Genomic DNA, 72089 nt, shown 5'->3' on the forward strand with positions numbered 1-72089 from the left:
CAAATTTAGTTGGAGAGAGATACAATTACCTTTGTATTTGTAATAATTGTAAAAAGAGTATAGCTGTGTGCAAAATACTCTAGTGAGTGTAGTTGTGTGCAAAACACTCGAAGTTGCTAAGTGTAGCTGTGTGCAAGACACTTAGTTGGCGTTGAGTATAGCTGTGTGCGAAATACTCGTTGTTGAGTGTAGTTGTGTGCGACACACTCGGAGTTGGGTGTAGCTGTGTGCAAGACATCCGGAAGAAGTGCTTGTGTAGCACTTATTCACTATTGTAATTGTGTGTGGAAAATAGTGAATTACTCCTAGACGTGAATGGAGTAAAGTGGACTAGGAAGATTACGCCACTTCTGAACCACTATAAATTGCCTCTCTCATTTACATACCGCACTTACATAATTCGCTTTATTTATTTAGCATCCGACTAACCCGTTTACTATTCACAGTCTATCTTAATCTTTTGGGTTTAATTTGTTTTCACGTATGCATGTAACTCAAACTTTCCATGCTTAACATTTGAATTATTCTAAGCAAGTTTGACGTGTTGCATGTGACATTTATCATACGGTTGACGTGACACGAAATCTTATTTATAGTCTTGAATATTATTGTTAAATATTGAGTGCACCATCTCCTTTAAATATTCAAGATATTCAAGTCATCCCTACACATCATATGAGCTTATCCTACACGTGCATGTGATTAAAATTATGTTTGGGCATAACTCTTTACACATATTTATTCCGATGTGCATTTCAATTTAATTACATCTCTATTTACCTGTTATTTAGAGTTGAAATTACCAAAGAGTTATTTATTGAGAAAAGTTTTAAAAGTCTATTCACCCCCCCCCCCCCCTATAGACTTTTACCACCCTATCGGGACCAACAGATTGTATGATTCCCTTGCTTATGAGCATGTCTTGATGAACTCTACCTTGTGAATGGTAGGGTGCATCTTGTGTTGTATTGTCTATGATGTTTGTGATCTTGTTGAGAGTTTGATGAGTCTTTGATGTTGGCTTCCTTCCTTGGTTTTAAAATGATATATATTGTATTACTCAGTTTCAAATGGCTTTGATTATATCTATCTATACTATGCTATTTAACGCATATTGATGGGTTACCAGCATTATTCGCTGACCGAGTGTTATCCCTATGTTTTACAGGTCTTGAGTAGATGACGAGCGCGCTAGTCGTTGTGGTAACTAGTGTAGTTCCCTCTTTTAGTTGCTTTGTTTTGGGCCTGTGAGCCTTGGTTAGACGTGGCCTATGTGCCTTAGACAATATACTGTTTTTGATGGATTGTTGTAGAACTAGCCTGTGCACCCATGGTTTATGGGTGTGCATAACGCCTTCCAATTTTAAATGATATATACTCTATTCCTCAGTTTCAAATGGCTTTGATTATATATATCTATACTATACTATTTAACGCGTATTGATGGGTTACCAGCAATATTCGCTGACCAGGTGTTATCCCTATGTTTTACAGGTCTTGAGTAGATGACGAGCGCGCTAGTCGTTGTGGTAGCTAGTGTAGTTCCCTCTTTTAGTTGCTTTGTTTTGGGCCTGTGAGCCTTGGTTAGACGTGACCTGTGTGCCTTAGACAATATACTGTTTTTGATGGATTGTTGTAGACCTAGCCTGTGCATCCATGGTTTATGGGTGTGGCATAAAGCCTTTCGGTTTTAAATAGCTTCCGCTTTTGTTTTCTTTGATGATTAGTTAATTATCGTTGAATATTAAGTTTTAAAAATGTTGGTAAAATCGGGGGTGTTACAGTTGGTATCAGAGCCTAGGTTTGAGCCTAGGATGTTAAGAGTTGAATTTTAAGAAGTTAAGTGTGATTTAAGACTCTAAGTTGACCTTTAAGTGCCTAAGTGTTAGGACTTAAGTTTATTAGGACGCGCGGTGAGCTGTGAGTTTGTTTATCGTTTGTGTGTTTATCATGTTGTTCTTGTTTAGTCTTAGCTTTCTCGCCTTTAGCGCAGGGTAAGGGTGCGCCGCTTCTTTGTGTCTTGCCGTAACTGTGTTGTTTCTGTAGAATCTCACCATCGTGCCCGTACCCCGGAGATGTCGACAAATGAGCAGCTGGCTTAGAACTTGCAGCATCTGACGCAGACGATGCAGAAGTTGAGCGATGCCCTCTTGCACAACAACAACCCTCCTCCGCCGCCGCCTGCCGGGAATCGGGACGTAGGCCGCTTAGTTTCGGGGCAATAGCCGCCCGTCTTTGCTGGAGAAGAAGACCCTGTCCTGCTTGATGAGTGGATCAGGTCCTTGGATAAGATTTTCGCTGTTGTGGGTTGTCCGGATGATCGCCGCGTCGAGTTGGCTTCATTCTGCTTTAGCCACGAGGCCAACCTTTAGTGGGTGCATGAAGGCCCAGCGTGCCAAGAAGAGCCAGGGTTTGACTGGTCGGCTTTGAAGGATAAGCTGAGAGAGGTTCTACCCATCTCATGTTAGGGCGGCCATGTACGAAGAGTTCTTGCATCTCCAACAAGGGTCGTCGACTGTGGTGGAATACCACAAACGCTTCCTCGAGTTAGCCCGCTTTGCATGGATGTTGGTTCCCACCGAGTTGGCTAATGTGGAGAAGTTTGTTGAGGGGCTCAACTATGAAGCCCGGAAAGCTTTGACGGTGAACAAACATATGACGCTTAATGAGGCCTATCTGAGTGCAGCAGATCTGTATCGAGTGCAATAGCTTCAAAGGGGGTCCATTGAATTTTCCAAGAAGAGAAGTGAAGGAAGTGGATCTCACAGTTTCAAGAGGCCAAGGCAAGATTTTAGAGCAAGACTCGCACCTCCTCAGTCTCAAGGATCGAGTCGAGCCGAAAGTGGGGAAAAAGGGAAACCTTTTGGATGTAGGAGATGTGGTAAGGAGCACATTGGGAAGGATTTCCAGGGTAACTTGCTCCATTGCTTCAAGTGCGGGGCAAGAGGTCATAAGGCTTTTGAGTGCCATCTCCAGTCTGACCAGGGAGCGTTGCCATCTAGCACCAGGCCCAGTGGACCCTCAGGAGGGAGTTCCAGTCGTGGCTCAGGCGGGACAAAGTCTTCCGGCAGAGTGTTTGTGATGAGCAGATCGCAGGTTGAGGCCGAAGGTTTAGTGGAGACTACAGGTATCCCTTCTTAAGCCTACCTTTTTACCTTGAGAGTGTACCCTTTTGTATGATTCCTGTACCTTTTGTGTGGTTATCCTTGTTACCTTTCTTGAGTGAGTATCCTTTACGGCTTGATTGTTCCTTTTGAGTCGTTATCTTTAGTTTTAATTCCGAGGTCTTATAGATACACGTATAATTAGGACCTCACCCTTCTTGTCACCTAAAGCCTAAATCGTTACCTTAAAGGTTTAGAAAGGCTAATTTTTAGGAACCCCTTTAGTATTTCAGCTTACGAAGTTAAAGAAAGTTTAATTTGTAACTAGTAAGTTTTAAACCTGGGTCTCTAAGTTTCTAAACCAACTCTTGAACCATCTAAACCAATTATGTTTCTTGAACTTTATCCCACTTAAATTCCTTTTAACCTTTTACTCTTAACCTACCCAAAAATCCCCAAATTAAAATCTTCTTTTCCCAAATTTTCTCCCAAAACCCTTAATTTCTTTCTCCTCCACCTGCAAGTACCAGCCGAACCCACCCCTACCCGTCGATCTCCTCTGCCCGTCGTGACCACCACCCGTCGCCGCTGCCACGCCGGAAACTGCCAACCGCCGTCGCCGCTCCTCCTCGCCGCCGCTTCGCCAGACAATTCAGGCAGAGAAAAAAGGAAAAGAAGGAGAAAAGGGGAAGAAAAAGAAAAAAGAAGAAAAGAAGAACAGGGAGAAGCGTTGGGTCTACTTCATCTTGGACATCTCAAATCATGCATAGAAGGTCAAAAACCGCGAGAAGAGTGGAATGGGTGGATGCCCATTACTCGGTTTTGGAAGGCAAAGTTTTTGATCCCGACTCTTTTTCAAGTTCTATGTTGGAATTGTTGAACTATCAAGGTTTGTTGGATGGGGGAGAAGATGTGACACCCCGTAAATTTAAATACTAATTGAGGATTAATTGAAGAATTAATCCAAGCTTTCTTTGCTAATTCATTTCTAAAAATCCTAAAATTTAATTGTCGAGGAACTAGAATTTGACTAGTTACTTAAATCTATTGAGTGTACCTTGTGCTTCATGAGTTGTGCCCTTGTCCCCTTGTCTTTCCAACCTTAGTAAGGGTAAAAGTGGTTTTTCACCCATGAATTAATGTTCAAGCTACCCTAAAAAGACATTTCATTTCATTCATTCATCATCCAAGCCTAAGTCTCAAAAACTCTAGCCTCTCTCTAAAATAACCTAGCTTATTCTTCAAGTAAGAAGGAGAACCTCCAAGCGTTGCAAGATCCTTCACCAAGATTCCTACTTTCTTCTTCTTGAGCATAGGAAAGGGTAAGGTTCTTAGCTTTTTGGTGTTTTTAGCCATCTTTTGGGTGTCTTTATCTAAAGTTAGAATCTTTTTTGTGTTTTGGCTTGTGTAAGAAGTTGGTGAGGAAGAAGACCTCTAAGAAAGGCTTATGAGGGGGAAAAGGAGAAGTTGTTAGGCTACAAAGGTAACCCATGCTATACAAAACCTATTTTCTTACCTAAATGATGATTATTGGCTTCTATTTGATGTTCTTGTTGTGATTTGTGAGATTTGATGCATGATCTTGTGATGATGCATGTTTAGAGCTTGTATTTAGGTTTCTTGACTGCCATTGCTTGGCTATTTCTTGGGTTTAAGTCATATCTTTGTTGTGTGTGAGATTTTGGGTGTTTTGGACTTGAACTTGACCTTGATGATGAATTTCCCCGAAGGGAAAATTGGTGTACACGTAGTGTACCCTGCGGGCGGAACGGCGGGCAGTGGCCTACCCGCCGCCCCACCCGCGTGAAACGTGGCTTGTGGTCATTGTACCCAGCGGGCAGGCCCACGGGTGGGGGCTTACCCGAGGCCCCACCCGCGGGGATCACATGAGATGGTTGCGGGGATCTGTTCCCCGTGACTCTTTTCTTCTTGGTGTTGATGTTTTGACCTCCCGTTGCTTGATTATTGGGCTATTTGTGAGTTTTCTTGATGTTTCGTATGTCTAGAACGACGTGTTAGGAATCCATGTTAGGATTTGGTGTCTTGAATCATGTTAAAGGTCCAACTTTGTGATTCGTTGGGCTAATATGAGTCTAGAAGGTTCGTTGGAACCATTTTGGTTTACCCGCTTGTTGAGCATGCTAATTTGATGTTGTTATGCTAGTATGTGTGGTTTGTTCCTTCTTATTGGGGTTGGCAACTTGTGTTGTCAATCATTTGATGTTGGATTGTATCCATTGTTGTTGTTGAGTATTGCTTCATGTCTTCATTGAAGTCTCTTGATTGATCCTTATGATGTGATCTTGTACAAGTCGTTGTACCCTTTGTTGATACTTGATTGGGCTATTGATGAGCCTCAATCTTCTTGATGATGATGATGATGACTGTGTGTTTGTGATTGAGATTGGTGGTAATATTATTGAGCTTTGCTCACGAGATCGGTGGTAATATTATGACTTTATAGTACCCTTGTGTACTTTGAGATCGGTGGTAATACGGTTCTGATTGGTGGTAAAGATTGGTGGGGGACGGCGGTCCCAAGGGAATAAGGTTGGACTCAGAAGTACAGGGTAGCACTAGGAGGTAAAGGTTGCAACTGGTATAAGGCCGGGGGTAGCCATAAGGTTGGAACCGGGCATAGGGTTGGAACTATGAAACGTGAAACATGAATGTGTCATTATGTGATTGTATGATTCCCTTGCTTAAGAGCATGTCTTGATGAACTCTACCTTGTGAATGGTTGGTTGCATCTTGTGTTGTATTGTCTATGATGTTTGTGGTCTTGTTGTTGTTGTGAGGTTGATGATCCTTGTCCTTATTGAGAGTGTGATGAGTCTTTGATGTTCACTTCCTTCCTTGGTTTTAAAATGATATATACTGTATTCCTCAATTTCAAATGGCTTTGATTATATCTATCTATACTATACTATTTAACGCGTATTGATGGGTTACCAACATTATTTGCTGACCGGTGTTATCCCTATGTTTTACAGGTCTTGAGTAGATGACGAGCGCGCTAGTCGTTGTGGTAGCTAGTGTAGTTCCCTCTTTAAGTTGCTTTGTTTTAGGCCTGTGAGCCTTGGTTAGACGTGGCCTGTGTGCCTTAGACAATATACTGTTTTTGATGAATTGTTGTAGACCTAGCCTGTGCACCCATGGTTTATGGGTGTGGCATAACGCCTTCCGGTTTTAAATAGCTTCCGCTTTTGTTTGCTTTGATGATTAGTTATTTATCGTTTAATATTAAGTTTTAAAAATGTTGGTAAAATCGAGGGTGTTACAGCAACCGCACCCCATACTCATGTAGCAAATTGTGAACCCGCATAATTTCAGCAGCGGAATTAGCAAAAGCCCGAAACTCAGCCTCCGTAGAGGACCGAGACATAGAACGTTGCTTAGAAGACTTCCAGTACGCAATATTCGGACCAAAATAGACAACATAAGACGTAGTTGAGCGGCCCCCATCACGAGTGCCACCCCCGTCTGAGTCCGAAAAGGCCACCAAGGAATGGGGCCGACCCCTGCGAAAATGCAAACCATGGTGTAACGTACCCTTTAAATAGCGGAGCACCCGTTTCACCGCTTGCCAGTGAAGCTCAGTCAGGGTGGACATAAATTGAGCCAGACGAATGACTGCAAAACAAATCTCTGGTCTGGTAATAGCCAAATACTACAACCGATCAATGTCTTGCCAAAACCTGGTAGCATCAAAGGCCGGTGACGTGGTGCACAAATCCATAGCAGTATTCATCGGCATCGATACCTCTTTCGCCCCCGTCATACCAAAATGTTCCAAAACGTCAACTACATACTGAGACTGCGACAAAAACAGACAACTGGTGGTAGGAACGACCTCAACACCCAAGAAGTGATGAAGCGGGCCAAAATCTTTAAGCGCAAACCGACGCGCAAGGCGACCCACAAACGCACTAATAAATGCTTCATTGTTGCCTGTCAGAATAATATCGTCTACGTACACTAAAATGTATACAATTACATCATTCGAGCAGTAAATAAAAAGTGAGGAATCAACTACGGATTTCTTGAACCAAGATACAATAAGGAACTTAGACAGCTCCAGGTACAAAGCCTGCGGGGCTTGTTTCAAACCATAAATCGCCTTCCGGAGCTTGCAAACATAACCCGGCACCTGTTGATCAACAAAACCAGCCGGCTGGTCCATATATACTTCCTCGAACAGGGTACCATTCAGAATGTTAGGAATAAAGTGTAATGGTTTTGATATGCCAAATATGTATTTGTAGATCCCCCAATTTTATTTCATAGGTCTAGTAGAGTCTTAGACCATGATCGGGAAATTATTTAAATTGGAAAAGAGAAAAACAGAGGAAGATGGATGAAAATAGAAGAAGAAGATATAAAGCCTAAAATCAAGAATTTGTCTGGAGAAAATGACAAATTGAAGAAGAAGATGAATGATACAATATTCACGTCGCTACTACTCAAAGAAGATATCCCAGAAGAATTTTCATGAAGAAAATTAGTATTGGAAGAATGCATGAAATTGACTTGGAGATCAAGCATCTATGGAAAGAAAGGAGTACATCAAATGTGATTGGGGATTTAATCAAAAGTTGTACGGACGAAGTGGATGATGCTTGATATGTTATGTGAAATGGCTCAAGTTCAAAACTCACCATCAACAATTTTACAAGGTAAAGTTTGAGAAGCCAAATTAAATTAATCTGATGGAGTTGGGCGCTAGTTTAAGCTTTGGGCGCCGATTACAAGTGGAAATTGGGAAGCAATTTCACTTCGGTGGCAATTGAGATGCAATTGCACTTGGGGAATTGGGAGCTAGTGAATTCAGAGCAAGTTTCACATGGGAATCAATGCACTTGGGGAATTGGGAGCTAGTGAATTCAGAGCAAGTTTCACATGGGAATCAATTCAAAGAATTGAAATTGGGAGCAAGTTGTGAATTCGGAGCAAGTTTCACATGGGAATCAATTCAAAGAATTGAAATTGGGAGCAAGTTTCACATGGGAATCAATTCAAAGAAGACATGGCGATTTGAAATTGGGAGCCAATTGAGGTTGTAGTATGGGATGCAATTCCAAAGTTGGGGACCGATTCAAAGAAGACATGGCGATTTGAAATTGGGAGCCAATTGAGGTTGTAGTTGGGAGCCAATTGAGGTTGTAGTATGGGATGCAATTCCAAAGTTGGGGACCGATTCAAAGAAGACATGGAGATCAAATTGAATTGAGATGAAATTCAATACTAGGAGAAGTCTGGGAGCCAATTTCAAAGTCAAAGTCAACAATTCAAATTGGGAAGCAAAGCACCAGGTCAAAGTCAATTGGGAGCCAATTACAATGGAGAGAAATTCAAATTGGGTGCCAATTACAAGCCAATTGAAATTAGGTGTCAATTACAAAGGAGAAATTCAAATTGGGATCCATCAAACGGCTAGCTTATCCTTTCTGATATCTTCGCAGAAGATAAGATAAGATCTCTGACAAAAAGATACAAGATTTCAAAAATGAGAGCGTCTCTTTCCAACGGACAGATTCTCATTACCAGCTATAAAATGATGAAGATATGAAGACTTGAAGAGGTGTGAAGAGCATAGAGCAGAAAATTCGAAACTCATCAAGAGGATCGAATAGAGCAATTAAGCTTGAAAGAGCATAGAGCAAAAATCTCATTTGGTACAGAGCATACCAAAAATCTTCAAGTGAGAAGTGAGAAAAGAAAAAGAACTCAGAGAGCTTCAAAAAAAAATATTCAGAGAGTTCTTAAACAGAGCAAAGCAGAGCAAAAATATCAAGTGCTTTACTTGATATATTCAAAGAGAGAAAACACTCAGAGCTATCAAGAGAAATCATTCCAGAGTGTTTATCTTCATCAAAGAGACCTGCGCATCATTGAAGATCATCTACAGAGTCTCAGAAGTTGGAAGCAAGACAACACTTGTTTTGGAGCAAAACAAGAGAAGGGAGGAAAGTAGCACGGAGCTGTGAAATCCTGGATTGTCACACAGAGCTGTGAGATCCGAAGCAGCAGTGTCGGAGGCACTGGGCGTGATTGGTGTGGGCTTGGTGATCAAAGCACCAGATCACGGGATACGTTTCTACCGGAGTGTGGAAGACGGGGGGAAAGTAACGCGGAGTCGTGAAATCCTGGGATAGTAGCGCGGCGACAGCAGTGTGGTGTCACTGGGCGTGATTAGTGCGGGCTTTGTGATCAAAGCACTAGATCACGGAAATTCATTGTATCTTGGAACCAAGAAGTGGTAGATATAGTGAATTGCTCTTGGAGATAAGAGCAAGTGGAGTAGGAGGATTACACCACCTCACGAACCACTATAATTGTCTTGTGTTCTTTACTGCTTTCTTTACTTACCGCTCTTTACATATTCGCTCTACACGAGATATACTGCTCACACAATCTCACACACACTTTATGTTTATTTATTTCCGCTGTGCACCATACTCTAACAATCTAGTTAAGAGTTTTGGTTTATCTCTAGCTTAGCAATTGTTGTGCTGTGCGAAAAAGTTTGAAAGTCTATTCACCTCCCCCCCCCCCCCCCCCCCTCTCTAGACTTTCACCTTACCTCTTTTGGGACCAACACAGAAAGGCGTTGTTCATGTCCAACTGTCGGAGCGGCCACCCCTACGACAAAGAGATAGTGAGAATAACGCGAATGCTCACAGGTTTTACCACCGGACTAAACGTCACGAAGTAGTCACGACCCAGCTCCTGCAAAAACCCCTTGCCCACCAATCGGGCCTTGAACCAGTCTATTGAACCATCCGACTTGCGTTTCACTCGGAAGACCCATTTGCAACCGTCCACATCCTGACAAGGTTGCGGCACTAAATCCCATGTTTCATTTTTTACCAACGCATTGAATTCATCAGTCATGGCAGCCTTCCATTGCTCATCCTTCAACGCCTGCGACACTGTTCGCCGCTCAACTGATGAGGCAATAAGATGGGCATTGGTCAGATTCACAAACTTATCATTGAAGTATTTGGGATTCTTTCATCGCTGACGTTGAGGCCGGGACACCATCGGTGGTCCTATTCCACGGTGGCCGCCGGTGGTTCCGAAACGGTAGCTGCAGGCTCCGAGGTGGTAGCCGCAGGCTCCGTAGTCGCTGTTTCTGAGGTGGCAGCTGCAAGTGTACCTGTAAGAGGAGGCACGGTGGAAGACATAGAGTCTCCAGGTGAGTGACACTGATTAGATACGGGAGCACATGAGCTGGCCGTGGACGAAGTATCTTCTGTACCGGAGGGAGACACTACAGGCAACGGAAAAGCAACAGTGGGTGGTCCTGAAATAGTAGACAAAACCGGCAGTGCTGGCAGATGTGTATTGTGTGTGGAAACTTCCTGCGACACCTGACTTAGCTTATGGAACGGAAACTTATCGTGTACAAACGAAACATGGCGCGAAACATATATACGACCAGTTGCCGGGTCAAGGCATTTGTAGGCCGACTGACTTAGAGAGTAACCCAGGAAGACACATGAGATAGACTTGGGGTTTAGTTTACCCGGAAAATATGGCTTTAGCCATGGAAAGCATAGACATCCGAAGGGTTGGATTTTGTTATAATTCGGCTCTTTCTAGAACAGTTTTTTATATGGTGAGGAGTTTTGTAGGATAGGAGTTGGCATACGGTTGATTAAATATACCGCTGTTTGAAAGGCATATGACCAATACGAGGATGGCATGGCCGCAAAGTGTAAGAGTGCCATACCACTTTCTTCAATATGTCTGTGGTGCCTCTCCGCAGAACCATTGTGTTCTGGGGTGTGGGGAGGCGAGGTAAAGTGTGAGATGCCCAAACTATTGAATGTTGGAATTAACTTAGTATATTCCCCGCCATTATCTGAAAAAACATAGATTATTCTGTACCCAAAATAGTTTTCGACCAGAACTTTAAATTGAACAAATATTCTATGAATGTCAGACTTAAGTTTCAAGGGAAATAACTAGACATACTTTGTGTAGTGATCTATAAAATTAATGTAATACTTGAAACCATCTACAGAAACTGTTGACGAACACCAAACATCAGTGCATATAAGTTCCAATGGTTTGGTACTATACATGGAGTTAAATGAAAATGACAATTTGTGACTTTTATTTATATGACAGGAAGTACACGAAAATGTTTCTAGCACACGCTGATCAAAAGGAACGTTATTACTTCTGAGAATTGACGATAGACCCTGTGGTTGGGATGACCATATTGATGATGCCACTTAGGAACTGAGGATGTGACATTGGCTTGACACTTCTGAGTAGGGATACTATAGACATCATTCACGACAGGACCTCGCACTAGAGGGTTGCCCGAAGCCCGATCCTTAACCAAAAAATAAGAGTAAAAAAATTCAACCGACACCGAGTCATAGTTTGGAAATAGACACCAAGTTCTTTTGTAAACTAGGAACACATAAGACATTTGAGAGAAGAAGGGGACGACTTGCAGAGGGAAGAGAGACAGAACCTGTATGTGAGATACTCAAGGACTTACCATCGCCCAGAACAATTTCGTCCGGACCTGTGTAGTCAGAAAATGATTGTAAAGGCATAGGATCTGTAACAGTATGGTGCGAGGCACCAGAGTCCATCAGCCATGATTTGGATGTCGCAGGACTAGTAGCAGTAGTGTGCACCGTAGGGGACTGATAGCCATTGTTCTGAGGGTCAACAACTATCACATTATTTTCTTTCAAGAACTTAGCCAGTTTGCGGCAGTATTTGGTGTCATGGCCGGGGTAGTCACAGCAGTTGCAATGCCGAGACGGACGGTTGCCGGTGTACCGTGTTTGATTGTGCCTGCCATTAGACATATTCGCTCCACCTCTACCGCGACGATTATTGGAATGAAAACTAGAGTCAGGTGTATCGTTGAATCGTCGTTGCGTTGCGTTGCGTTGCGTTGAAATGTATAATACTTTTAAAATATAATATAATATTTTTTATAAATTTATCAAAAAATATTATATTTTATTAAATATTATTATACATTTCAAGTAATCCTGCCTCTGTTGGTCCCGAAAGGGTGACGAGAAGTCTAGAGGGGGGGGGGGGGGGTGAATAGACTTCTCTTAACTTTTCAAACTTTCTTCAAAAACACACAGGGCAAATAACACTTTGTTAATTTCAACTCTAAGTAACAAGCATCAACAAGATAAACAACTTAGAGTGTGCAGCGGAATAGGTAGCGGTAAAGTGTTATGCTTATAAGTGCGGGGCTCAAAGAGATATTCTAAACATGCAAATCTGGACTTGGTCCATGGTTTGTTATCAAGCGACCAATCTTGTTCTGAGGGATATAATCTCCCAACCCCAATTCTCGGAATTCTACCCATATTCCTATGAGGTTTTGTTGCACTAGACTCGTTGGTTCTCTTGGGAGATACAAATTTTTGCCTTTTAAAAATTTGTTGCCTATCCGAGACATTAAATTTTTTATTCGGCTTTGCAACATTTTTCTTGGCATTTATTTGATTACCAACTCCTTGTCTCATTGTGCTATGCTGACTTTTCACAAATTTTACCACTGGGACTTTATTAATTAAAGTAGTAGTAGAATTAGTCAGTTTCACAGGGGTTTGAGAACATGATAGATCGTAGCCTAGTCCGGCTTTATCTCCAGCGGGTTTCTGCATGTTTACCATTTTATCCATTATTTTGGATGAATTTGTAAATGATGCAATTACTTCCCGAAGGTTATGTTCTCGAACCTCTCTAGCTTTGCACTCTTCTTGAAGTCGAGCATTTTCGGCTTTCAAATTACTCATTTCATTTAGAGCATTTTGCAATTTTTGTGACATTTCTTCCTTTTCAAGAATTAACGTATTATTGCGCTCTTTGATTTGAGTATGAGTGGCCATGACTTTTTGACAATCTTCCATAAGACTTTGAAATGATTCTTGAGTCTGGAAAGAAGTGTCAACTGAACTAAAAGAACTAAAAGAGCTAGAAGATACCTCTTCGTCGATTTCACGCGCCATATAGCATTCCTCATGTTCGGATGTCTTGCCCACTAGGCATAGTAACGCCGTATCTTCTTGTGATGAATCACTCTCGTCACTAGATGATTCTTCGGATTCACTTGCTTCTAACGGATCGCTTATTAGTGCCTTCCGTTTGCCCTTTTTGAATTTCTTCTCTTTGGATTTGTATTCCACTTGTGGAGAAGTATTCGAATTTTTGTCCGCCTTGGGGTGTGGACATTCGGCCATAAAATATCCAGGCTTTCTACAATTGTAACACACGTTTGTGTTATCTTCGACCGGTTCCCTTCTTGATCTTCTATTTTCTCGAAAGAAATTTCCTTGTGGTGATCCTTTGTTCTTTCCCATGAACTTCTTGAATTTCCTAACAAATAGATAAAATTGTTCGTCAGATAAAAAATCATTATTTCCTACTGACCTTGATGTTGAGGGTTGTTCGGCCATCAATGCGGATGTTCGTTCATCACGTTCTTCCTCGCAATTGGGTCCCTAAACTAACCAATTTCAAACAATTCTTTTAATTTGAAGGTTTCCAACAGGTCATCCTTCCAAATTAATTATTTTTTAAAAATAAATTTTTAAAATTAATTATTTAAATTTAAAAAAATAAAAAAATAAACAAAAAAAAAACAATACTGGCCGGAGACAACCTGTTTTTTTTTAAAAACAAAATTTAAAATTAATTATTTTTTAAAATTTATTTTTTAAACAAACAATTAATTTGAGAGGATGACCTGTTGGAAATCTTGAAATTGGAAGAATTGTTTGAAATTGGTTAGTTTAGGGACCCAATTGTTGGTTTTTTAGGTTCAGTGGCCTAATTGCATTATCATGTGCAGTTCGATGGCCTATTTGACCCTTATTCCAAAAAAAAAAAAAAAAAAAAAAAAAAAAACATTAAGGTAAATAGAAAGTTAACCAATTAATCTAAAAATAATAAGAATCGATCACATCCCGTATGAGTACATGTTTATTCTATAAACAAAGTAATTAAATATATAATAAACAAACTAATTAAATAACGGAGTCAACTAAAATTACAATAACAAGGCATTTGGTTGGATGGTATTTAGTTGTAATTGAATTGTAATTTAATGAAACTTCAATTACAGTGTTTGGTTGGAGGGAATTGCAATTCAATGTTTGGGAAAGGAAGAAATGGAAGAAATGGCAAAAATACATTTGTTGGTTGTTATTATTATTATTATTATTATTATTACACAATGACATTTTAGTCTTTATACCTCTTTTTCCTTCTCATTTCTAATAATTCTATTTAGAGTAAATACATAAAATGGTCTCTCGACTATAGCTAAATTCAAAAATTGGTCCTTGACTTTTAATTTTAACCAATTAAGTCCTTAACTTTGCAATTTTAACATGATTTGGTCCTCCGTCTATTTGACCGTTTGTTGACTGTGATTTTTGAGGATATATATGTAATTTCATGGTCCATCGTCGATTTTTTAAGGTTCCGGTTGTATTTTCAGACCGCACTGTTACATTTGGATCCACCGCCAAAAGCAATCTGCCAAATCATGTCGCCTTTCTTCATCCTCCCTTTGGATTCAATGTAGTTGAGTTCGTACCAGAGTGAAGAAGACAACGTGTTTCCGAACCGGTGCAACGTCATCCTGGAGGCCTCCATGTGCTCCGATGAGAGCTGCAGGTTCTTCTGGAGATCGTTGATGACGGCGCGGGCGCGGGCGTTAATGCAGAAGTGGTCGAAGGACTAAACCGTGTTAAAATTGCAAAGTTAAGGGCTTAATTAGTTTAAATTGAAAGTCGATGACCAATTTGTGAATTTAGCTATAGTTGAGGGACCATTTTGGGTATTTACTCTTCTATTTATCCCTATCAAACAATGTAATTTGAATTCCTACATTATTCTTTTCACATCGAATTACAATTATTTTTTTTTCTAATTTCTTCCTCCCAACCAAACACCCCTTAAATCATCCGAGTCCAACCTTGAAATTTCGTAGCAGCTTCGAGATGAGAACTCAGTCCCACCCCAGCATAAAGTGGATGGAATAATTGATGGTTTCTTCAAAAAAAGTAGATAATTATGTGGAGAGAGAATTAGCTCTCACATAATTACTCTATGAAAATTGAGTCCAAAGTGAAGGTTTCATTATTGAAAAATGAATAAGGGTCAAATAGGTCATTTAATTACACAACAAAGTGTAATTAGACTATTGAACTAACATTAATAATAATGAAACTGGGAAGGCCATATAAGTTTGGGGAGTGAAACAAATACAAATTCCAACATTAATGTTAGTTCAAAAACATACCTTCCAAAAACCAACGAGCAAAAACACTGTATACGTGCATATTAATAATCAAATACACACATTTCAAAATACACTCAGAAACAGTTTTTTATGTGTGCCAATGGAACCTCGAGCTACCAATGAGTTCAACATATTTTTATTTCAAATTTAATGGATTTAATTGGAACTCATAGTCGGACCTTGATTGGTCGAGCGCTGAACTCGGCCTTAGGGTTGTTGGGTTCACGTTCACCTTTTTCTGTTTCATCCGGTCTGTTTGTTCTGGACCCATCTGTCATATATCCATCAAAATTCATTTTTGATTTTCTAGTTTTAATTTGAATAATTCGAATGATGCCCACCCCAAATAATCCAAGACATATGGTTGCCAATGTGCCACGAAGAACCTGCCATACCAATCTACCATTTTTCTTCCCATTATCAACTGGGGAAGATACAGATACTTCCCAATTCCCCTGGGATTTTAATGGTTCTATGACTTTAATAGACCCATCTGTCAATCCAACTGCAAATTGGTTGGGTTCATGTGGATGTGCTGCAATCACAAGTGGATACACATCCTCGCTTCTACAATAATAATATAACATACACAAGTTAATCCACAAATTAACATTTCATTAAGGAAAAGAATAGTATTCTTGAACAAAAGTTGTGACACAAAGTATTTGCAGCCTGGAATTCCAGACCTGATAGTGTTCTTACCCGTTCTGAGATAAATAAGCAGATGGAACAATACGACATTTCAGTCTTAGGGTATCAGCATCAAGAACTCCAATGTTCCCATCAATAAATGATGCATAAATTAGTTGGCTGTTGCAGGAGTATGTAGCAGAAGAGATCCGCATAGAAGGGGAAACATGTGGGATGCACTGTAACAAGCATAATCCAAATTTAAACCCTATAGTCTTCATGAACATATTTCAAGATTTGAGAAAACATGTTTGTTTTACCTGGTGTATGAGTTCCATCTTGGATGCATCATATATTGCCAATTGCGTTTCATGTGTAACTAGTAAGTGGAGTTGGTCAGCATGAAACATCACATGTGTGTCACCTTCAGAGGGCACTTTACCACTAGGCAATTGGATGCGAACTGATCTTCTCTTTTTCCACAAATTAGTGTTCCACACACAAAGCTGAAAAAAAAAAAAGAACTTGCATGTAATCTACTAATAACCTTCACTGCTGGAAATTAGGGAATTTTCGACCACCTGAAAGTGATCTTAAATCAAGTCGAAAGCAAAAAGTAGTCGGAAATAGCAACAAAAATTTTTCCAAACACCAAAAGTGATCAAAACAAGACTTTTGACTTTATTTAAGATTACTTTCAGGTGGTCGGAAATTTCAGAATTTCCAGAGCAGTGCTTGACTTCTAGTTAATATTTTAATTTGATAAAAAAAATACATTTTGGAACGCACAAAGTGGATAACATAGAAAGCACAAATCTTTGGTCAATTTGGAACCTTTTTGAAGTTTATACAAAATATATAAATTTACAATAAAATAATTTGTTGCTATGTCCCTACATGATTAGTCATGGTATGTTTCACTATACTGTACTGTTAATTAAAGGGATCATGCCATACTTGTTTATCATTCCTTTTCTAATTGATCTATATATGCTTACCTGGGCATCAGCATCTCCTGAAACCAACATTTTAAGTTTGGTAGAGAATGCTAGACCAGTAATGGGTTTTAGATGTTCGTTAAGTTCAATCAATTCCTATAGATAAAATTAATTAAATCAATACATGTTAAATTATCATATATATAATGCAATAAGGTATGATATGTCATAGAGGACTTACCTCATTTACCCAACCATATATATATATGGATGATTTTTCCGTACCAATTGCAATAATATTGTTGTCATGAGGATCAAAAGCTAAGAAAGTTGATGCAGATGGCAACGTCGTGATTATTTTCAATACCTACATCACATGCATATACATTATAGAAATCACGCATATGGTCATTTATAAAGACAAATGTGATAATTATGAGTTAAACTTGTTTCGCTAGCCATACCTCACTTGTCATGATGTTAAACAATGCAACCTTTTTACCAACAGCTGACACAATATAAGAGTCATCATTCGAAAGGGCTATGCAAGGAGCTACTTCCTCTAGATTGACACTTGGCACATCATTAATCATAGAAGGACCACTGTTTGGTTTCCAATTCTGTGGAACAGAATTGACAATGGCCTTTAGAAACCACAGACTTTAGAGACTCATTTGCCAAACATTAATGCAAGACATTAACATAAATAGTATAGCAAAAAATTAAAAAAAAAAAATACTCTTAGTCTATTCACTACCTTTTTGCTTGGATTTTGTTCATTGTAGGACCATTTCCATAATTTTTGAATACTATCTGAGCGGAGTCTCAAGATGCCAACACCAGAATTTGTATAAAGAAGTCCGGAAACCTTAACAAAATTCATTTTAACATCAAGTGTTGAAATTCAGCGAGAATTAATTACCTTATACATACACCTTATTTATTAGTTAAAGCACCATAACCACCATTGTCTATCAGTAAGAGAGATGAACAACAAGAAAAATGATAAAGAGAAAAAGGGTCAAAAACCTTAGCGTCAGAGCACTCTGGCATGGAAACCACTTGACATTGAACTTGATCTATAATTTTTGTCAATTCCCACAGTTTGGTTCTATCTGGACTTAGCAATTGTCACCAAAATTGATCAACAAGACATGAAATTGCACACAAAAATAAGGAGTTAATCTTTAAAATGACTCAATATATTTGCATGAACCCATTATATTTAATATTATTTAAAAAATATATTATTTACTCTAGTTAAGATTTATGAATGATATGGTATATATATATATATATATATATATATATATATATATATATATATATATATATATATATATATATATATATATATATATATATATATATATATATATATATATATATATATATAACTGGGTTCTGGTGCGGGTGGGTACCTCAGGTGCGGTTGTGCGATTTAATCCGAGCCATTCATCTCGTTTAAATCAATGTCCAAGATTACCAAAATTAAATTAAAAAACGCGGTGACATTTTGGTAATTTTTGTATCTCGGTAAATTTGATGTGTTTGGGTTTGGACGTAATGTGCTTGGGATTTGTGCTTAAGGTGCGTGGAATTTTTGCTTAATGTGCGTGGGGTGTGTGCTTAATGTGCGTGGGGTTAGTGATTAATGTCAGTAGTTGTTGAAACTTAAAGTGTGTGAGTTAATACTTAAAGTGCATCAGTTAAATGCTTAATGTGCGTGAAGTTTGTGCTTAATCTGCGTGAATTTTATGCTTAATGTGCGTGAGTTTGTGCTTAATATGAGCCATTTTAAAATTGAAGTGCGTCGGTTTTGTGTTTAGTGTGCTTTGTTCTGTGCTTAAGGTGCGTGGTTTGTGTACTTAATGTGAGTGATTTGTGTTCTTAAGGTGCTTTGTTTGTATGCTTAACGTGCGTGGTGATTTGTATACCTAAGATACGTCATGTTAATATTGAAGATGCGTCCAACCGCACAACTGCACGGGAAGCTTTTACCGCACCTGAGCCCTTATATATATATATATATATATATATATATATATATATATATATATATATATATATATATATATATATATATATATATATTTAATATCATATGAGAACACCTGTTTATGTGAGAACGTGATAACAAATCGTGTGCATCCATCTAATATTTTTAATGGTCTAGATTAGATTAAGTGTGTTTGCACACATTTAATGCGCGTCCGCACACACTTAATCTAATCTATACCATTAAAAAAATATTAGTTGGATGCACATGACGTGTTTTCATGTTCTCACTTAAGCACATGTTCTCACTAGAACCCTACCCTATATATATATATATATATATATATATATATATATATATATATATATATATATAATACACAGCTAGTATGTTATGCGTTAAAATATTTTGTAAAAGTTACGGAGTATTACTTATTGATATTTACAAGAATATTTTTGTCTTTTTGTTATTAGATGAGTGTTCATATAAAATATTAAAACTTATAAGAGTACCTACCATTTAGAATTTCAATATCAATAAGGGGAGATATTCCCCACTCTCCTTCAGATTCCAGTGGTTCAATGACTTTAATAGACCCATTTGTCAATCCAATTGCAAGTTGGTTGGGTTCCTGTGGATGCGCTGCAATCACAACTGCATACACTACACGCTTGCTTTTGCGGTAATATAACACAGACAAGTTAACATTTCATCAAGAAAAATAATATCGTTCATCGAAACACAGGAATAAATTATTATATTCTAGGCCAGATCAACATCATCATGGGAAAAAATTGTAATTTATGCCCCTCTATAATATGTCAATTATCAATGTCATCCTTGAATTATTAGTAGTGCAAATGTTGCCCCCTAAATTTTCAAAATGATACATATAGTGCCCTTGCGTAGTGTAAATGTTGCCTCTCAATTTTCAAAACGGTACATATATGGGTAATATATATATATATATATATATATATATATATATATATATATATATATATATATATATATATATATATATATATATATATATATATATATATATATTTATTTATTTATTTATTTATTTATTTATTTATTTATTTATATACCGCTTTGAAAATTAAGGGGTAAGATTTACACAACTAATAATTCAGTAGTGACATTAATAATTGACATATTAGGGAGGGGCATAAATTACAATTTTCCCTCTAAAGTTATTTGTTAATTCATTGTGATTGAGTTTTGATCCCTCAATTGCTTTCGAGATATAAATTTAATCAATCTCTTTTAATTTTTACAATTTTAGTATTAGCTCATACAATTGGTAAAATTAACAAAATTTCTAGGTGTAAGAAGGTGTTCATACCTATTCAATATTGGCTGAGATAAATAAGCAGATGGAGCAATACGGCATCTCAATGTAAGGTTATCGGCATCAAGTACTCCAATATTCCCATCAACAAAGGATGCATAAACTAGTTGGCTATTACAGGAGTAAGTAGCAGAAGAGATTCGTGCAGAAAGACAACCTTGTGGGAACCACTGCAATAACAAACATATATATTCCAAATAATTGTACCCGGTCTATGTTGTTCATGAGCATATTTCATAATTTTAGAAAACATGTTAGTTTTACCTGACGTTTGCGTTCCATATTGTAAGTATCATATATTGCCAATTGAGTTTCATGTGTAACTAATAAGTGGAGTTGGTCAGTATGAAACATCACATGTGTGTCACCTGAATGCACTTTACCAGCAGGTAACTGGATGCGAACTGATATTCTCTTTCGCCATCTACCAAAAATTTCCCATACACAAAGCTGAAAGAAAAAATAATTTTGCTTTATGATTGATTAGTCAATAGTATGTCATGAGATGTTAGTCCCACTATTAATTTAAGGGATTGAATAATGCATTACTTGGGCATCAGCAGACGATGAAACCAGCATGTCACGATTAGTAGTAGAGAATGCTAGACCAGTGATATGTTTATGATGGCCTTTAATAAATTCAACCATGACCTATATTTAAAAATCGATTAAATCCAAACATACATAATCTAAAATTAGCATATATACAGTACACATAATAATACAATAATAAAACATGATGAGCAGAAATGATCAGAGTTACCTGATCTACCTTAACATTGTATATACATATGGTCCCATCCTCCGTACCAATTGCAATAATGTTATTGTCCCAAGGATAGAAAACTAAGAAAGTTGGTGTAGGTGATGGCCTGAATTTTGTCAATACCTACATCACATATAGATTATAACAAACATGCATTAATATTATTATTTATCAGTACTTATTTAATCATGTTCAATAGCCTTACCTTACCCTATATGTCATGATGTTAAACAATGAAATCTTTCCACCAGCAGCTGATACAATATAAGAGTCATTTTTGGAGAGGTCAATGCAAGGAACTACTTTCTCGAGGTTGACACCTATCACATCATTAATCATAAAAGGACCACTAGTTGGTTGCCAATGTTGTGGAACAGAATTGGCAGTGGCCTTTAGACACCATAGACTTTAGAAACTCATTTGCCAAAAAAAAAAAAAAAAAAAAACCTCGTAATCTATTCACTACCTTTCCGGTTGGATTTTGTTCATTGTTGGGCCATTTCCATAGTTTTTGAATACCATTTGAGCTAAGAGCCAAGATGCCAACACCAGAATTTGTATAAAGAAGTCGGAAAACCTTAACAAAATCCATTAACATCCAAGTAAATATTGAAATTCATGGAGAATTAAATACGCTTAACATCTACACCTTATTTATTATTTAAAGCACTCATTTTCTGTCGATAAGAAATATGAACTACAAGAAAAATGATAAAGAGAAAATAGTTCAAAAACCTTAGCATCAGAGCACTCTGGCATTGAAACCATTCGACATTGAACTCGATCTACAATTTCAGTAAACTCCCATAGTTCGGTTACATTTGGACCTAACAATTGTCAACAAAGCAGATTAACAAGACTTGAAATTGCACACGAAAATAAAGAGTTAATCTTTAAAATGGCTGATGTTGTTAGCATGTTGACTTATTTAACTTGATCCATTTGACTTGTTTAAATTATCATGTCAATATATTTGCATGAACCCGTTATGTTTAATATTATTTAAAAAATATATTATTTACTCTAATTAAGAATTATGAATGATATGGTTTATGTTGATCGAATTAAGGATGCATTTGTTACGCACATATATAAATAACAACATTTTTGCCATCGAAACATATATAGCACTGTGTTAGCCTTTGCAGCACTATGTTCTAGCATTAATTGTGCATGCATTATATTCAACTTATTTTATTTTATGGATTGATATTTACAGCCACCTATTCAAAATGTATGCATGAGACCGATAATTAGACTTTACTCAAACTATTTATAATTTAATTTAGTTTCGGTGAGTAAAATTACATACTTCAAATTTGCATTAAAATCTAATTAGACTAAAAAAATTTAATTTAATATTATAAAAAATGTTGAAGAAAATAGGTGAAAAAGAATGATTTATTTTGACCAATAAATAAATTCGGTGAAGGAAGTATTACACTATTACTTCAACAATATATCTTATTAAAAAATATAAAAAATATATAACGGTGTGTATAAACCCAGTAGTTGAACCATTGCTCTATTGAAGCTCATTCAACAATCAATGCCTATGTGAGTGTATGTATATATAATATAATATAATAGTGTAATAGCATTTAGTATTTATTTATTTTTCTATATATAGTATGCACTTTTTAAAATCTTTTCCTTATTGGATAAATATATATTCTTATAAAATGCTAAAGAGTATGAAGTATCTATAACGTAGTATAGAACATTAGGATAGTATGAAGGGGTATAGTATTTGTTATTTAGAAATATATATTTGCCTAGTTCTTGTTGTGATGCGGTAGTTTCATAATCTTTTGCATTATCATTATGATAATTGTGGTCACTGTATTTCTTCCCTATGCTGAGTGAAAGCAGGTTGATCTTCAGACAATGCTGCATGTATAACAGTATTCTCTGTCATTGAAGCCTCTTCATCATCAATATGTTCATGTGTAATTAATTACTTCCTATACAATTATATTCTATTATTTTATAAACTAATATTACTCCGTATATAATAATTATTATTCTATAAATATATATTTTTTATTAATTGTGTCTGTATGTGTACAAATTGATAATTACTAACTCCATTTCAAAATAGTATGACATTTAAAAAAAAAAAAAAAACAATGAATACTTTTAAAAGAAATCAATTGTAGCTATTAGGACTCAATATATTTGAGTCAGATTATGATTCCCTATCATATTCTCCCTCAGATTCTCTCAGTATATATATACATGTAACCTATACATTTGTATTTACATTATTCAATATTATACAATTTTATCAGTTCTCATCTAGTATCAGCTAAGCTAGGGTTTCTTTCCCATGGCTGACGGATCTGTTAACTCCTCGGAACGGACCGTCTCTAATCTTGTTGTGTCTTCGGTCTCTTCGACTGTGAGATCTTTATCGACCGCCCACCACTTTATCAGTATTAAACTGACATACAAGAACTTCCTTTTTTGGCAAGCCCGGGTCGTTCCTTTTCTTCGTGGCCACAATCCCATGGGGTTTGTAGACGGAACACACCCGTGTCCACCGGAGTTCATTACCACCGGCGCCAGCAGTGCCGGTAGTGACGCAATCCAACCAAATCATTCTCACGCCGCTTGGGTTCATCAGGATCAAGCCCTCCTCTCCATGATCAGGTTTTCTCTTTCGGAGGAGGTCATGTCCCTAGCGATCGGCCATTGGACTAGCAAGGCGGCATGGGCGGTCATTGTTCGTTCCCTTCCATCCTCCTTCCGGGTTAGGTCGTTGAACCTCCTCGGGCAGTTACAGTCCCTTCGTCAAGGCGAAGGAGATATGTCCGTGGCTGACTACATCGGAAAAGCACGGGTGTTGGTCGAGGACTTTGCTCTCGCCGGCAGGCCAACCAGCCTTGAAGAACAAAACCTCTACGTCTTCAAAGGGTTGCGGCCGGAATTTCATAGCTTGATGTCTTTTCTCAATGTTCGTGGTCAGCCTGCCACCCTCTACGAACTCGCCGACTTCTTGGGAGTAGAAGAGTTTGTTTCCAGTGGCGACAATTGTGGCTCATCGCCAGCGGCGTTTTCAACTCAACGTGGCGGCAGGCAGCAACGAGGGCGCAGTGGTAAGTCACGAGGCGGCTGCAATCGCAACTCCGGTCAGAACGGAAACAGTTCTTGGCAGTCGTGTAGTGGAGGCAGCGGCAGGAATCGAGGTGGCGGTGGCCGTGGACGTGTTGGTTGGAACGGAAATTGATAGGCCAAGTGTCAACTATGTAGAATTCTTGGTCACACTGCGGTTACTTTTCATAGTAGGTATGCAAAAGATCCCCAAGCTCACATGGTTTATCAAGATCCTCCATCAGATACCAATCAAATATGGTTCATAGACACGGGAGCAACCAATCATGCAACTCTAGATATAACGGCCTTGTCCACATCTGAGGAATATAATGGTAATGACATGTTACATGTCCGTGACGGTATGAGTTTATCTATTATAGTCGTGTTGGTCATGCTTCCTTTAATACCCCTTCTAGGTTGTTTCATTTATGGGGAAATCGCACTTTTGGTCCCCTCAGTTAGTAGCCAATATGCAATGCCGTCCTTACTTTTTAATTTGGACATAATAGGTCCCTCACTATTTGACTCTTAGTCAATTTAGTCCAATTTTTCCCATAGCCTTAAATATAATAAGCCAGTTTACGTTTAAATTAGGGGTATAATTGGAATTTCACATAGCCTTAAATATAATAAGCCAATTTTTCCCCCTTCTCTGCCCGGTTGCTATTTCCTCCACCACTGGGTTTGAAGATGGTAAAACTCTTCCTTCATAGAGGTTCCAGGACCGAAGAATCTTTCAGCAAAGATAGCAGGCTGTCAATATCTTGTCCAGACTCCACTATACTACCCAAATCCTTAACCCATTCCGGCTTGTCTTCAGCGTCTTTCCAAACTAACCTAGAGTTCAACACAAAGCCAACCCATTCGAACTTCCCGGGCAGCACGATTGCCTTGTCTCGAACGTACCTTGCACTCTTTTCCACGTAGGGGGATCGATCAAACGTATGCCAACTTATTAGATTATTTGACGAATTGCAGGTCGGACCTTGAATAGGAAGTTGCATATTATGCTTTGCCTCGACACCCCCTGAATGAGCAAGAATGTCAACCGACATGGCAGCAACCCATTTCGCCTTTTGGATCTCATCAAATAACTCCAGACTGTGTATATTACTATCATCCGCAAACATCACTATCCCATCTAGCTTTTCGTTTCTTACATGTCTACTCAAAATTTAAAATTCAAAACAACAACACATATTCTATCAAATCCAATTCCAAAATTTGAAATACAAGCATGAAAGTGGAGCCAATAAAGCTTCAATTTTGCATACCTCAAGGCATGAACTCGCATTCTGGACTCCAATTTGTAGTGATGCTTCCATAGAATAAGCATTTTCTCTCAGAATCCAATATGGATAATTCGGAGCCCCGACTTGGCTAGCAACGAGGCGGTCTCGTTTGTGATTCCGTCGGCTTCCACAACAATCTAGATGACATTGTACGAAATGTTCATCAGGAAATGCATCACTCCGGTGAGGTGCAAAGTCTGGAAGGTTTGAACATAGGTGGGAATTATAGCAATCACAGTCTTGGGAATTTTGACACCACATTATTTGTCTCCGAGTTTTCATGAGCGGCCTCCGTTAGAACTTCGAAGAGGAGCATTTCCTCAGAGTCGTTCACGTTGAATGGCAAGGACGCGTCGAAACTCTAGTAATCCCACTGGAAACATTCCAGCGTTACAAATGAGAAGTCTGAATTTTGAACATAGAAGGATGAGGAAGAAGACGAGTCCATTTTTGTTTCTTTAGCGTTTGCTCTATTTTACAATATACTCCTTGGTACGGCTTCTCCTTCTTTGTGAATGGCAAACTTCCCCCATGGTTCTCCATCTTCGTGAATCCCTTCTAAGAAATTGGCTTACTATATTCAAGGCTACGTGAAATTTCAATTATACCCCTGATTTAAACACAGTTAAACTTATAGTCTCACAGAAGGATTAAATTGACTAAAGGTCGAATAATTGAGGGACCAATTCTGTCCAAATTGAAAAGTAAGGATGACATTGCATATTGGCTACTAACTGAGGGACCAAAAGTGCGATTTCCCCTTCATTTATCTAATATCCTTCATGTTCCGAGTTTGTCTACATCTTTATTATCGGTTCAAAACTTTGCATCAGATAATAAAGTGTTCTAATTTTTCCCTTCTTTTTTCGTTGTGAAGGATATCAACATACACCAAGGAAATTCTTCTACGGGGCAATAGCTCGGGGCCTTTACAAGCTACCCATCCCCAGTTCGTCTCCTTCCACGTTTCTCTCTACTCGAGCCTCTGCATCAGTCTGGCATGATCGTTTGGGTCATCCACATCATCATGTCCTCAATCGAATTCTTCAGTCTTGTTCGGTTAGTGGGTCTAATAATACTATTCGATGTAATCTAGGTCTATGTAATGCGTGTCAATTAGGGAAATCTGCATGTTTTTCCTTGCCACGTGTTGAGTCTTCTAGTTCAAACATTCTCGATTTAGTTTATACAGATATTTGGGGACCAGCTCCTTTGTTATCAACTAATAGTTATCGATACTTTATTATTTTTGTGGATGACAATTCTCGGTACACTTGGTTTTTCCTACTGAAATTAAAATATGACCTTTACGCCATCTTTGATAAGTTTCGTACTATAATCGTAAAATCAAATCCATACAATCTGATCTAGGAGCTGAGTATAAAAAGTTGCATTCCACCTTTGTTCAGCTAGGAATTATTCATAGATAATCCTGTGTATACACTCATGAGCAAAATGGTCATGTTGAAAGAAAACATAGACATATTGTTAAACAGGTTTAACCCTCTTGAGTCGTGCTTTTGTTCCTTCTAAGTTTTGGGATTATGCCTTTGAGACTGCAGTTTATTTAATTGATGAAAGAAACGTATTCAGTATTGCATCACTAAACTGATAATACAACTATACATGATAAATATATAAGCACGATAATAGCTAGAATAGAGGAACAGAATAACTATAATTCCTAGAGTCCTAATATAATTAACAGAATGATATATACTGTGTTAAATAACTTCAATCCTCACCTTATATTGCATAAATCCCCTCCGTTATACTCCTTTCTTCATGTCTTTGGTTGTTTGTGTTATCCATACTTATGACCATATAATCGTCACAAAATGTCTTACAACTCATCTTCTTTTGTCTTCCTAGGTTATCCTGAGTCTTTTAGGGGGTATAGGTGCATGGACTTAGAGACTAACAAAATCTATATATGCAGGCATGTAAGGTTTGATGAGGGGGTCTATCCATTCAGTGCTAAAAATACTTTGCAGGCATCACTAATACTAAAGGATCAATTGTGGGCTGAGTTGGTTTTCGTTCCAACCGTTCCCATCGTCCCGGTTCAGCTTGCGTTGCTCGAACAGCAACTGGCTCACACAGATCTGCCAGAATCGGTTCATGCAGAATAGATCGAACCGGTCCAGGCAGAACCATTCGATCCAGCAGCTCTTACAAGGCACCGAGGGCGGGCCTAGAGGGCAGTCCACACGGCCCACTGTCTACACCCCTGTCATGGCTACTCGTAGTCAGTCTAAGGCTCCACCCATTGTTCTGACTGCTCAGGTTTGTCCCACTGAACCAACTTGCTACGCACAGGCAGTTAAATATCTCGAATGGTGTAAGGTAATAGATCAACAATTCAATGCTCTTCTTCAAAATGAAACTTGGTGCCTAGTTCTATTGTACTCAGACATGAATGTTGTTGGTTGTAAATGGGTTTTTCGTACGAAGAGAAAGGCAAATGGTTCAATTGAAAAACACAAAGCAAGGTTAGTAGCTAAAGGATTCAATCAAGTGCCTGGACAGGATTTCTTTGACACATCTAGTCCATTGGTTAAACCCACAACGGTCAAGTTACTTCTATCTTTAGCTATATCTTCTGGTTGGATTGTTAGGCAGCTTAATGTGCAGAATGCTTTTTTGAATAAAAAATTGTCTGAAACAGTTTACATGAAATAGCCTCCTGGTTATATTGACATTCAGTTTCCTAATCATGTCTGCCTGCTGAAACGCTTTTTATAGGGATTAAAACAGGCTCCTAGAGCTTGGTTTAATCGTCTGCATACATTTCTAATGTCTGTTGGTTTTAAAGCTTCAAAAACATGTGTCTTTATTATATTACTCGCAAGATTCTACATTCTTATATGTCTTGGTCTATGTTGATGATATTCTTGTAATTGGAAATGATCAGAATTTAGTAGATAACTATTAATAAAATTATCAACAACTTTCAAGATTTGGGATCTTGGTGAGCCTGTTTTTTTTCTTGGAATTGAAAATGTTAAATGTGGTGATGGAATTTTACTTTCCTAGCAGAGATACATAACATATATTTTGAAGCATGCTGGTATGACATACTGTCAACCCTTAGCTACTCCCATATCTGTTTCGAAATCCTCTATTTTCAATGTGGACCTATATGATGATGCTACACAGTATAGGAGTTTAGCTGGAGCTTTACAATATCTCACTGTCACGCGACCAAATCTATTCTTTGTAGTCAATCAACTCTGTCAACATATGCATGCTCCTACAGTATCTCATTGGGAGTAGTTGAAACGGGTAATGAGGTATGTCAAGGGAACTACAAATTATGGTTTACGTATAAGGAAGTCAATATCTAGGAGTTGCATGCCTTTTCTGATTCTAATTCTGATTGGGCTAGCTGCCCTGAGGACTGTAAATCAACTAGAGGCTATGTTGTGTTTCTTGGATCCAATCTTGTGTCTTGGGTATGCAAAAAGCAATGAATTATTGCTAGATCTTCTACTGAAGCTAAATATAAAGCTCTAGCAGATGTCTATGCTGAAGTGATTTGGGTCTTGTCCCTATTGCGTGAAATCAGCGTGTCCAGCATTTCGATTCCCAAACTATGGTGTGATAATCTTGGTGCTACTTACATGTGTGCGGATCTTATATTTCATGCTCGTACCAAACATGTGGAGATTGATTATCATTTTTTTAGAGACCATAGTAGCCAAATGAGACATCCAAGTTAATTTTATTTCAACCAAAGATCAACTTGCTGACATCTTCACAAAGGCTTTAACTGGTCCTAGATTTTCTTTTCTTAAGGACAAGCTACAGGTCACTACTGTACCATGTGCTTGAGGGAGAGCATTAGGACTCAATGTATTTAAGTCATATTATAATTCCCTATCCTAGTCTCCCTTAGATTCTCTCAGTATATATACATGTAACCTGTACCTTTGTATTTACTTTATTCAATACAATTCTATCAGTTCTCATTGTAGCCACAACAAACAAAGAGAGTTCTTCAAAGATCAAAAGAAATAAGTTTCATTGTGAAAAGTTGAACTCAATAAACTAGCATGATCATGAGATAGAGGCCAAATCATTTGCCTAACAATGTTACATCTATAACACTTTTTCTCTGCCATATAATTGGAAACTCATCATTAATATGGGTATATGTTATTCCATTTGTGTGTATGTAACATTTGTGTGTATGTAATTGATTAAGAGTTACTTACCGAAATAGTCTATTGACTATATTAAAATTATCAATTTGGTCCTTGATTATTATTTTGCCTAATTAAGTACCTCTCAATTTTAAAAATCTTAATCACTTTGGTTCTTCGTTTATTTAACCATTAGACATCCGTTTACTCGGGACCAAATTTATAATTTTACTATAGTCAATGAACTATTTCAGTCATCACATGCACCATTTTCTATCTTATTAAGCCGAAAAGTCAATTACCAATTGATTGTAACTTTATATAAAAATTAATACATTTATATAGTTATTAAACCATATAAATGAATAAACATTTTATAAACTTTATAACTTAATAATATTATAATTATAAAATAAAAACATTACATATAAATTATATTAATGTTAATTGTAAATTAACGAAATTATAATTATATTACAATTAAAATCTAATAATTATTTAAACATAAATTAAAATTTAATTATCTAAACATATATTATATATAAGCACACATTACATTTATCCATGAAGTTCATTGTGTTTAATTAGTAGATATTGTAGTTCTTAACTAATAGGTCTAAGGTTTGAGTCTTGTAATATATGAATAATTAAAAATATTTTAAAATAAAATACGGAGTAATTATTTAATCAATTAATAATAAAAATAGGGTGGCGGGCTCGCCCATTTAGCCCACTAACCTGTACTTATTCAGGTTGACCGAAAATCCCAACCAGAATTTGAAATGGGTCAGGCTCAATCCAGATTATTTTTCCCCAATCCATGACGGATTGGTCAGTTTTGACAACCCCAAACACAAGTTTCTATAATTAGAGTTAGCTTGTTGACTTTGATATCTGTATCTTGCTTGGTATATGGATTATTATTTAAAAATTTACAATTCATCAACATTTATTTTATATATATATATATATATATATATATATATATATATATATATATATGCTACATAAGCAAAAATTTTATCAACAGAAAAGTTAAAAATTCAAATGTTTAACACATCATAAAAATTTAATATTCAATTCATTAATTACTCAAATAAAAGAACAAAAAATTTGTGTTGAAATTATCTAATGTAAAATAATCAATCTATAATTTCAACGCCTGTATTTGAATATTGTGCAAAATTAATTTTTGTTAATAGATCAGACGATTGCATTTTGTGGTAGTTGATTTATTTTGGACATAAAATATATAAAATAATAAATGTATAATTTCATTTTAAAGTTAAAACTTTAATAGAGATGAAGACGTACACCTTCCAATTTACTATGTCAACAAAATATATATATATATATATATATATATATATATATATATATATATATATATATATATATATATATATATATATATATATATATATATATATTAAAGTGTATATCTCAGTATTAATACAATATATGTAATAATTAAAACGCTCCTGTAAAGAATGAAGTACCTGAACTATGTCCTGCATCACTTTCATACTCCTCAACATCTTCATCACCATCAATTGATTCACCTTCTTCTCCTTCTACATCCCATGCATAATTTTTATTTATAAGAATATATTTGCATTATTAGATATGTATTTATATAATACATTGTAGGATAGTGTAAAAGATAAAGTACCAGAATCACCATTTTTTGAAGGTTCTGATTCATCATCACTTGCATCAATAGGCGATTCAGCACTATGTCCTGTCATTGCAGAATTTTCCAATCTTATATAAAGTGGGATTAATAGCATTTAAGTGGCATAATAATAAAAATAAAGAAAATAATAAAATTTTAACATGAAAAGGAAAAAAAGGATCGAAATAAAATAGGAATATATTTTTTTCAAAAAATTGAATCTTCAACCCCAAGGGCCCCCACACCCCGGCCCGACAACGCACAAGGAGCCCGCTCTCTCTGGTCATTCTTTCCAAACTTCACCCATATGACTAGTTGATTATGCGGGCTAAAATAGGAATATATTATTCTACTGGTTGATTGTAAACATACAATTATACGATGAATCAAATTCTTGTGTTTGGTTAGTTGGACATGAAATAGATAACGAATACAATTTAAATAACTAAAATCCCTCTATTCAAAATAAAAACACACACACACATATACACACACACACACACATATATATATATACACACACACTCACCCATCATAAAATTTAAATAATACAAAGTATAGTAAAAATTATTATATTATTTCAAAAAAAGCAAATTTTTTTCTTTTTGAAATTCTCATGATTTTTATAAGATAATATCTGCTCTATATTTTCTCTAATATTTTCAGTAGTTTAAACCTATAATCACCTATTTGGAATAGTAATAGAGATGTCATTGTAATAGATTATGAACTTAACTGATATTATTGATGTAAACAATCAGCTTTAAATAACATACAAGGGAGAGAAGATAGCAGGTTGTAACATTGCTACATAACATTGCTACATAACAGAAATGCAACTAGAACTAAATATATACAAAAGATGTCAGCCACAGATATCCTTAACACGCCCCCGCAAGATGGAGGATCCGTCGGAGACGACATTAGAAACCAGGTCACGAACAAAAAATAGTCAAGCGCGAGGTGCTTCATAAACGAATGAAACACCGGATTCTTACACACATACGTAGCGTTGAGGTTGTCACATAGCAGAACCGGAGGCTCCAACAGCTGCAATCGAAGCTCATGCAACAGATTCTTAACCCACAAAACATCTGCAGCAGCATTCGCCAAGGCTCGATATTCGGCTTCTGTAGACGAGCGCGAAACTGATTTTTGACGAGTGGATTTCCAAGAGACGAGATTGGTCCCAAGATACAACACGTAAGCAGTAGTGGACCGCCCACTGGAAGTGCAGCCACCCCAATCAGCATCCGTATACACACTCAGTGAGAGAGGCTGCCCAGTACGGAGGTACAACCCATGGTACACCGTATCCTTCAGGTAACGTAACAACCGTTTCGCAGCTTACCAGTGTACCTCCGTAGGCATATGCATGAACCGTGAGAACCGGTTAACTACATAGGACACATCAGGTCTAGTGATGACTAGGTACTGCAACAAGCCAAGAAGACGTCGGTACTGAGTTATATCCACCGTAGCAGTACTGGATTGCGCAGGAGCAACTTGTCTGTTGTTGCAAGTAGTGTTGAAAAAACCTTTGCACCATCCATCTCAAAACGAACCAGTATGTCTGTGATATATTGACTCTGAGACAGGAACATTCCAATTGGTGTTGGAACGACCTCGATCAACACCTAGAAAGTGATGCAAGGAACCAAGGTCCTTGAGGGCAAAGCGAGCTGACAGTGTTTCAACAAATTGATCAAGTCATGTAACATTTTTTCCTGTTAATATAATATCATCGACATATACCAGGAAATAAACAATAATATCATTAGCAGAATAAACAAACAAAGACTCATCTGCCTGTGACTTCAAAAACCCACAACGCAATAAGAACTGGGAAAGTTCCAAGTACTAAGCCCTGGGAGCCTGTTTAAGACCATATAAGGCTTTGGTCAGTTTGCAGACATGAGCTGGAAAGGACGGATCAACAAACCCGGGAGGCTGCTCCATAAACACCTCCTCATGCGATGTTCCATTAAGGAACGCATTATTGATATCTAGCTAGCGCAAACTCCAGCTGTTACTCAAGCAATGGTCAGAACGACACGGACCGTGACCGGTTTCATAACCGGACTATATGTCTCGAAATAATCCTGGTCAGTAGTCTGCAAGAATCTCTTAGCGACAAGTCTCGCTTTAAAACGATCAACCGACCCATCCGATTTGCGCTTAACACGGAAGACCTATTTGCAGCCAATTGGAACAGCTGCTCCGCAGGGAACTAGTTGCCACATGTTGTTACGTTGTAGAGCTTCGAACTCCTCATCCATTGCTTTCCTCCACCGAGCGTCTTTAAGAGCCTGGGCGACGGTAAAAGTTTCTAAAGCAGGAGGCAAGGGATGGGAAGTGGCTTGGTTAATGACATAATCGGAATACCTAGGATTAGGACAACGCTCCCGGGTGGAACGACGAACATTATTCAACGGTTGAGATGTTTCGGAGGTGGAGACATGCTGTGAGTCAGACACTGGCCATTTTCTGAGACAGTGGGAGATGATGAATTGGACACAGCTGGCGGTGATGGTGTTGGAACTGGTGTCGGAACTGGAGTTGGAACTGGACTTGGAACTAGACTCGGAACTGGAGTTAGAGCTGGTGTTGGAACGAGTGTTGGAACTGGAGTTGGAATACCCACGTCTCTACCTGTGTAGACAAAGGAGACGGCTTGCACAAAATATTACGTGATTATGAATCATGAGAATCAGAAGGTAAGTTGTTAGATGACTTTTGCAAATCGTTATAAGGAAATACATGGGGCACAAATCTAACACTGCTACATAATAAGAATGCAACTAGAACTAAACATATACAAAAGATGTCAGCCACAGATATCCTTAACACATTGCACTACATGTTGGCATTATTTCCAATATCATAACATTTCAAAAACAACCAAACAATATTAAAAAAAAAAAAAAAAAACTTATTTATCAACTCCAAAACACTCAGAAACGGGGAAAATTCGTAGATGAAATTATAGAAACTTATGAAGATGGGTTGTATAGAAGGAAAGAGAAGAGCATGGCAGAAAGAAGGAAGAGTACAAAAAGGGTATGGTATTAGTTTAGGTGAATTGAGAAAATTCGAGGTGACTTTGAAGTAAGATGGCAATACATAGCAAATCCCATATAGTTCAACAAACGTGTATGATGACATCAAGTTAAAACTTTAAACATCTAAATGGTCATTCATTGAGCACTTTAAATATAGGGATAAGGGTCAAATAGGCCCTTTAACTATAGGCCAAAGTGTTATTCAATCCTTTAATTTAAAAAAAAAAAAAAAAAAAAAAAAAAAAAAAAAAAAAAAAAAACCTTCAATTAGACACCTTAACTTCTCATTTTTATGCAATTTAATAAAAAACTTTTTAAATTTGTTCAATTAAATCAATTTGTAGGTAAGTGCAAGGTATATATATATATATATATATATATATATATATATATATATATATATATATATATATATATATATATATATATATGTTGATATTAATAAGAACAAGAAACAATAATAATGACAGAAAGGTAAAGAAGACAAGATTTACGTGGTTCAGCAATGTGCCTACATCCACGGGAGTGAAACAATTCTTATATTCATAGTGATGGTGATAATGGTGACATAACCCTTAGGGATACAACCAATATATTTATAGGCATCTAATATGTGTACAATGGGTTTACCCGTTTCACTCATATTCCTGTTATGAGACAAACTCATATTCCTAATCCCTATATGAGACAAACTCAACAATCTCCACCATGGCGAATATGCTCTTTAGGAGAAAAGATAACTCAACAAATCTCCACCTTGGCCAAAATATTCTTTAGGAGAAAAGATAACTCAAAAATCTCCACCTTGGCGAATATGCTCTTTAGGTTAAAAGATAATTCAACAAATCTCCACCTTGGCGAATATCTTCTTTTGGAGAAAAGACTTATCTCACCATCTCCACCTTCACAAATATGCCCTTTTAGGAGAAAAGACTTATCTCACCATCTCCACCTTCACAAATATGCCATTTAGGAGAAAAGACTTATCTCACATATACATACAGGTAGGAACAACCATGTTCATCCCAACTAGCCAACCACATGCACCACGCAGCATCAAACGTTTCCCAGTGCATGCACACGAACCGCTTTGTCCCAAGCCATTCGCCCTCAGCCGTCGATTTGTTATACCAGCCACGACTCATGCTAACTGCCCGTTCAGCTGACCTCTTGCATCCGGCCCATACCAGGTCCATGTCCCCTCCTGGTATCCACGCTGCCCCAACACAACAGCACCCCTGCAAAGTCACACTAATCTTGTGTGACTTGCCCAATGCTCTACTAACCAACAATCGGTACTGGCCAGCAACACGCAACACGCACCATGCACCATCAAAGGTTCCCAGTGCATGTTCACGAACCGCTTCATCCTGTAGCGTCCACGCCATACCAGCCGTGACTCATGACAAGCGCAGCCCATACCAGGTCCGCGACCCCTCTTGGTATCCGCGATGTCCAACACCACAGCGCCCCTCACCACTTTCTCATCTAGCATCTAGAAATATCCAACAAGTTCAAACAATGTTCGATCTTGTTACTAGTAACTACTATAACATCACATTCACTATAATAAGAATCATCAGCATGTACCACATCCGTAGCTTCTTGCTTCTTCAACTCCCCCAAATCATCGTCCTCCAGATTAGCTAGCATTCCATCTTCAAGATTTCCAAAAGGTCCTGGTGTGCCAACAAATCTTTTATCCTAGACTGCCATAACCAAAAATTCACTATACCATCAAACTTTGATACCTCGAATTTTGTACTTGAACTGACCATCTCAAAAGCGCTCTGATACCAATTTGTTGAGATTAACAAGAACAAGAAACAATAACAATGACAGAAAGGTAAAGAAGACAAGATTTACGTGGTTCAGTAATGATTTACGTGGTTCAGTAATGTGCCTACCTCCACAGGAGTGAAACAATTCTTATATTCATAGTGATGGTGATAATGGTGACACAACCCTTAGGGATGCAACCAATATATTTATAGACATCTAATCCCTGTACAATAGGTCTACCTGTTTCACTCGTATTCGTAATATGAGACAAACTCATATTCCTAATCCCTTTGAGAAAAACTCAACAATATATATATATATATATATATATATACATATAGGGTTGCATTCAAATACAAACCCCCTTAAAATACAAACCATCCTTAAAATACAAATTTAAGCTCGTGCACACATTAACATACTTATATATATATATATATATATATATATATATATATATATATATATATATATATATATACATATAGGGTTGCATTCAAATACAAACCCCCTTAAAATACAAACCATCCTTAAAATACAAATTTAAGCTCGTGCACACATTAACATACTTACATGCACACAGAGCGTACTACCAACCATTCTTGGGATTAGCATGTGCACACATTAACATACTTACATGCACACAGCGCGTAGGAGGAAAAATCACAAGCATCTATCAAAGCTTGTGCACACATTAACATACTTACATGCACACAGCGCGTAGGTGGAAAAAATCAGGACCGTCCAATACCACCATCCAACGACGTCAAATTGTCCCTAGGTTTGTATTTTAAGATGTGTTTTTACCTGAATGTAAATCTATATATATATATATATATATATATATATCAAAGATTGTTGGCTTCTCCCCGTCTACGAGAAGCCAACAAGTTTCTCCGGTTGTAGAAGACGGAAAGTCCATGGAAAACTAGGTTCCCCAAAGGAGGTAACTGCCGGTCTTCCGCAATAATCATCATAACAAGATTTGTTCTTGTTTTTCTTCTTGTGTTGGCTCATGGTAGATCTTGAAGGGACTGTTTGGACATAATTGAAAGAGCATTTGCAGGTGGTAAAAATGACGAGGCTTTTTGTTTGCAAATCTTTGCTTCAGCTTCTGGGTTATGTCGGGTCTAATGTATGCGTTGCTTATAATGCTCCAGAGGGTAGAATTCCAAGCATAACTATTCGTTGCATGGCTGTGTGAAACCTTGGATAAACAAAGCTGCGATGTCAGGCTTAGTTGAGAATACTGAAACTGGTCCGAATTCTACAGTACAGGGTGGTAATCGATGAGACGGTGCTGCTAGACGACTGGTGATTTCGAGTCCATAGTACTGCAATGACTACTGATTTGGATTTTGGCGAAGGCACTGTGGGAGTTAATGGAATGCCAGGGGGGTAAAATTTGTCCCTGGAAAAACACTTCATCCGTAACACACATCTCCTATTCCTTCAAAGACCCACCCCACAAGCAGAAATCAAACTCATCTTCTTCACCCCACCACCGCAGCTGCCAGCCGAAGATTCTTTAACGAGGAAGGCGACCATGGCCGGCTTCTCCGTTCATTTTTTAAAAAATAATTTAATTTATTTGAGTTAAAAAATATGTTTTTATTGTTTTTTTTTTTTAATTTAATTAAAAATTTTTAATTAAAAAAAATTCTTTTACCTATTACCTGAAGGGAACCTATTAACCAGCCTAATAGCATACACATGAGAAATTAAGGTGTCTAATTGAAGTTTTTTTTAGTTGAAGGGTTGAATTGCACTTTGGCCTATAATTGAAGAGTCTATTTTACCATTATCGTGTGTGTGTGTAAAGTCTTCCTCGCATAAAATTGTGAACGAGTTATGAATTGAAGAAAAAGTAATTTGATCGTGTAATTGTAATTTATAATAAGTATATTTTTTTATCTTTTATTTAATGGAAAAGTACATATTCATATAAAATGTTAATGTAGTATGGATAATATGAATGTATGAAGGGGTAGTAAAGTAATTGGGAATTTATGATGAGTGCGTACCTGAATCACCATTATCATGGGAAGTAGCTATAGTTTTGCTCCATATTGCTTCACTTAATGATTCATCATTGTTATATAACAAACCACAACTCCAATCTGTTGAGGCATTTGATGCAAATGCCACCTCAAATACCAAATAATCACTGGGCGGGGTAGCGCTCAATTTATTTTTAAACAGACTAAGAAATGGTATGTAGGCAAAGCATATGATTTCACTATACTTGAATTCTGAATCAAACTCTTCATCGCATAGTCTGCCAATCACACAATTTGTTTGGAGAAGTTGTTCATTATCTTTGTGTACCAGCTGGGCTATGACCTCACCGTATCTAAAAGGACGACCGTCTGGGCATGATTTCCATATACCATCAGATGAATTGAAAATAAAGCACACAACAAATCCCACAAAGCTTTGATTATACCAGGAGGATTCAAGACTAATGGAGATCTTATTTGAATGATGAGATGAATATTTGAACCATTTCGTGACATCTCTGTCGGTTGAAATATATCCATCAGGATAGGTAACAATGAAAGAAGAGTCTCTCATGAATAGAAAAGGCGCATGAGCAAACTTCCTAGCTAACTCCACAGCAGAAACCTCTTTATATCCCAGAGAGAATGCAGGTGTAAGGGGCCCTTGGAGCTGGGGATTCAAACTTTTGGAAGAAGAGAATGAGACAGAATATAATGTTGGGTACTTGGTTGCTAGCTTGGTTATGTTGCTTTCAGAAGCCAAACTAAAATTTGCATATAGTTCTCTTATAGTAGTTGGGAGTTCTGGTAGCTCTTTAAGTTCTTTACAACCACTGATGTCAAGATATCGATAACTAGGAAGTTGGCTATAACATGCAGGTAAACTGCCAAAACTTTCGCTACCGTGATTCAAGTACTCTATCTCCGACTCCAACGAGGTCAAACATCCAATATCATTAGTTCTGAGTAGTCCTGATATCAACGAGGTTAAGATAGAAGTACTTGAAATAAGATATATAAAATAGTTTACTCATGCAGTCCAAAAGAAAATTCACACACTGACATGCATATGTGTATATATGTATCTTAGTATCTATGCGCTTGTAGTGTATGTAAATGTATGTACATAATAGCATAGTGATATAGTGTAATACTCCTTCCCTCCTCAAGTTATTATATTTACAATTTATTTTTTCAGTAATAAAACTTATATACTTATAAACTATATTAAAAGTTATGTCAAATACAAAACTGTAAATTTGAAAATCAAAAAATAAATTGTTAAAAATATGAAAATAAATAAATAAATAAATACAATTTTGTTTTTTTTTGGTAACGAGAGAAACATGCATCCATTACCAAAGGGTGTACAACGGGTAAATCCCGCATTATGACACTAATCAATAAAGGACCACGCAAAACAACCTAGGTTGTTCATAGGTTGTTCATAGGTTGTAGCATTCAAAAAAAGGTTGTTCATAGGTTGCTCTTGGTTGGGGTTGCCCAAAATAGAGTTATTTGACCATTAAATAACATGTGTATGTATCAAATGAAACAAATTAAAGTGGGGTTGAGGGGTAGCATTTATTCTTTTATGTATTAAAATAATTTCTAAAATATTAGTACCTATTTGTTACGTTAATTATAAGAACGTTTTGTTTTTTTCTTTTTAATTAGTATTTTTACCTGCGATGTTGAAATATATTAAAAATATTTGAATCAATATATAATTATTTAAGAGTTAATTTCACCAGAGGTTCTATCGTCTTTCGTGACAATTTCAAATTTAGTCCCAGACTATTATTATTAATTATTACGTTTTATTCTATGTTATAATTCTTACATTAATATTATTATTATTATTATTATTATTATTATTATTATTATTATTATTATTATTATTATTATTATTATTATCACTTGATTACTTTTAGATAATATTATTACCACTCGTATTATTATTATTTTCCTTTCAAGTTCTGTTAGTATATAATGGTCGTGAGGCACAATAATAATATAACCATAATTAAATATTCTTCTTCCAAAGGCTGAATCCCAACCCTAAGGACCCCCACACCCCGACCCGACAGAGCATTTGGGAGGTCCCTAAATATTCTTGTATTCTATTTAGGGATGGCAATGGGTCGGGGTGGGTCGGGGAATGTTACATCCATCACCCAATTCACCTTATATTTTCTCCACCCATCCCCACCCCCAACCCGCATCGTGTGGACTTTTTCAAAACTCACCCCACCCCCACTGGGTGCAGCTACCCACTACGGATACCCACCACTTATCATCTATCTTATTATTTTTTTCAAAAGATAATATTTAAATTACTTATACACAATAAAATAATAAAATTCATTAGTTATACTAAAATATAAAATAATATAAATATTTAAATATAATAACTAAATTGTTAATTTTTAAAAATAAATTTAGTAATTTAGATATAAAAATAGTAAAAAGTTGCCCAATGTTATTCAAACTTTTATAATTAACTATATACTAGTACTACTTAGTTTTCTATTATATATACATGGTGGGTCGGGTGGGGTTCTAGGCGGGTTTTATACATAGAACCTGAATCCTACCCGACCCATCGCGGGTTGACTTTTTTAAGACCCACCCCCGATCCACCACCCACTATCACAAAAAAAAAAAAAAAAAAAAAAAAAAAAAAAAAACCACCGATCCATGCGGAGTGGATTGGGGTGGATATTTACGGGGCGAATTGAAATTGTATTCCTAATTCTATTCTATGAGTCAAACAATAATAATATAAAATTAATTAAATATTCTTGTATTCTATATTCTTCTAGGATTTCTATTACCATCATTAATTATTTTCTAGTTTACCATAATTAAATAATTTGATCAATTAGAAAGAGAGATTATTTAGGAATTGGGCGTGAAATTAAAGTTCAGAATTTTGTTTTTATATATAGTATAGATTAGAATAGGAATTGTATTACAGTATTTTATAATATAAGAATATGAATTTTAACCTAGAATTATAGTACGAATAAGAAAGTAGAAAACAATATATATTATTTGAAAGAGAGATTTTTTAGGAATTGGGCGGGAAGTTAAAGTTCAGGATTTTGTTTTTATATATGGTATAGATATAGATTATAGGAATTGGGCGGGAAGTTAAAGTTCAGGATTTTGTTTTTATATATAGTATAGATTATAATAGGAATTGTATTACACTATTTTATAATATTAGAATATGAATTTTAACCTAGAATTATAGTACGAATAGAAAAGTAGAAAACAATATGTTTTATTAGAAAGAGGGATTTTTAAAAGAATTGGGTGGGAAGTTAAATTTTAGATTTTGTTTTTATATATAGTATAGATTAGAATAGGAATTATATTACACTATTTTATAATATTAGAATAGGAATTTTAACCAAGAATTATAGTACGAATATGAAAGTAGAAAACAATATATTTTACTAGAAAGATAGATTTTTTAGGAATTGGGCGGAAGTTAAAGTTCAAGATTTTGTTTTTATAGATACTAGTAATTGTCCCGTGTGATGCACAAACTATTATTAATTTAACAAATTTACCAATTAAATTTTTGACATCTTCTAAATTAGCAAAGAAAGTAATGGTTGTGGAAACAGAAAGACGTACTTGAGTTCTTGAGCTCAGAATTAGTTTGATTAAAAATGTAAGTATAACTATACAATGTAATATTTAATATTTTTAAAAGTTTAATTATGCTACTATTATGTTGATTTTAAAGTTTATTGTTAATTGTATTATTATTTGAATTTGAATTTTTTTTTTCAAGAAATTTGAATTTGAAATAGCTTCTTTAATTATATAACTAACATATTTAAATAAAACTTATAAATAAAATAACATGCGATATTTGTCGAAAATCTTCACCAAAAACTTATTCATTTGAAAAAGATTATTTATGTAAGAACTATATTTATTTTATATCCAATTTCCCCTCTTTATATATGTGGAGTCAAATTAATCATAATTGAGGTTTAAATGAATATATACACAAATTATATTAAATATAAAACTTTACCAATAAATTTAAACACAATAAACTTTTTTCCATACTTCATTATGCTTTAATATAGATAGAGATAGAGATAGAGATAGAGATAGGGGTATAATAATAAAATATAATTTATAAGATATAAATACACATAATAACTTCAAAAAAAAATATGTATAAATACATCTACCCACACAATTAATGCATTCATACTTGCTAATCTTGTTTCTATCAAAATGCATTCACACTTTAGAGGGAAAATTTTGTAGCTAGATTTTGCTTTATTATATATAATAAAGATAAAGATAAAGATAAAGATAAAGATATTATAGATTATAGATTATAGAATATTATAGAATTATTATAGATTATAGATTATAGATATTATAGATTATAGATTATAGATTAGAGATTATAGATATAGATTACAATACAAATTGTATTACACTATTTTATAATATTATAATAGGAATTTTAACCTAGAATTATAGTACGAATAGGAAAGTAGAAACAATATATTTTATTAGAGAGAGAGATTTTTTAGGAATTGGGCGGGAAGTTAAAATTAACGTTCACGATTTTGTTTCTATATATAGTATAGATAGATTATAGCTTTGTTAAATACTCCATAGGTGTTAATATAAAATATTAAAGAGTATGAATATTCTTAATATAACACAAAATAAAATAATACTCCGTATATAATAGTACTAGTATTTTTTATGCGCGATGTGTAAAAAATAGGTGCCCAATATTAGTACTTTATATTACCGTTTTAAATTTATTTAGATTTTAGATATTTAAATTATTGTAAATAATAATAATAATAATAATAATAATAATAATAATAATAATAATAATAATAATAATAATAATAATAATATACATTTTTATAAATTTGATATTTATATTTTAGAAAATAACTAACATATAACTCCAATATATAATGTGTATATTTTTTTAATTTTTTTTTTGAAAGGGTATAATGTGTATTATTATTATTATTATTGAAGAATATGAGAAAATATATGGTGGATGCATGTGCATGTAGAGGTATGTTTGTCCAAAATATTGTAAAGTACAATTTTTATAGCATAATATATATATATATATATATATATATATATATATATATATATATATATATATATATATATATATATATATAAACTTAACGGAAAAAACGGACATAAATGAAGGGTATAACCTACATTCACACTTATTATGTTTTAAGATAAAAGGGGTAATGTATGAGTACCTGAATCACTCCTATGGTGATTAGCCATATCCTCTCTTGCTCCTATTGGGCTGAAAGCACAATCAGCAAATTAAAAAGTAAAATTTTTATAATTATGCTTGTTATGAATCCAGTCCTAGCCTAAATAAAGGAGAAAACTAAAAGCAATCTGAAAAAAAAAAATTAAAACTTATCTAGTAAAAAGTTGAAACTACAGAGCACTAAAAAGTTGAAAAGGAAGTTAAATATATGAGGGGAAGAAAAAGGAACAATTAAAATCAATCTATATATATATATATATATATATATATATATATATATATATATACACCTACCTTTATACAATAAATTAACGCCCCAATTTGCTGAAGCTTTCAAATCCACAAGTTCCACCTTGAATCTTGAATAATCATTTGCTTCCATTATAGGTTTAGATTGAGGCCACAAACTACTAAATGGTAGGTAGACAAAGCAAATGTGTCTTTTGTAGTCATAACCTTTGTAAGAAGTTGATCCGACTATCACACATTTTGTTTCGAGATCTTCATTTTTAATATCATCATGTGATGATAGTTTGGCTTTAATCACACAATGATAAGCACAGTCGTCAAAGCCTTGGTACGAGCTTGGTCGTCCCCATATATAATCTTCAAAAGTGACAAAATATATAGCAAATCCCACAAATTGTGTACTATACCAATGAAGATTAAGATTAAAGAAGATCCTTTTTTGACTTGTAGCATCGGTATTTGAATGATCTCAAGACAGTACTATAATGATAAATTGAATAGCTTTGGAAGGAATAGCTTGAGTAGCTAACACTAAAAGGAGTCTTTCTGTGAAATGGAAATTGATTGCTCATTTTAGCTAAAAAGATTACACCTCTGGACAAATCCAACACATCATCGCAAGAGAAGAATGAGACCGAATATAACATGGGGCACTTGATTGCTAACATATCTATGTTGATTGACTTGTTTCCAAAGGCAAATTTGGAATTCACATATAGTTCACTTATAGTGTTTGGGAGATCTGGAAAATTTTCAAGTTCTTTACAATCTCTAATGTCAAGGTATTGAAGACTAGAGAGTTGGCTCAAACTTTTAGGTAAATAACCAAAATTGCTTCTCTGAAGATTCAAATATTCAAGTGAAATCAAGCATTGTCCAAGATCTGAAGGGAGTCCTTCGTCGATGGTCTTAAAATCAGAGAGCTGTAACCTTTTTAGTGAGCGCAAACCTGATACACTAGGCACAAATTTGAGACCTCTCTCTTCATCAATCTCCCGGTTGCCTACCCAACACAAGCATTCAAGTGAGCTCAACTGCCTTATTGAAGATGGGAGTTGAAAAATGGCAGTCTTATATACATGAAGCTCTTCCAATTTTGACAAGTTGCCCAGCTTTTCTGGCAATGACTCTAGTTGGCTACAACATGTAAGCTCAAGAATTTTAAGGCTTTCCAACTCACATATATCATCAGAAAGACAGACAAGATTTCTACAATCATAGAAGCATAACTTGGTGAGGCCACGTAGTCGTCCGATGGATGAGGGGAGTTCTCTAATATTTCGAATGGATTCTAAATTCAGCTCCAGTACAAGTGGCGTATTTGCCTGGATTTCTGGAAAATTTTCTAATGATTTGCATTTCTCAAGTTTAAGAAATTGAAGAGATGAAACTTTAATAAAGCAGGGAAGCTTCTTTAGCTTGTCGCAATCGCTTACATCCAATACAATAAGCTTCTCAAGACGTCCAATAGAAGGATGAATTTCTTCTAATTTTTTACAACTTGAAAGGTCTAAGCATCTCAAATTTGGCATCATATCAAAATTTGGAGTCTCTAGCAAAGAACAGGAAGAGCTAAGATCTAAATAGGTAAGTTTATTTAATTCCTGCATGCATGCGTGCAAGAGTAGAAGAAGATGGGGAATAAAATAATTAGTTTAAGCTATTTAATTAATTAATGAAGAAAAATAATTTAACACATGCTACTACTCGAAATTATGAAATTTCCGACCACCTGAAAGTGATCTTAAATCAAGTCAAAAGTAAAAAGTGGTCGGAAATAGCAACAAAGGTTTTACCGAATACCAAAAGTGGTCGGAACAAGGCTTTCGACTTGATTTAAGATCACTTTCAGATGGTCGGAAATTCCATAATTTCCAACAGTGACGGTAGTGAGTGAGCAGGTTAGAATCATATATGTATGTACCTTAGTTATCCAACAATTTTGAAGAGAACTATGGTGCAGACAAATCCCAACAAGCTCCAATGGATTCGTATCCATGGTAGAGGGATGAAAACTTGTGGGTAATGAACGGAAAGGATAATATGGGAAATGAAGCCACCTCAAGCTGCTAGGAAGCTGATAATTATCCTTGACAACAAGGTCAATATTAATATCCTCCAACGGCCATTTACCTATGAGTATCTTCAAAGCTTCAAAGGCACTGCTAATATTCTCATAATTGTGCCGCCAAAATCCATATGTAGAATAGGAGAATAAAATACATTCTATGTGTTTAGTAAGCTCCTGAAAGAATAAAATAAAATAAAATAAACCTTCAAGCTAAGTTCGCTAGCTAGGAAGCTAGGAAAAATTAACTACTAATTACACTGCTGGAAATTATGGAATTTCCGACCACTTGAAAGTGATCTTAAATCAAATCGAAAGCCTGTTCTGACCACTTTTGGTATCCTGAAAAACCTTCATTACTATTTCCGATCACTTTTTGCTTTCGAATTGATTTAAGATTACTTTCAGGTGGTCGGAAATTCCACAATTTCCAGTAGTGTTAATTTTGCTAGCTAGCTAGCTACATCCATCTAATTATTATTGAAATATACATATATATGCCTTACCATTTCTCTGTATAATACAGCATCCTCAAACTCCCATACCATGCTCTTAGGTTTCTCCTCTCTTGCAATATGCCAACCCATATCTTGGATTAGATCGTGCATCTCAATTCTTCCTTCCACAACTGATATGAGAGATCTTTCAATGAGCACACGCATACCAATGACTGGATGCAAATCACAACTTTTAAGCACATCTTTTACATATTTTTCTTTCTCGTGTCTGAAAAAACATGCAATATATAAAAAGATTTTTTGACTTTTGGAATCTAATCTATCAAAACTTATCTTAAGCTTCCCATGAATATCATCATGTGGATTGTCCTTGAGTTGCTCTAAAGTTTTCCCAGTCAGCAGCCTCTAGTCCACAAAGAGAAGACCCTAAAATTTTAAGAGCTAATGGAAGACCCTTACAATAATGCACTATCAATCCCGTGAGTCGTTGGAAACCACTAGCAGGAATTTCACTTCTAAAGGCATAACAACTAAAGAGTTGAATAGCTTTCTGGTGTTCCAGTGTATGTACTTCATATACATACTTTTTATTAACTCCATGGGAACGCAATACTCCAGCATCTCTTGTGGTTATAATCACTCTACTACCCCTACCAAACCAATCTCGACATCCAACTAATTTCTGTAATTGTTCCACGTGATCATCTACGTCATCAAGAACAATCAAAACCTTTTTCCTTCCAAGCCATTCTCTTATCTTCACCATTCCATCAACCTCATTGCTTATTTCCATCTCCCCCTTTAGAATGGTTTTTAAAAGGGTCTCTTGCAATTCAGTGATCTCATGTTGTTTAACATCTTTAAGAAAGCAAGCTCCATTAAATTGGCTCAAATATTTGTTAAAAACAAACATTGCAATTGTTGTCTTGCCAATACCTCCCATACCCCAAATCCCAATGAATTTAACATCATCAGGTTCCTCTATCAACAACTTACCTATATAGCCAACTCTAGTTTCCAATCCCACGAAATTGTCAAGGACAGTTGAGGAGGCTTGAATGGATCGATTCACTCGAGTAAATATGTCGTTAGTAACTGTTTCGACACATTCTGCTTCGAACCTGACAATATTGAACACAAATATAATTTAAGCATGCAATTGAATATATACTCAGACTTAATAGAATTCAAGCAATGCTACTTAGATTATTATGGGACAGATCCCATTATATACACAAAGCCATGAAACTTCAATGTAAAATTTCCATGCTTCATCAAAGAAGTTGTAGGTGTTTTCAATTCTTAAGGAATTAGGCAAAATGCATTTTTAATTTCTCAATTATTGCCTTTAATAAAGTTTGATCTTGTCTAGAACATGGCAGTCTATACATACTTTAAAGTATTATTCACGAGCCTTTTAAGTTTTTCTTTTTCAATATTAAACTAGTGTAATCTTTGAGTAATATATGAATATATACATTATAATTAATTTATTATAATAAAATAATATATTATTCCGTATTATATTATGATTATTGAATATATAAATAAATAATATTTTGATCTTCTCAACATTTATAATGTTTTAACTTTCTTAGTTTCTTATCAAAGTAATTGAAATATATCTTTAATTATGTTTTAAATTAGTTTTGATTTTCGTTGAAATTTATAAATATTACTTTTTAAACTATTTTTGGTAATGATATGACCTTAGAGTCTGTAAATTGTAATAGGAATGGACAAAATATTATTTTTACTACTTGTTCTTTCTTTCTTAAAAACTACATAATAACAGTACTCGCATTAAATATTGAAGTCTGGGACGATATTAGGTCACCAAAGTCGTTTAGGACGAAATTGAGAAAAACCACTATAGTCGAGGACGATTTTGAGTATTAACTCAATAAAAAAATAAAATTTTAATATGCCATCTGTGATTTGTCTCATTTAATCTGTCCTACTTACTATTTATTAGTCAAACCAAACTATTTTTGTCTTAGTTTATTTTCTTTAATTATTTTTGTTTAATATTATTTTTAGTATAGTTTCTAAATATATAAATTTTATAAACTAATACTAAACTTAATATTATAAAAAATTAGATTAAAAATAACTTCAAAACCTTGTTAACCGAATCAGACACATAAAATGGGAAGGGGAGAGTAGTAAAAAAAAAAAAAAAGCAAACAACATCTATTAAAATTAATGTGCAAAGGAATAATTAGAATGTATACCCATTAAAGTCATTCTGCAGATGATACCCTGAGCTTTTGCCAGCCTTTTTCAACGCTTCCTTCCACCTTTCCACTTTCGCCTTCTCTGTATTCTTTTCTTCATGTCTCTTAAATGATTCAGCAAAACTTTCTGTTTGATTGCGCACAACTGAAGGCTCCACATCATAGAAAATGGGTATCACAATTTCCTCGCCGTACTTTTGTTGGCATTCCATGATTGTTGCAATTTCTTCCAAACACCATTTTGCTGATGCATAGTCTTGGGAGAACACAACAACTGCAAATTGTGATTCTCTAATAATTTGGTGCAACTTCTCAATACGATGTCCTTTTTCCAATCCCTCGTCGTCTTTGAAAGTGCGAATTCCTTTCTGTTGTAGTTCTTTGTAAAGGTGATCAACGAAATTCTTTCTAGTATCTGTGCCTCTAAAACTTAAGAAAACATCATACTCTTTTTTGGGGAGTGATTGGAAAGGAGTAGAAGATGTAGAAGTCATCAAGGCATGGATTTCTTTGATATGGCCGGAAATTGGGTTCCTCAGAAACATAGAGGAAAGTAATTAGGTAGAATGAAGAATCACAAACTAAGTAATCGGATCGGAGTTAAGAATACGTATCGGTAGGCGTTACTTGAATTGCTTAAAAGTCGTCTCAGTCAACTCCCAAATTAAATTTCATGGAATTGGATCACATGGGTGGGCGCCACTCCACCTTAAAAGTTGAAGCAATAATTGATAGGCAAATTATATCGTGCACCGCGATGCATAATCGATTATGCACCGCGCTTTAAAACGACGTCGTTTTGTTTAATGAAAAGAAACGGTATCCGTTTTCCGTCGTTCCGCACCCTTCCGCAAAAAATAACTCTGTTATTCAGTTTCATTTTGTATACACTGCAGTTTCAGTTCAACACAATTATAGTTTCATTTCGATATAACTACAGTTTCATTCGATATTTATACACTCAAATACGTGAAAATGTTATTTAATTTTATTTTATATACACTATAGTTTTATTAAAATACAACTACATGATCATTTTGATATAATTACCTATAGTTTTATTAAAATACAACTACATGATCATTTTGATATAATTACAGCTTCATTGTACAATATACATTCAAATATGTGAAATGTTATTCAGTTTCATTTTATATATACTGCAGTTTCATTTCACTACAACTATAGTATCATTTTGATATAATTGCAGTTTCATTTGATAATATAAAAATAATACGTGAAGCAGTGTCTGTTTAGATACACTGTAGTGTCACTCCGTTAACACTAACAGCACGTCGTTTTTTTACATAAAGAAATAGCGCCGTTTTGATGCGCGGTGCATAATCGATTATGCACCGCGGTTTGCGATATAACCACTGTAATTCATAAAAGACAACTATCAACTAGGACCACTACTTAGAAAACAAAAAGGACTGCTACTGTTGGTCTTAATTATTTCTGTCCACTAGGACCACTACTTAACCACTACTTAATTATTACTCAACATTGTTGAAAAGATATCAGCATTCAACTTAATTGCAACGTTCAAATTATTTAGGAACAATTTTTATTTATTACTCCGTATTTATATGTGAGAAATTAAAATTACATTTTTAATTCATAAATTATAACACAAATATAAATGGATTGTAAAATTAACTTTTGATTAGTTACAAAAATAATTATTTTCATACTCTAAATATTTTATAAGAATTATAAGTTAAAATGACAATGTTTTACTAAAAACACTTAATATATAGTAAATTCACATATAATTAACCGTGCATCTAGATATATAATTTTGCATTCGCATGTATTTTTTATTATATAAAAGAGTAAAAAGTATAAATTCTCAATCTCTATTCTTTCACTTTGACTTCCTAATGTAACAAGAGATCAAGATGATAAGTCATCTTCTTCCTAACAAAAATGCAAACATCAATTATGTTGAATAAAATATTTTGCAAGAAAAAGTTTCAATGCTATACAATTTAATATGACTCAAAAAGGCTCTTGTATATATAATGGTGCAAACCCACTATTAGGAACAAGTGTACTTAGATTTTGATGATACCAAACTTACTAAGAATTATAAGTGCAAATAAAAATATTTTTTTGAAAACACTTAATATATATAGTAAATCCACATATAATTAATTAACAGTGCATCTAGATATATTATACTATGTATTACATTCGCATGTGTGCATTATTAGGGCTCGTTTGGTTCGTGTTGGTCCCGGTAGGGTCGAAAGAGAGTCTAGAGGTGAGGTGGGGGGGGGGGTGAATAGACTCTAATCGATTTTTCAGATTAACTCTTTTCAGGGTTATGCACATTGGAAATTGTATATTCGTTTTAAGATGAACTTTGCGGTTTTGTTATGAAAGCTTATGGTCTCGTCAATATGCATGCAATGCCAGATAGAGAGTTATACGAAAGTAAAGAGGGATAGAGAGAGGGATTTTTATAGTGGTTCGGCTATTAACAAAGCCTACTCCACTCTTCTTTCACAACTTGTGAAATGGTTTGCACTATCACCCCTAGTACAAACTACTCAAGTTAGCTTCCTTAATCACTAAGCCGGACAGCTACTTGGAAGTTTTTTCAACTCCTTGAGTTTACTTCGCCTCTATCAACTTCTTCTTCAGAGTTGAGTGTTGGATGGAAATGACGTGTTTCTCCAACGGCTTGAAGTCTTGACTTGATGAATGGATGAATCTTCACGTAATAAACAGCAAGACTTCTTCAGGGTTGTGAAGAATGAGATATGGATGAGCTTCTTTGAAAACTTCACAGCCACACACTGGTTTTGAAAAGCTTTTTAGATTAACTTGTTTGAAAAGCTTTTTCTAAGATAAAATCAGTTAAACAACCAACACATTCTTCAGTGGTGAAGAGAGGTATTTATAGGAGGGAAGAATTCATCTGTTGGAGGGAGATGAAATTTCAAACCTATTAACCAGCGTGTATTATCCACTGGGCATGGAGCATTTAAAGCGGCTGTACTATGTAGCAGTTGGTGTCAAAAAGCAGTATGGCTTTTTGTCCTTTCTTGCTGACAAAAAGTATTAATCATTTAATGCTCCTTGATGTTGTTGAATATCATTCCTAGGACTCCTTTTGTCTAAGATGATTGCCCAGCATTGAGACTTAGACAACATTCTTCTTGTCTCTTTTATAAGAGTTGTCTTTTTAAGTCTGACTTAGACTTATGGTCTCGGGAAAGTCACACGAAAGATTGTCCTCATCTTTCGTTTTCCCTTTTAGTGAAATGATCTTCCTTATCATTTGATGATTATACGAGAGTTAGACCCTTCCAACTTTCGGTCTAAATTGTTCTCTCGTTCTTCTCTTGGTTTTCACTTCTTCAAGTAGACTTAACACCCTAAATGCAACTCAAATTCGTGTAGGTGTATTACACAGCCCGAATCACATGGTGAGTTACGACAGCTTTCGTCTAACACGAAAGTTATAATAAAAAGAGGAGTCTACAATCCTTGCAAGATTGGTATTATCAAAATCCAAGTACATTTGTTCCTAACAATTTCCCCCTTTTTGATGATGCCAAAACCTATACTCTTGCTATTAGGCCGAAGGATAAGGATTTTTATTACAAAACAGACACATAGTTAGAGCTTACAAGAGAATTCTATGTAAAGGAATACAAATAATATATAACACAATCTGCAAAAAGACAAATTTTATTTATGGCAGTCAATCGGTTACAAAAGGAAGTAACACAATTACATGTTCAAAAGTTTTTGCTTCTGCAAAGCTGCTTCATTTCGGTCTTTTTCATCCCGAGCCTTCTGATCCTTGAGCATACCCTTGATATCTATGTCATTGTTGATCAACTTTCTGAAGGTTCGAACGTCATTGGATTTGGCCAATTCGGCATACTCTTCTGACAGGTTGTAGGTCATGTAGTTGTTGTAAGCTTTCGAGTATGTTTTGTCCGGGAAAAATGTTGCTGTAACACCCCTAATTTTTAAAGCATTTGAGAACTTATAAAATAAAGGCAGACTAATAATAATTATCCGAGCATAAACTAAACATAATTGTCGGGGTGTTATGCCACACCTAGGTTTGAGAACCTAGATGCAGAGGCTAAGACTATCCAGGCTGTGTAATCCATAAATCGATAAACAATTACAGTCCACGGCACGCAGGCCAACTACTGCAACTAGGGATAACTAGACTAAGACTACGAGTCCCTCTAGCGCGCTCCTCAGCTAATGATCATCACCTGAAAAACATATCATAGCAACCGTCAGCGAATAATGCTGAGTAACCCACTCCCACGCGTTAAGTACAATAAATATAAATATAGGAAATCATTTTGGAACTGGAATACATATATAGCCTAAGCAACTCTAGCTTTTAAACCAAGATCAAGACTCAAGACACAACAACAGACTTGACACTATAGAACGATCATAAAGACTAGCATGCATCCTAAGAACGCAAGACAAGGCATAATAGACAAGTAAGCTCATAAATAACAAATAGAGGCAACAATGGGATTCAAAGACAATCAATTAGCAAGTAATCATCAAAGCACACAATCCATCTTTCAACCTTATACCGAGTTCCAACCTTACTCCTCTCCATCTTTATATCAGTTCCGACCTGTACCTCCAGGCCACCCTTATACCGCCTCCCTTATTCCTCCGAAGCAACTACATGCCCCACTCCGCAACCACCAACAAGTCCACCAACATGGTAGCACCGAAGTGTCATTTGCATGGTCCGTGCCTCTAACACCAATACCAAGGGGTCAGCGCATATAGCTCTAACATGACACCGCGGCGCTTATACCCTGACCCAAGCCTTTAGCCAGCAAGTCTAAGGGGTGGTCCATGCCTTTAGCACGATAACCGAGCACTCGTTGTGCTTTCTATCAACAATTCATTTCCACCAATCACATTCTCACCATCATCAGTCACACTGATCATTATGCAATGACCACGATACCATCATCATCCAATCAATCAATCATGTAATCAACAATAACAATCAAGGCACATTAACAAACGACACACACTACACACAAATTCCTATAACGGTACTCAAAACATCATACGAGACTCATAAACATCAAACGGGGTACAACAGGGCACAACAGGACACGGGAAACAACAAATAGGGGGAAACGTCACGCCACGCCACGCCATTCCAACGGGTGGGTGGTGGGTGGTGGACCACCCGCCGGCGTCTTTATTCTAACGGGTGCCCGGCAGGCAGCGACTGCCCGCCGGTTGCCCGCTGGAATCGGGCAGTATGGGCAGCGGGTAGGTGGTGGGGACTCGTCCCCCCACCTACCCCCCACTGGTACGAAGGTAGATTTCCCGGTTTGGGGTTCGTTCGTGGAACCCAAAACCATGTCCAAACACATTCTGACACGCAACAACAATATCACGGATTCAATTAACCAAGATTAAACCAAGAATCATTCCAATCACGTTCGAACCCGATTCCTAAACATGCCAAGACCTGACATCAATCACATAACGGTTCAGGAGCATCCGGAACCACAAGAACATCAAGAGATCTACATGCAAAGACCTAAAGATGAGTCCTAGGTTAGACTCAACACCCGAGCATGCATAAACCCACCCAATAACACCAAGAATATCATAACACGAGATTCACGATATAAACCCTATGGACAAGCTCTAGACATAAATAAATACAAGATCACACATATAATCAATCACAATATCAAGATCATCAAGATTATCAAATAAACACAATATAAGCCCTAGGCAAAGCTCTATCAAGACTCAATCACAGAATCGCACATCAAAGGAGCCAATGATCAAGATATAGCAAGGAAAATAGGTTTTGTAAGACATGGGTTACCTCTTTAGCCCTAATCAATATCCTTGGCTCTAAGGTTTTTCTCTAAGATCCTCTTCCAATTGATTTTCCTAGGTTCGGCGGTGGGGAATTCCTTTGCTAGGTTTCCTCGAGGAATGTCTCGCGTGGTAGAATTAATCGTGGTAGGGTTTCTAAATGCTTTCTAATCCCATATATATAGATTCAGGAGTCCTAACTATAGCCTGAATAGTAAAGGCCCACTTTGTAACACCCCGAAATTTTTAAACTTTTGAAACTTATATAATAAAGGTAAATTCTCATTAAATCCCAAAACATAATAAAAGAGTACGGGGTGTTAGGCCACACCTGAGCTGGAGAACTCAAGTGCACAGGCTCACTAACTAAAATCCTCAACAATATCAATACATAAGTATGGCACGCAGGCCGAAAGGGAAACTATCTACTCTACGCTTCGGATCTCTAGCGCGCTCCAGTGTCTACTCGTCAGTGCCTGAAAGCCAAATATATCTGTTCAGCGAGAGATGCTGGTAACCCACTCCAACGCGTTTGAAATACAATACATATAGGCATATATATAGATATAAGAAAAACCATTTTGAAGCATGAAGATATATCCTAAGAGACTCTAGCTTTAAAAACAGGGAATAGACTCGACGGACAGAGATAAGCACAGTCAACAGTCATAACCAAGCATATACAATTCAGTAGCATGGGGAACAGACTCGCCAAGTAGAGATAAGCACAGCCAATAGTCATAACCAAGCATATACAGTTTACTAGCATGAATCCTATGGTCACGCTTTCATACATTCATAACATCAAACCATCCATATCACATCACATAGCACACTTTGATGGCGCCACAGGACCAATCGCATGCCCATACATGAGGGTCAGCGCATATAGCTCTGACACGGCCCCGCAGCACCCTGCCTCGTATCGCAACACGAAGGGGTCGATTGCAACCGACCGATGAACCGCAGCTCATCATAATGTTTGATCGCAACCAAACAGTGGACCGCAGCCCAAGAGTAGTCATCTGACCGCAGCCAGGAATATGAACCGCAGCTCATGTAAAACGTTTGATCGCAACCAAACGATGGACCGCAGCCCGAGAGTGTAAATCTGACCGCAGCCAGCTTCTGAACCGCAGCTCAGGAATAACCAATTTGATCGCAACCAAATTGGGGTATCATGCACACGTAACATATAACAAGCACATGCAACCCACATTGACACATTGGGAAGGGGGGGGGGGGGGGGGGGGAGAAATAATGAAACCTATGCGTGATCATTCACATACTAGGAATAATCCTAAGGGGTTCATACTTCTTTCACCTAGGTCAACGGGATACCAATTAAACTAGCATGCAATATATAAGACTCGTTTATCCTACGAACGGTACCCGAAACATCAAACCAGACATAGGCACGATAGACGGAGTCCGTTGGGACGCCACGGGGGTCGGGGGAACATCAAACGGGGAAGCCGGGATCCCGAGGTGGGATTATTTCCAGCGGGTAGCCGGTGGGTGGAAGGCCACCCGCCGGCGACCAGTCTCCGGGCAGCGGGTAGGTGGCGGGTCCCCTACCCCCACCTACCCCCCACTAACTTTTTACCAAAATAAACGTCCCGGGATCCGTTTTGGAACCCGAAACCATGCTTAGACACTTTTAAACGCAATTGATGACACCACGTAGACAATTAACGGATCAAAAGCAAGAATCATATAGCATATATCCTATCATGAATTCTAAACGTAATCAACACCCGAACATGTGAAATCCCACCCAATTATAACAAGAATAACACAATATGAAATTCCCAATTTTAACCTAGGGCTCTAGTCATATTCAAATCAATAAAACCATAGTTCATCTTTTAATCATTAAAACATCAAGATTCATCAAGAACATCACATAATCATCAAGAATCTCTTATCATCATCAAGATCATCAAGATCACAGATAAAATCATCTCACAATCATCAAGAACTCATCATCAATATCATAAATGATTCATTAAGACACAAGTATAGAGAGGAGGCCAAAGAAGATAATTATAGCAAGGAAAATAGGTTTTGTTGAGACATGGGTTACCTCTTAGCCTTAATTGATTTCCTTGGCTATGAAGGGTCTTTCTCTAAGTCTTTCTTCTTTCTTGATTTCTCCTAGGGGAATTCTTGGAACTCCTTGTGTGGTGAGAGATTATTGTGGTGTGGGTTCTAGGTGCCTCTTATGTCCCCTATTTATATACCTAAGAGTCCTAATTAGGGTCTAATTACTATAGGCTTGCTAACTCTATTCCTTTTAGGGGTAGGGGCTGGGTTTTAGAGGTGAGGACCCACGGACTATGGTGGGCCTTTTCCTAATTAATTACTGTAATTTAATTCTTTCTTTTGGGTAATTGGTTAAATGATTAATTGGTTTTAGGGGTCGTAACACGGGGTGATACACACTTTCCCTATTCCTAATGGATTAAAGACTTGATTAAAGATAAGGGTCCATGATCCATTGTGGATCACACAAATTAATTAATGGGAATTCTAGTCCAATTAAATCCTTTTTAATTATACATTATCGGGATTAATTCCATAATTAGTCCGGATTCGGAGGCCGTAACACAGGGTGTTACACCCTCCCCCTTACAAGGAGCTTCGTCCCCGAAGCTCAGACACAGATCACTCCCCTCGTTCCTAGGTACAATGCAGTTTGGTGTTTAAATTAGGGAAATGTAGCTCATGTTTGTTATCTACTAAGTGTAGGGTGGGGATGGATCAAGGCAGCGGGCAAGTAATGTTTGAGATTTAGGTGTACCTTGGTTTCCAGCTCCCGAGCTTGAAGCTCCACGTACGCCAAGCATGGTCTCGATCGCCGCCACTCTCCTGTCCAACGAGCTCGTTGCAAGAATCAAGGACGAGAATCCCTCATCCATGATCCGGTTCTGCCTCAAGAGCTGCGTGAGGATGCGCTCATTGGTGGACCTCTCGTCTCAGTCTCCCGCGTTTCCCCTTTCCTGTGCGGGTTCCGGTTGGCTTGGCTCGCTCTCTTCTTCTTGCTCTTCCTGTTCCTCGCTCTCTTGCATTGCTCGTTTCATTTTCTTGTTTGAGATACCCAATTGGTCCACTAACATTCTTTGTCCATCCAGGGGTTTCAAGCAAATCTCCTCGAGGGTGATGTACCATCCCTCTCCGACATGGTAGATGCCGTTGCGGCCAAACTTTTTAAAGCGAAAAAGCGCACTGAAGCAATGAGCTCAGGCTTTGCTTTAAAGCGAAAGCGCAAAGCGAAGCGTCGCTTTTTCACATAAAGCGACGCTTTTAAAAAAAACTAATATATATTCAAAATACTCAAATAGTGATGTAAAATAATATAAATAAAAACTCCTAAAGTCATAATATCATAATAATACAAAGTTTAACCATCAAAATAGAGTTATTCAAACCATTTTTAGATTATACATTACAGTAATACCGTAATATTAACCTAAATTTAATTCAACAATCAACAATAATAAGGGTATTAACAATAATAACATAATAGTTCATATAATACTAAAATACCAACAGAGTCTGGTTACTGCCAGACTCCCACTGTCCCACAATATTTAAAAACACAAAAAAAAAAACCCAGCAGGCCAGCTGTGTTTAGTACTTCAGTCGGCGACTCTAAGAGTCCGGACAAAATTAAAAAAGAAATAAAACAAAAGAAAAGAAAAAAACAAAGCGGCATGGCGTTAATAATATCGTGACCTCGGCGTACTGGCGTTGGCTATCAAGCGGTGAGCAATTGGCTCGCAGCGAGGATGGTCAGGCGACGACGGTAAGGTGGAGGTGGTGACGCAACGCAACGAAGGGAGGAGGGAGGAGGGTTTGTGAGTTTGTCTGCGGCTGCTCTCCAGTCGCGATATTAGCTTAGGTTTTTATTTTTATTTATTTATTTTTTCTAACTTAAGAGTTCTGACCGTTGACTTGCGCTTAACATGACGAAGTTGCGCCTTTATCCGCTTCACCGCTTTCACTTAAAAGCGCGCTTAGGCGTGCGCTATCTCACGGCCCTGCGCCTCGCCAAGGCGAGGCGATATGGCATCGTGCGCATCGCTTTTCACAAGTTTGGTTGCGGCGGAGGTTTTGGAAATTGAAAACCATCCTACTCATGGGCCTAACTTCGGTCCGGCTTATGTCCACCCCTTTCTTTTCCATGATCCAACTTATGATCATCCCGTAGGGTAAACTAAGCCGGTTGCTAGATTTACAGAACTCTATGTGCTTCAACATAAGAGCGGGTAAATTGAATTTGACCTTATGCTTAAGAAAATAGGCAAAGGTGCATTCTAGGCTTCCCACATCTTTGCTCTTGTTGTTAGTGGGCAACAGGCTGTCGGACACAATCATAACTAGAAGTTTTTGCTCGGCGGTTAACAACTTCTTAATTGGCCTCATGGCCGAAGTGAAACCGCCTTCTCTTCCCAACAAATAACTGAGGCAATCCCTTGCCCCGGACCTTGGAGGTGATCTCCAACTTGTCCCCGCGTTTGGTGGCTACCAAGTGGTGGTAGAATTCCTTCACCAACTCGAGGTACGTATCCAATAAGCCTTGGAATTTAAGCATATCAACCAACTCCAGAGAGAATTGGTCGGGTTCTAGTGCTTTTCCTCCCAACACCGTGTAGTCGGCGTTGTTCCACTCCAGAACTCAGGCATTGGTGGGTCTCTTTGGCATTGTAGGATTTTTAGAGAATAATTGCGAGTAAGGCTCGCTTTTTCGGTGAGGGTTTCCGGCGGCCAATGGCGATGGCTGCCGGCGGTGGGCTTGTTCGACGGTTCGGCGGGGTGGCGATGGCAACGGTGGTTCGGGTGGGTCGATGACGGGCAGAGCGTGGGAGGCGATCGTGGCGTTGCGGGGGCCGAGTGGGTTGCGACGGCGGTCGTGGTTCGGCGTGGCACGATGGTAGCTGTTGCGGTTTCACGGTTGGCGCCGGTGGCGGGCTGCGTGGGTTAGGCCAGTTGACGGAGACGGCTGGGTGGTTGGTGGCGGTTGGCTGGGTGGTCGGAGGTGTTTGGGGGGTTTCGGCTGGGGGGTGAGAGAAAGAGAGAGAGAGAGAGAGAGGGGGGGGGGGGGGAAGAAAGTGAGGAAGAAGGGTTTTTGATTTGGGGATTTTGGGTTTTAGGGATTTGGAAAGGGGTTAAGAAGGTTTTGCCTCCCTTAAGTTTTAAGAAGCACTTGTGGTTTATTGGTTAAGAGTCTAGTTTTATAAATGGGAGGTCTAGGGTTCAATTCCTATTGGTTACATTAAGTCTTTTAGTGGTGTACTTCTTTTATGTTCTTGAGGACTTCCTACTATTTGTTTGTCACAAGGTGGGAAAAGTTTCGAGTTTAGGCTTTCTAGTCGCACCCTTAGGTTTTACCAAATATTGGTTTCGGGGATTCGTAGATTATAAGAGGCACGAATTAGTCTTTAATTAGCCCGAGGAACGGGGTAAGAGAAATTAAGCTGATTGAACTAATTAATTAACTTTTATTAAAAATATGGGGATTCTAAATAATCGAACTAAGTAAGCGGTTCTATTATGAAAGGGGTAGTTTACAAGGGCTCGTAACTATTTATCCAAAACAGAATTCTTCTTCCGGGTTTCTTCCAATTGACTCGTAGGGTCTTCATCTCCTAGAGCTACGTTTTCTGTGTCGACTCCGGCTTCAGCTTCGAGGTCGGCTTGGGTGCGGTTGATGACGAACACCTTTCCAGGTGCCCCGTAGTTCCCTCGGTTGTTTGCGTTCCCTTGTTGGACCGCGACTGTAGGCTTCGCACTTGGGGTTGGGTGCACTGGAAGACCTTGTGCCCTTCTCCTCCGCAATTGAAGCACCGTAAAGCGTTTCCGAAGCAATCCTTGCCTCTATGGTCCTTACCACATCTTCTACAAAGGAATTGCCTTCCGTTAGCCTCGTTGTACCTTATAAGCGGTCCTTGGTTTGGTGGGTTAACCGCCCTCGTGTTAGAGTCGTTCCTTGTTCTCTTTACAGGTGGTCCCCCACTCCTGTTATTCCTTTTTCAGATCTGTTCCTGGACTCCTCGTTGTAGAAGTTGGATTGGGTAAAGGTCGGCGGCGCTAGCGTAAGTCTCGTTGAGGGTCCTGGGTTTGCTTACGGTTAAAGCCTTCCGAGTTTCGAAGTTGAGACCCGCCACAAACTTCTCTATTTTAGTCGCCTCTGTGGGCACCAATTCAAGCGCGAAACGAGCTAGCTCGAGGAATCGTTTGTGGTACTCCACCACTGTAGTCATTCCCTATTTCAGGTGGAGGAATTCTTTGTACATGGCTGCCCTCACATGCGCGGGGTAGAAACGTCCGCGTAACCGAGCCTTCAGGGTTTCCTAGTTGAATCCCGGTTCTTGCCTACAGGCAGGTCCCTCGTGAACCCACCAAAGATCTGCCTCATGTCCGAAGTAGAATGAGGCTAGTTCCACACGGCGTCCTTCCGGGCATTCCACTACCTCAAAGATCTTGTCGAACGTTCAGATCCATTTTACCTTTCATATAACAAACTACAACCCCAATTTGCAGTCGCTTCTCAATCCATAAAGTTCACCTCAAATCTTGAAAAATCATTTGAGGTTACACTATTAGATTTTGCAGGCATCAAACCACTAAATGGTATGTAGGTAAAGCATAGGCTTCCTTTGGATTTTGAATCATCACTTGATCTGACAATGACACATTTTCTTTGGAGAACTTCATTTCTATTATCTTTGCATGACAATTTGACTATGATTGTGGAATGCTCAACATCAGCAATGTCGTTGTAGGAGTGTAATCCCCATTTATTTAATCCTGTGAGGAAATATATTGCAAATCCCACAAAGCTTTGTCAATACTAGCCGGGATTGAGATCAATGGCGATACCATTTGACTTATAACATCGATATTGGAATATTCTCAAGACATCCGCCAATGAATCGATTAGATAGGTAACACTGAAAGGAGTCTTTCTACGAGACGGAAAATGAATACACATCTCAGCAAAATCATACACTGACCTTTTAACTTCATAAGAGGAAGAGAATGCTACTAATTGTAATTCCGAGAAGTCTGCTAACTCATCTATGTGTTCTCTATAGGCAAAAGAAGAATCTGAATATAGTTCGTTGGTAGTTTCTGGGAGCTTTAAGGTTTCCACAATTTCTGATGTCAAGGTATTGAAGGCGAGGGAGTTGATTGAAACTCTCACGTAAAGAATAAAAATAACTTCCATTGAGATTCAAGTATTCCAACGAGATCAAGCCTTGGGGGTTTTTTGGCAAAGACTTTAGACTTGTGCAATTTTTAATCTTAAGAACTTTGAGATTTTTCAGCTCACATTTACCATCACAAAAGCATTCGAGATGTTCACAATTATACAAACCTAGCTTAGTGAGGCCATATAGTTGTTTGATCAATGAGGGGAGTTTTATGATTCCAACATTTATTAGATCCAACTCTACCTGTAACACCCCAGATTTTCAAGATATTTAAAACTTATGAAATAAAGGTGAAATCTCATTAAATCCCAAAACAGAATACAAGAGTACGGGGTGCTATGCCACACCTGAGCTAGAGAACTCAGGTGCACAGGCTAACTAACTAATGTCTCAATAATGTAAATGCGTAAACATGACACGCAGGCCGAAAGGGAAACTAACTACTTCTACGTTCCAAGTTCTAGCGCGCTCCAGTGACTTATTCTTCTGTGCCTGAAAGCCAAATATATCTGTTCAGCAAGAGATGCTGGTAACCCACTCCAACGCGTTGAAATACAATACTATAGATATATATACATAGATATACGAAAAGTCATTTCGAAGCATGAAGATATATCCTAAGAGACTCTAGCTTTCAAATCAGGGAACCAACTCGACAGATAGGGGTACACACAATCGATAGACATAATCAAGCATATACGATTCTCACATGGGGAACAGTTATAGATAAGCACAACCGATAATCACAATTAAGCATTACTAGTAAGAGTCCTATGGTCACGTTTCCATAACAGTCACATCATCAATTCTTCTCATCTCATCACATAGCACACTTTGTTGGCGCCACAGGACCAATCGCATGCCCATACATGAGGGTTAGCGCATATAGCTCTGACACGGCCCCGCAGCACCATGCCCCGTCTCACATTACGGAGGAGTCGATCGCAACCGACTGATGAACCACAGTTCTATATAATATTTATATACCTGACCGGTCTTTACCAGCCTGGTTAACAGTTGGGATGGTTCTCAACCCATTCAACTGCCTGTATAGTGGACCTTTGTCCTATATAATATTTATATACCTGACCGGTCTTTACCAACCTGGTTAACAGCCGGTATGGTTCTCAGCCCATCCGACTGCCCGTATAGTGGAACTTAGTCCTATATAATATTTATATAGAGTTTTTTCCCAAAATGGTCCCTCAGCTATCGCTTATTCTCAATTTTGCATTTCGACTTTTAATTGAACCCAATGTGGTCCATTGACTTTTAAAAACTCCTCCAAATTGGTCCTCCATTATAAATTCCATCTATTGAGTGTTAAAATGAAGGGCATTTTCGTCCATTCAACTATTATATGCCTAATATACTCTGAAAAATAGTCGAGGGACCATTTTGGGAATAGTTGAGGGATCATTTTGAGAAAAACTCATTTTTTTATTTCCATTTTTAACACTATCAAATTAGAATTTCTATACATTTTTTTTCTTACAAATATAAATAGTTAAAATCCACAATCAAATCTCAAAATTTTAAACGTTCTCTACAATTTTTTTCCTTTCGTAACATTCATAAATACTCATATACTTTTTATTTTTATCTTTTTATGTTCATATATATATATATATATACATATATATATATATATATATATATACATATATATATATATATATATATATATATATATATATATATATATATATATATATATATATATTAAAACTTCAAAAGACAATCAATCACTATGTATTACATTAAATATTATTTTTATAGTTAAAATAAAATTATTATGTTTTTACGTACTTTGGTAAACAAGTTTAACTTTCAAATTTAAGTTTATTAACATTCATATATAAAATACAAACAAACTTCAAAATGACAAGAACTTGTAATATTGGTAAATGATGAGACTTTAGGTTTAGAATTGTTTGTTTTGTGCTAATTATTTTTGCATTTGGTTTATTTTACTTGTCCTTTAAGTCAACTTTCCAAAAATATTTTCTAAGATTTTGTCATTGACCGAGAAGTGACGCGTACTTCTCAGTTCGAAGAAGTGCCAGAGCATAGCGATTGATTGTAAAAATAATAATTTTATTTTCAAAAGGCATAGTGACCGAGAAGTGAAGAGTACATTTTGGGTGTCTAAACTGATAAAACTAGTAATGTTATTTTCAATGGTAAAAATAATATTTAATATGATACATAGTTATTGATTGTCTATTGAAGTTTTGGTGTGTATGTGAACATAAAAAGTATATGAGTATTATATTTTTGAAATTTACAGAACTTATTGTAAAACTTGATAGGATTAGAGGAAAAGTTTGTATGTTTAGACAGAAGGAACAAATTTGTATAGAAAGTTTAAAATTTTAAGGTTTGATTGTGAATTTTAACTATTTATATTTCTAAAAAAAAATGTATAGAAACTCTAATTTGATAGTCTTACAAAAATGGAAATAAACAAAAATAAAATAAATAAATGAGTTTTTCTCAAAATGATCCCTCGACTATTCTCAAAATGGTCCCTTGACTATTTTTCAGAGTATATTAGGCATATAATAGGTAAATGGACGAAAATGCCCTTCATTTTAACACTCAATAGACGGAATTTCTAACGGAGGACCAATTTGGGGGAGTTTCTAAAAGTCAAGGGACCACATTGGGTGCAATTAAAAGTCGAAATGCAAAATTGAGAATGAGCAATAGTCGAGGGACCATTTTGGGAAAAAACTCTATTTATATACCTGACCGGTCTTTACCAGCCTGGTTAACAGCCGGCATGGTTCTCAGCCCATCCGACTGCCCGTATAGCCCGATTGGTCTCAACCAAATCGGGGTAACATGCATACATAACACATAGCAAGCACATGCATCCCATATTAACACATTGGGGAGGGGAAAACGTATAACGAAACCTATGCGTGGTCATCCACAACTAGGAACACTCCTAAGGGGTTCATACTTCTTATACCTAGGTCAACGGGATACCAATTCAACTAGCATGCAATATATAAGACACATACAACCTACGAACGGTACCCGAAATATCAAACTAGACATAGGCACGATAGACGGAGTCCGTTGGGACACCACGGGGGTCGGGGGAACATCAAACGGGGAAGCCGAAATCCCGAGGTAGGGTGTAAACCAGCGGGTAGCCGGTGGGTGAGGGTTCACCCGCCGGCTACCCGCCGGCGGCAACTGTTCCGGGCAGTGGGTGCCCGGCTGGCAGCTGCCCGCATCCGGCGATGCCCAATTAGGCCGCGGGTAGGTGGCGGGTCCCCTACTCCCACCTACCCCCACTGACTATTTTCATCACAAAATGCCCCGGGAACCTTCGTGGAACCCGGAACCATGCTTAGACACTTTCAAACGCAATTGATAACCCACGTAGACAATTAACGGAACAAAATCAAGAAACAAACGGCACATAACCTATCATGCTTTTCTAAACATAATAAACATCCAATCATGCGAATTCCCACCTAATGTACCAAGAAGAATACCATACGAATTCCATGATATAACCTAGGGTTCTAATTATTTTTAATCAGCAAGAACACAATCCATCTTCCCAAATCAAGATTCGGTAGGAATATCATATAACTATCAAGAACCTCATATAAACATTAAGAACATCAAGAACACCATGTAATTATCAAGAACGTCATATAACCATCAAGAACGCCATAATTATCAAGAACCCATCATCGTCAAGATCATCAAGAATATCAATGGAATCATAACACCAATTATCAATATAACGAATCATCAACATACAATAATATGGGGGATCCTAAGGGGGAATCATAACTATGAAAATAGGTTTTGTTGAGACATGGGTTACCTCTTAGCCTTAATAACTTCCTTGGCTATGAAGGGTCTTTCTTTAAGCTTTCTTGCTTTCTTGATTTCTTCTAAAGGGATTCTTGGAGCTCTTTGGGGTGGTGGGGCGTTATTCTGGTGGGGGGGGGGGGGTTCTAGGTGCCCTCTAGGTTCCCTATTTATATATCTAAGGGTCTTATTTAGGATCTAATCCTTTTAGGACTAGGGGTTGGGTTTAGAGATGAGGGCCCACGGACCATGGTGGGCTTTTTCCTAATTAATTTCTGTAATTTAATTCTTTCTTTTGGGTAATTGATTAAATGATTAATTGGTTTTAGTGGCCGTAACACGGGGTGTTACACTCTCCCCCCCTTAACGGGAAGCTTCGTCCCCGAAGCTTGGTCCTTGCCGAGTGACTTTCTCTTAGTTACCTGGTGCGAAAAGTTTGGGGTAGCGTTCCCTCATTGTGTCTTTGAGCACCCACGTTGCTTCCTCGGTCCCATGGTTGGTCCAGAGGACTTTCACCATTTCTATGGCTCGGCGACGGGTGTTTCTTGTCTTGGTGTCCAGGATCCTCACGGGTCTTTCTTCGTATACTAGTGACTCGTCGAGGTTCACGACCTCGGGTTGAAGCACGTGGCTTGGGTCGTGTATGTATTTCTTTAGCTGGGATATGTGGAATACGTTGTGTACTCGTTCTAGTTCAACGGGTAGGGCGAGGCGATAGGCTAGGTTCCCAACTTTTTCTATGATTTCATAGGGGCCGATAAATCGAGGGCTGAGCTTTCCTTTCCTTCCGAATCTCATCACCCCTCGTGTGGGCGAGATTCTCAATCAGACCTTGTCCCCGGTGTTGAACTCGGCTTGTTTCCTCTTTAGGTCGGCATAGGACTTCTGGCGGTCCTGGGCAGCCTTCATCCTTTCCTAGATGTGCTTGACCTTGGTGATGGTATCTTGTAGGTGTTGGGGCCCTAGTGTTATTGGGTCGACCATGTCTTCCCAACATAAGGGGGTTCTGCATTTTTGTCCGTATAGAGCTTCGTAGGGTGCCATACGAATGCTCGCGTGGTAGCTGTTGTTGTATGAGAATTCAATAAGGTCTAGGTGTTCCTCCCATGTCCCTTGAAAGTCTAACACGCAGGCTCTTAGCATGTCTTCGAGATTCTGAATGGTCCTCTCGGTTTGGCCGTCCGTGGTGGGGTGGAAAGCAGTGCTTAGTTTTAGTTGTGTCCCCAAGGCTAATTGCAGTGATTTCCAGAATTGTGAGAGGAACCTGGAGTCTCTATCGGATACGATGTTTTGGGGAACTCCGTGATACTTCACTACTCGGCTCAAGTAGGCTTGGGCTAGTTGTGTCATTGTCCATGTTTCCTTCATGGCGATGAATCGCGCCGTTTTGGTTAGTCGGTCCACTATGACCCAAATCTTATCCTTGTCGGTCTTCGTTGGGGGTAGTCCTCCGACGAAATCCATGGATATGGAATCCCACTTTCCTTGTGGTATCTCAAGGGGTTGTACGTGTCCCTTGGGTTTGCATCGTTCGGCCTTCACCCTTTGGCAATTCAGACACTTGGCCACGAAATCCGCGATTTCCTTTTTCATGTTGGGCCACCAAAACGACCTTTTTACATCTTGGTATAGCTTGTCACCCCCTGGGTGAACTGAGTATGGGGAGTTGTGTCCTTCCTCCAAGATTTGTTGTTTCAAGTGGGAGTGCGTTGAGGGCACGCACCACCTACCTTGGTAATGGAGACTGCCGTCTTCGTGTATTTTGAAGGGTCCTTCCTTCCCCTGGGTTAGGTCGAGGCGGATTTTATCTAGTTCCGGATCTTGCTGTTGCCCTATTTTGATTTCCTCGAAGAGCGTAGGTACGACTCGTGTGTTGAACAAGTGGACGTCGGGGTGGGTTTGACCTTGCTTTATTATTTCCAAATTCAGTCTTTGGAAGTCGCTGTACAGTTGATCCGGTAGGATCCAAGTGGTGTTGAGGGAGTGGTTAGCCTTCCTGCTTAGGGCATCCGCCACAACGTTAGCTTTCCCCTCATGGTATTGGATGTCCAGGTCGTAGTACTTTATGAGTTCCAACCACCTCCGTTGTCTCATGTTTATGTGTTTCTGGGTGAAGATGTACTTTAGGCTCTTATGGTCTGTGTAAATCTTGCATTGCACCCCATATAAGTAATGCCTCCAAATTTTTAGTGCGAACACGATGGCGACTAGCTCGAGGTCGTGGGTGGGGTAGTTTTCTTCGTGGGTTTTGAGCTGCCTGGATGCGTAGGCTATTACTCGGCCTTTTTGCATTAGCACGCACCCTAACCCCTTCTTGGATGCGTCACTGAAGACCTCGAATCCTTCCTCCCCGGAGGGGATGGCAAGTACGGGTGCCGTGGTTAACTTATCCTTCAATTCTTGAAAGACCGAGATTCAGTCGTTGTCCCATCGAAAGGGGGTTTCCTTCTTCATGAGTTTGTTGAGGGGTTGGGCTATCCTGGTGAAGTCGGGTACAAACCTCCTGTAGTAGCCCGCCAGGCCTAGGAAGCTTCGGACTTCGGTGAGTGAGCTCGGTGTGGTCCATTCTTTAACGGCACGGATTTTTGGCGAGGTCCACCTTAATCCCTTCCTTGGCTATCACGTGACCCAGGAAGGCCACACTGTCTTTCCAGAATTCGCATTTAGAGAACTTGGCGTATAGTTGGTGCTCTCTTAGAGTTTGCAGGGTTATGCGGAGGTGTCTTTCATGTTCTTCCTTGTTTCGGGAGTAGACTAGGATGTCGTCAATGAATACAATGACGAAGTCATCCAAGTGGGGTCGGAATACTCGGTTCATGAGGTCCATGAATATGGCAGGCGCGTTGGTGAGTCCGAAGGGCATTACGGTGAATTCATAGTGGCCGTAACGTGTCCGGAAAGCTGTTTTCTGAACGTCCGGTTTGGCCACTTGTATTTGGTGATACCCGGATCTTAGATCAATCTTCGAAAATACCCCTGCCCCTTTAAGTTGGTCGAACAAGTCGTTGATTCGGGGAAGGGGGTACTTGTTCTTTATCGTGACTTGGTTAAGTTCCCTGTAGTCGATGCATAGGCGCATGCTCCCATCCTTCTTTTTAACAAACAACACTGGCGCTCCCCATGGGGAGGTGCTAGGACGGATGTAGCCCTTGTCTAGCAATTCCTGCAGTTGCGTCTTCAGTTCTTTCATTTCTTTTGGTGCTAACTGGTAGGGCGGTTTAGAAATTGGGGCAGCGCCCGGTACGAGATCTATGGTGAACTCGACTTCTCTGGCTGGGAGTGCCCCGGGGATTTCGTCCGGGAAGACGTCGGTGAACTCGTTTACCACTGGAATGGTTTGTGGTTCGGGGGTTTTGGTGCTGAGGTCCTCGACCGAACATAGGAAGGCCTCGCTTCCCTTGTTTAGGTATTTCTTCATTTTTATCATGTTCACCACTTTGATCCCGACTTCCCGGTGGATCCCACGATATGACACCCTCTTACCGTTTGGTCCCCGTAGGACCACTTTTTGTTCTCCGCATAGGATTTGCGCTTGGTATTTCCCTAGCCAATCCATGCACAAAATCACCTGTACCCCATCCAGTTTGAATCGGATTAAGTTGCTGGGAAATTCCAGCCCTTGTATGGTGATCATTATATTTTCGTACATGCGGTCGCATTCTAGGATTTCGCCAGAGGCCACCTTGACCTGAAGTCGGGCCTTGGTGCTGGTGTTGAGGCCGAGCTGAGTGGCAAACTCGGTTGCTATAAACGAGTTGGTAGTCCCCGAGTCAAATAACACCGTGGCGGGGGTGGCGTGTACTAGGAAGGTTCCGGAGACTATGTTGCTATCTCCAATTTTGGCTTTGCTTAGAGTAAGGATTCTTCCTTGAGTGGTTGGCGCTGTGACTTGGCGAGGTGAGGCGGCCCTGGGGTTTTTAGGGCCGCGGGTGGGGTTTATGTGATTTCCTTCCGGTTTCCTTTTGTACCCCAGGTGTGTTTCCCGGGGTTGGTTTGGCACTTGTTGTAGTTGGGACGCCTTGGCATAGGCCTCCACGAGGGTTGCTGGCTCTTGTGTGGCCAGGGCTTTTTTATATTCGGGGTCAAGGCCTGTTATGAACCTTTCGATCCTGATCCTCTCGGTGGGTACTAGCTCGGGGATAAGGCGAGCCAGTCGGTGGAATTGTGGTAGTATTCCGTGATCGAGGTTGCACCTTGTTTTAGGTGGAGGAATTCTTCGTATATGGTGGCTCTTAGGTGGTTGGGATAGAATCGTTCTCGTAGTCGTGTCTTCAGGGATTCCCAGTTGAACCCATGGTCATGTTCACATGTGGGTCCCTCATGGGCCCACCAGGTATCGGCCTCGTGCTTGAAGTAGAAGGATGTTATTCTTACTTGATGGTCCTCGGGGCATTTGGTTGCCCTGAATATCCTATCGAAAGTCCCGACCCATTCCTCGAGGGTTGTGGGGTCTTCGTCCCCGGAGAGGGTGGGTGGTTGATGTGCCGAGACTTGGTGGTGGGCTTCCAAGTTCTCGTCTGTTGGTAAGGGTTGGGGAATGGTGGTACTCAGTGCCTGGGCAATTTGGGTCAGGCGTTGTAGGTTCTGTGTCAATAATTCCTAAGTGGGGAGTTTCGGTGTTCCTGTCTGTCTCCTTTTTGGTGCCATCCTGGTGTTCATGAGTCGATGTTATTTTGCATTCTGACCTGGATGTAATAAGTGAAGGGGGGGGGGGGGGGGTTCTTTGATTCGGAGAGGAATCGGGTGTGGGGGTTATGTGTAGGTTTCTCAATCTCACTGCGTGTCCTAAGATTCCTGAATCCTATGTTCCTAAATACTTAGAGTTCGAGCCTATTGTCCTAAAGTCCGGTCTTAAGAGTCTTATCCTAGGGTCAAACTTAGGCTCTGATACCAACTGTAACACCCCAGATTTTCAAGATATTTAAAACTTATGAAATAAAGGTGAAATCTCATTAAATCCCAAAACAGAATACAAGAGTACGGGGTGCTATGCCACACCTGAGCTAGAGAACTCAGGTGCACAGGCTAACTAACTAATGTCTCAATAATGTAAATGCGTAAACATGGCACACAGGCCGAAAGGGAAACTAACTACTTCTACGTTCCAAGTTCTAGCGCGCTCCAGTGACTTATTCTTCTGTGCCTGAAAGCCAAATATATCTGTTCAGCAAGAGATGCTGGTAACCCACTCCAACGCGTTGAAATACAATACTATAGATATATATACATAGATATACGAAAAGTCATTTCGAAGCATGAAGATATATCCTAAGAGACTCTAGCTTTCAAATCAGGGAACCGACTCGACAGATAGGGGTACACACAATCGATAGACATAATCAAGCATATACGATTCTCACATGGGGAACAGTTATAGATAAGCACAACCGATAATCACAATTAAGCATTACTAGTAAGAGTCCTATGGTCACGTTTCCATAACAGTCACATCATCAATTCTTCTCATCTCATCACATAGCACACTTTGTTGGCGCCACAGGACCAATCGCATGCCCATACACGAGGGTTAGCGCATATAGCTCTGACACGGCCCCGCAGCACCCTGCCCCGTCTCACATTACGGAGGAGTCGATCGCAACCGACTGATGAACCGCAGTTCTATATAATATTTATATGCCTGACCGTCTTTACCAGCCTGGTTAACAGTTGGGATGGTTCTCAACCCATTCAACTGCCCGTATAGTGGACCTTTGTCCTATATAATATTTATATACCTGACCGGTCTTTACCAGCCTGGTTAACAGCCGGTATGGTTCTCAGCCCATCCGATTGCCCGTATAGTGGAACTTAGTCCTATATAATATTTATATACCTGACCGGTCTTTACCAGCCTGGTTAACAGCCGGCATGGTTCTCAGCCCATCCGACTGCCCGTATAGCCCGATTGGTCTCAACCAAATCGGGGTAACATGCACACATAACACATAGCAAGCACATGCATCCCATATTAACACATTGGGGAGGGGGAAAACGTATAACGAAACCTATGCGTGGTCATCCACAACTAGGAACACTCCTAAGGGGTTCATACTTCTTATACCTAGGTCAACGGGATACCAATTCAACTAGCATGCAATATATAAGACACATACAACCTACGAACGGTACCCGAAATATCAAACTAGACATAGGCACGATAGACGGAGTCCGTTGGGACACCACGGGGGTCGGGGGAACATCAAACGGGGAAGCCGGAATCCCGAGGTAGGGTGTAAACCAGCGGGTAGCCGGTGGGTGAGGGTTCACCCGCCGGCGGCAACTGCTCCGGGCAGCGGGTGCCTGGCGGGCAGCTACCCGCCCGCCGGCTGCCCGCTGCCGGCGATGCCCAATTAGGCCGCGGGTAGGTGGCGGGTCCCCTACTCCCACCTACCCCCCACTGACTCTTTTCATCACAAAACGCCCCGGGAACCTTCGTGGAACCCGGAATCATGCTTAGACACTTTCAAACGCAATTGATAACCCACGTAGACAATTAACGGATCAAAATCAAGAAACAAACGGCACATAACCTATCATGCTTTTCTAAACATAATAAACACCCAATCATGCGAATTCCCACCCAATGTACCAAGAAGAATACCATACGAATTCCACGATATAACCTAGGGTTCTAATTATTTTTAATCAGCAAGAACACAATCCATCTTCCCAAATCAAGATTCGGTAGGAATATCATATAACT

General features: G+C 38.0%; 1 protein-coding gene across 14 annotated transcripts; it reads right to left on the bottom strand.

Annotated features, from left to right (window-relative positions):
* Positions 1–15409: 15409 nt before the first annotated feature.
* On the bottom strand, positions 15410–49080 carry LOC109149060 (protein TPR1-like). Of its 14 annotated transcripts, XM_019296696.1 has the most exons (24): positions 48468–48661; positions 46282–47354; positions 45632–45952; positions 43754–45311; positions 43439–43490; positions 38175–39122; positions 31304–31372; positions 31131–31208; positions 21834–21925; positions 21565–21675; positions 21309–21488; positions 21096–21221; positions 20882–20983; positions 20597–20782; positions 20327–20502; positions 19492–19649; positions 18006–18091; positions 17734–17844; positions 17441–17596; positions 17218–17343; positions 17037–17132; positions 16359–16544; positions 16111–16277; positions 15424–15975 (listed from the first exon to the last, which is right to left on the bottom strand). In XM_019296696.1, the coding sequence occupies exons 4-24, from the start codon at positions 43838–43840 to the stop codon at positions 15576–15578; spliced, it is 3693 nt and encodes a 1230-aa protein (XP_019152241.1). In that variant the 5' UTR covers positions 43841–45311; positions 45632–45952; positions 46282–47354; positions 48468–48661; the 3' UTR covers positions 15424–15575. The 14 variants fall into 14 exon arrangements, with proteins under 14 accessions (XP_019152240.1, XP_019152241.1, XP_019152242.1 ...); XM_019296697.1 differs by lacking the exon at positions 43754–45311 and having other exon boundaries at positions 43439–43488; XM_019296701.1 differs by lacking the exon at positions 38175–39122.
* Positions 49081–72089: the final 23009 nt, after the last annotated feature.

Source organism: Ipomoea nil, unplaced genomic scaffold, assembly GCF_001879475.1.
Source record: "Ipomoea nil cultivar Tokyo-kokei standard unplaced genomic scaffold, Asagao_1.1 scaffold2149, whole genome shotgun sequence".
NCBI classification, from domain to species: domain Eukaryota; kingdom Viridiplantae; phylum Streptophyta; class Magnoliopsida; order Solanales; family Convolvulaceae; genus Ipomoea; species Ipomoea nil.

Bases quoted from the DNA above. Each gene is read 5' to 3' on its own strand.
- LOC109149060 (XM_019296687.1), bottom strand. From the start codon at position 49,015: ATGTTTCTGAGGAACCCAATTTCCGGCCATATCAAAGAAATCCATGCC. The intron at 17,597-17,733 runs GTAGTGAATAGA...TCTGTTCCACAG, and splicing joins AACAAAATCCAAGCAAAAAG to AATTGGAAACCAAACAGTGG. The intron at 17,344-17,440 runs GTATGGCTAGCG...CATGTGATGTAG, and splicing joins TTAACATCATGACAAGTGAG to GTATTGAAAATAATCACGAC.